Source organism: Uloborus diversus, chromosome 1 (assembly GCF_026930045.1).
Source record: "Uloborus diversus isolate 005 chromosome 1, Udiv.v.3.1, whole genome shotgun sequence".
Lineage (NCBI taxonomy): Eukaryota > Metazoa > Arthropoda > Arachnida > Araneae > Uloboridae > Uloborus > Uloborus diversus.
In genome coordinates, this window is record NC_072731.1 from 105,483,015 (window position 1) to 105,555,103 (window position 72,089).

Here is a 72,089-nt window from a genome sequence, read left to right on the forward strand (position 1 = left end):
AAAAGGAAACGTATCTGGAAAAATTAGACGCTTGATGAACTTAGACAATATTTCAAATGATCTAAAATGCAGTATATGAAACTTTCGTTTTCTCTGCAAAAAGTGCTACTGCTTTTGAATAAAGTTACATATTTAAAAAAAAAAAAGAAATATAAAAGTTTTGATGCTTACTTAGTTTGAAACAAAATATTGAAAAGTATCATAAACAAGAATTTTTTTCCCTCAGATAATTTGAATTAGGATCCAAGTGAAAAACCAGTGGGCACGTATATTCAAGTACGTGGGTTAAAAGTTATGGTGCTCAAATTTGCACTTTATTCTTTAAAAAAAATCATTTTTAGGTACTTTTCTATGAAGTACTCTAAATATGGTAAATGACACTTTCAAATTTCATGAAATATTCTGCTTTTGCTGTTATCTGAAATCCTTAAAGAAATAATTACATGGAACATGCAAAAGAGAGAAAAAATAATTTGAAAGTACCCATGAGTAAGGAAAAGAACAGTTTTAAGACTTGCACGCCTTAGTTGAAAGGTTGTTTTCGAGACTTCTATAGGAAATTCCCCAACTACCTCCAAGTTGACTAGATTCGACTAATCACAAGGCAAATTTGTTCAGATATTGTTTAGTTGTATAGTAACTGGACACATATTTGTGGCGTCTCTAAAATTGCGAAATTAAATATTTAAAAAAATTAAAAATCCAACTATGCAGAAAAATATATAAGTTTAGTATATGCAAAGCAAAATTTTAGCAAATTCATAAGTATTTTAATGAGCCATACTCTGCTAAATGTTGTATTAAGCCCAGAAGAAATGTTCTCACGCTGAACAAGCTAAACAAATTTAAGTGATGTTTTCTGTAAACATGAGCGTAAATATTTACTTCAATGTTCCAAAATAGAACGACTCGAAATAGAATGAAATGGCCCGGAAATGGTGGGTAATATTTGACACGAGAATTGCTTCCTCGAACGAGTGGCTGAGTTCATCGATCAAATCTTATTGGATACGAGCAGGAAAAGGTTAATTTTGTCTTGTAAGGTTCATCTTGGCGGAACAAAATATGGTATTTTTCTTTCAAAAGCTTGTAAGTTAATAAGAAGCTTAATAAAACAGATAGGTTCCGTTAATAGTCAATAACCTCTGGTTACATGTTTAGAAGGTTGTCTTTTTGCATAACTGATCAAGACCAAATGCGAATATAAACTTAAAAAATGTGATCTTAAATAGTACAAGATAGATGGGAATAAAATGACAAAGAGAGATGAGTTTAAAACTGAACAGGATCAGTTTATATACGTGCATAATTATTGCTTTGTTAAACGACACCTATGGAAAAAGTTCTTCAATAACGTTTTTCGTCATTAATATTTTCAATTTTAGTTTCAATTCTTCTAGGAAATGACTCTCTTGTGTTTGTATTTTTTTTTTTTTTTTTGTCAAACCCCCTTGGAAATTTAAAAAACAATTACTAGTTGTGGTAATTTGCATAAACGAGTTTTGATCAAAATCATCGTCAAACAACCAAATAGATTTGTAACAATTATAATAATTTCAGCAAACAAATGTTCCGCCTTTCTGTTAATCTGTGTGTTCTGCAACAACAATTTTCCTTAAAAATTTATTCAATGTTACAATGACTTATTTCAGAAGAAGTAGGACAAATGTCGCTCTTAAGCACTCGGAATCACAGATACCAAGTATATCATCTTGCTAAAGTCTCATGTGGACCTCTTCCAATTAGATCTATGAGTTTGGATGATCGATAATGTCCCTAAGAATATGGTAGGATTGCTGATTTTTTAAAGCAGCTACACGTATTTGAAAATTACAGATGAATTTGACTTTAAACACCTCATAGGAGCAGCGAGGTTTTTTTTTTTAATTCATCAATTTTTACCCTCCTTTTGGCATGTAGGTATGGATTGGGACGTTGCGATTCAAAACTTTTTTTAATATTTAAATTTATTTTGATGACAAATTGGTTCTGTAACTATGTTAATATACATATTTTTTTAAGATTACTGTCATCTTGTCTTATTTTATACTAGTGGTACCCGCACGGCTTTGCCCGTAGTTGAAAAATTAAAAGGTCATTCGGTTCGCCTGTATATTTACAAATAATGGATGACGAATTTCTCGTCAATTGGCTATGTTCATTCGCTCTCCCATTCCACGTCATGATAATTTCGTAATTTACTCGTCCATCTCATGATAATTTTTCTCCAGAAAATGTTCTTAAAATTTAAATAGAAAAAGAATAAAATCGAATTTTCGAAAAATCGCTTCGAGGTGCACATCCCTATGCTACAAACTAACTTTTTGCCAAATTTCTTGAAAATCGGCCGAACGGTCTAGGCGCTATGCGCGTCACAGACATCCTATAGACATCCAACTTCCAGACAGAGAGAGTAAAGATTATTTTAACGTGCAACATAATCACTAAGTTCAATATTTACTGCAATATCTTACGTTTTTGATGCATAAAAATGCTTTTATTTTGTTTACTTGCTGACCCACGACGTGTTCCGAAACCTGTGAGGCTTCTTTTAGGGTATACTGCTCCCACCCACTGACGAAAAAGCTGCTTATTTGTGCTGATAATCTTATGCGTATTCGTGTTCTTTTTAAGATAACTTACATACCAAAGTTCTTTTCATTTTTCATCATGTTCAAATCACAAATATTTTGATATAATTTTAAGAGCTTTTAGATGGAATACCTATGTCTTTTTATACACATACATCCGAAATCAATGGCGAATGAAGGAATCCTCATATATAATAACCAATGATCGAGTAACGCTCCTGATGTCATCCATAACAAAACCCGCGCCACGGCATGATAATTTAATAATTTGTTTTGGTAATGTTTAACATGCAGGGAAAGGCTTTTTTGTGATAAGGCTGAACTGGATCCGGTAACGTAACTGTTTTACTGGAAAGACTGTCATTTCAGGGGAAGGAAGAAACGAAAGAATGGTTAAAAATGAACGCTACCTACTGGAATTTAGGGTTAATCCACTGGAGTTAGGATTAAAATTTCAACAATCAAACTATCATCAAAATTCGTTCAAATCGTTCTTCAAGCTGAAGGCTGCAAACTTCATCAATTATTTTTAATCTTTCTTAAAAACTAAAATGTTGTGTAAAATCGTCTTTGTGGTAATAAAAAACCTGTTTTGCACCGATCGGTTCTTGGTTTGTGTGCATGTAGCATGTCAGCTTTGCGTTTGTGACCATATGTTCCTTATGTGATTCATGTTTCTTATCCTACCCTCTAACACTTATTAAAGTTTTGCACAAGAGTTACTCACCCTGTACCCCAAAGCAGAATACTACTAAATTTGCGACGTACGTCGCAGAACAGATGCCTGAGCTGCAAAACGACTCTGTTCAAATGTGAGAAGAAAACTGATAAATGTTCTGCAGAAATTTTGCAAATTTCGGTGAAATTTCTGCAGAAACCGCGGTGCCGAAATTCTGCAGCAACTGTGGTGCCGAAAATCTGCAGAAAATGCGGTGCAGAAAATCTGTAAAAACTGCAATGTTCTACAAATATCTTCCAACTCAAGATAGACTTTTGCAGAACTTCTGCAGATTTCTTAAATTTAGAAGAAAATCTAAAATTCTCGCAAATTACAATAATTTGGCGGAAAGCTCGCGATGTTGCATTCGATAAGTCCTTTGTGGGACTTTCCCAATCGATCTTCATCCACTGCAATTTCGGCCATACACGTATGTTTTGGAAACATGCCAATATTGAAACACTTCCATTGCCAGAAATTGCGTGTTTTGTTTGAGATTTCAATCCTTTTGCATCCAGAAAATATTTCAATTATTTAGAAAGTTTTGAAGTGTTTTATTATATGCAACCCAAACTCGACTCATTTTATTTATTATTTTAAGCAATTTATTTATTTAGTAACATTATTTTAATTGCTCCTTCATGCCATGTAAAATTAACCAAAAAAAATATGGCTTGCCAGCTAGGTTCGGATTTTTAAAAAATTTTGTATCTTTGCTCTTTCTATGCATTTTAGAAAGCAAATAAACTATTTTTGGAGAATCTCAATCGGTTTTGGTTTGACACCTTGTTAATTTTTTTTGATTTTATAGTTTTCATGATCAACTAATTTTCCAAATTCAGTGCTCTTTAATTAGTCATTTGGTTGAAAGCTGTGATGTTTCTGGAAATATCTCATTTCCACAAAAATAAATAGGAACAGTCCAGATTAAAAAAAACTGAAAATAAAAAAAAATTAAACGATAATATGAAACGATTTCAAATTTTGGCGCCATATTTGTGGAAAATGTCACTTTTTTTCGCTTGAAGTAGAGGAATATGGGGCAAAGTGAAATGGTGAAATATTTACTTCGCTTTTAGTACCACCTATCTGGTAATTAATATTTTAACTATGTAGTAACACATGTAGTCTATTCCAGCCAAGAAAATATTTCCTGTGAAAATTATAGAACATGATATCAATCAATCAATCAATATAATCAATTTTCAAAAATTGATACTCATTTTGTAATATTTTGTTGTAAGTCGAAAATTATTTTCGGCATTATTAAACGATAAAGTTCATGTAACTAACAGTTGAAATATTAATTGAGACCTTCTAATATTCGGTGCAGTATTTATTTACTTAATATTAAGATTATTTGTATTTTAAATATTTTGTACAATTAAACAAATACATGTGGGGCAAAGTGGATGGGGCAAAGTGAAATAGTTAATTTTGTTTAATTGTTCAATTATTTATTAAATCTCTCACGTATTCTTTATTAATTACTTTATTAACACAGCTTTATTTAGCAAGTCACCTATTTATTTATTCATTCACTTATTTTCTTATGCATTCACTCTTTTATTCACTTATTTATTTGTCATCATACATTAATTAGTTAATTTATTTAATTATTTGTTTATTTTTTCAGTATAATTTCATTTATTCATTAAACCTTTTTTTTTACTGATTCATTTGATCAAAAATACTTTTTATAGTTAAATCGAAAATATTTTACTGCAAAAGTATTTCATTTTTTACTTTGCCCCGTGAAAAAAAAGGGGAAAATTTTAAACTTTTTTTCTGAAAGCGAAAATTGACTGCCAAAAACAAAAAATACTATTTGAATGAAAAATTCAATATGAAATACAATATTATTTCTTCGTGTTCTGTAATTTCAAAACAAATTTCCAATTTGTTCATTTCGAAAAAGCTCTGTCTACTTAACCACCTCACTTTGCCTCACATTCCCTACTTGCAGAACAATTTGCACCTCACTTTGCCCCACATTCCCTACTTGCAGAACAATTTTGATGAAATGATTTCACGTTGCAGAACATCCAGAAGTGTTCTGCCTTGGGGACCCTGTATATTTGATTCAAAGCTTAACTAAGGCATGTAATTAAAAAGAATGCTAGGTTGGAGAAGCGTGTAATATAGTGAAACACTGAAAGAACTCATATCGCTCGTTTGGAGTGCCACAATACAAAATTTTTATTTTTTTATTTTTTGCTTAAGGGGCTTCAAATGACGTTATCATCTTTGAAAACTACTGACAGAGTTTTTGTTTTAATATTAACTACTGGAGAGCACAGCAAACTTACTTTTCTCAATGCAAATTGCCTCAAGAGTTCAACTTCAAACGCTCCTCCTATAAAATTTAATTTCTTCGTATTGTGGCACTCTTCTTCCAAATGAGCGATATGCGAAAGTGAACATGAAAATAGTGCCATGTGGTATGTATTGGGTAGGGTTATTTATAATGATTACACGGGAGAACAGTAGGCTCAATGTCAACAATGCCTCAAAGAGGATCATATAGAATGCGCTGGTAATCAAAAAATAATTTCATTTATTTGAAGTGAAAATAATTGATTCACGGAATTCAAACAGTTGCTCTATAAAATTTTCGATGCCCCAAAATAAGAGCCATCCCGTGATAGCAAAACTTTTCTCTATTTTTGAAAAAACTAAAATTTACAACTAAATTTTTTTTTCTCTTAAGCTTTCAAATTCAAATGATTATAACTCCAGAATTATGAATTTCATTTAACGTTTAATATTATTATTCCGTTATTAATCATGCTAGTTGTAAGTAACAAAACGGAAGTTACCCCTTACTTGGTGCTTTCAACCTTATAGTGTAAGTTCAGATGAAAACAAATCATAAATGAAAAATTCCGTTCTTAAATATAGCTTTAGGAGTTGCGTATAAAATACGAAAACATACGTTATGAAACTTATGATGAAAAATGACTTTTTGTCTTTATCAATAATTGAGAATATTTTTTACTTGAATGCGTCAGGTATAAAAGTCCCTTTGACAGAAGCTAAAGTTACAATTTTTTCTTCTCTACTTTATACGAGCAAATGAAAATCACTGATTTGCAGTAGACTTAATTTTTCTAGCTGTTACCAATTTATCGGTCCACCCGTTTTACTTCGCGATATTCAATGAAGCCATTCACTGGATTACATTGATCAAGTAGTTTATGTGAGTGACTCCAAATTTTTCTTTCGTCGCTTCTTTCTTGTGATATTGAGCACACTTACGAAAAAAAAGTATGACTCTGGCAGTATTTCTTTTTATTAAACGTCTGCATCTCAAAGTGAAAAGTTTCACTCTTTTTCACCTCATTGGATATTTTTAGAAAACTGAATCCTAAAACACGATTGGAATGAGGTTCCTTCTCACTAGAATAGTGCAGATCATGTCCGACACTTGAATTTTGTTGATCAATTTTAATAATTTTAAAACCAAATCATGGTTTTTTTTATTGATTCTCAATTCACTTGTGTGCAACAAAATATTAATGATTCGTACATATTTTTTTTTTCTGAAAAGGTTTTTACAATATTTTTACAACTGCATTCAATAGCAATACTATGAAATTTACTCTTTTTCTCTAGCAAATGCTTACTTGCTCCCAAAAAAAAAAAAATATCGTTTTAAAATTGAATATAAATATCTCTTGAGTATTTAATACACTCCAGTGAATCTTCGTTCTGCTAATTCCATGTTCCAAAAAAACTAGCTCATTACATGAAGCAAAAGAATCATCGTAATTAAAACAGTGGTCTCTTTTTCTTATCAAACGAGAGCGGATTTCTCTTTTAAAGAATAAGCAGAAGTTGATTCTTCGATGTTTGAAAAATTACTCAGGCGGAAATTTAATAAGAAGAAAGCATCTAAATTTCGATTTCAAAGGAAAAATGAAAATGTGTAGACAAATTTGTTTATCTTCCAAAATAGTTATAAATTGCCCCGTAATGACTAGTTAGTGTGAATATTGGTTTGGTGAAACTTAAATTCATCCTCATATAGGGCGCGGGCATTATGAAATGACGAAAACAATAGAGATCAGCCGGGCGATCCCTGATTAGGGTCCTTGAGTCCCAATTACGTAAATATATTGTTAGATTTTGATTTTGGAGAAAAAAATAATAGTTAATCAATAGATATTTTCCCTTAAAGCTCAAATTATGTTTCTGCATATAAAATTACAAAAAAAAGTTATGTCATCGAAATGCTGAAAGCTAAATCACGTCTAAATACATTGCTGTTCAGTCAACAGGCGAGTTCATCACTTTGCTTGATCTACATATTTGTTTATTGCACCTACAGTTTCCGGTGCTTTCTTCCGCTGAATTTATTTTAAAAGGAATTACTTTTCTATGTAAATATGATAAGATTCCTCATAAGGTGTAAAAAAACAAAATGCGGCTTGATTTGACCTCATATGAGGCCATAGATCTTATATATAAAACAGTAAACCTGGAAAAGTAAGGTTCCTTTTCTGTAGAAGAGTGCTTTTTACGATAAAAGTCGAAACATTTTATTTTTAGGAATCCAAATTTCAGCCCTCAAAAGTAATTTAGACTGTTCTTAAAAAATAACATAACTATGAATTGTTTTCTGTTATAGCAGTTTTGTTCATATTTAATGCTGCTAGCTTTGACTTCATAAGTGGTGATTAATAAAATATGTGATTAAGATTTACCCCCCAAGTAAGTACAGTGTTCACGAATCCAAATTTCGAGTTTTAAAAGTAAATAAAACTGTTCTTTAAACATTAAATGATTAAGACTAGACCCCTCCACGTTTCACTCGCCAACACCCATTCGCCACCTGCGGTAACTCAAAGAAGCCTGCCGCGGGAGACAGAAGTTGATGATTTTAATGCTTTTATCAGAGGATGTCCTCTGGATATCTTGTATGTTCTGCCCTTTTTCTCGGGATCCTTAAAGCTTAGAGGGGTGAGACAGGGCGAAATGGCTTTCCCTGGATGCTCTGTATCCAACGGTACTAGTATTGACCTGGTAAGCATTCACAGTTCGGATAGATACGGTTACAGACACATAGACAGACACTCACAGGTTTTAATAGTATAGTGGTCTTTTTAGCAGCACTTCTGCACATTTAATGCGGCTCGTTTTGATCATATTCGTGGCCACCAATTTTGTATATGGTTTAGAACCGTTTCTTTTAAAATTGGACTTCTTTCTTTTTTTGTGTAGCTGGCTTTGACCTCATACTTGACCAAAAGTACTGTACATTATTAAGACAGGGGTGATTCGATACCGGAACGCACCAAAACGAAGTTCCGAAAGTTTTTCTGAAAAAAAAAATTCCTTTAAAATTTAAAGTTAGTTTAAAAAATTTAAATAATTTTAATAAATTATTTAAAAATTGTTTAATAATTCAAAGATTAAAATTATATTTAAAAATTTAAAATGCAAAATAAATTTAATGTGAAAATTGTTTCTACATTTGAACGAAGTAATTGCCTGTTTGGTGATATTTCTTTGACAGTTGAAATGTTAAACTTGACTCCAGTCGATTAGTCCTCAACTCCAGAAAATAGCTCTAATTGTTGACCTCTTTTTTGTTTCCCCATTCTTCTAAAATTAGTCATACCAATGAAACAGTTAAGTTAACTGATCCAGTTCAACACGTTAAAATAAAGCATTTCCTTGCACGGTCAAACTTTCCAAAAAAAAAATTATCAAGTTATAAATAACTTACTGAATTGTTGGTATTTCAACAAATGAAAAAATGCCGTCACGCATGCTATGACACGAGTTTCATTGTTGGTGACGTCAGAGCATTACTCGATCAGTTATTTTGGGTATTATATATATGAGGATTGATCAAGACTCGAGATTCAGTTGTTTCCCACTGGCGATGGCGTTCCGGTACTGGAAAGCTACAAATTCAACCCTTGGTTAAGATTTACCTACAAGTGTAGTACAATATTTAAAAATCCAAATTTCGACAAAAAAATAACACTTCTCTTAAAATAATAACATAACTAAAAACTTTTTTTAACGTACTTCTGTACATATTTCTATAACACGCACAAAACCGCAAAGCGAAATCCAGATACATTTTTCAAAGAAAACCTATCTGGAAAACTCCGGGTTCGTGAATTTGATTAAAATGAAGGAAATATCCCTTTTAAAACACGGATCACGTTTCCACTTAAGGGTGAAAGAACTTTATACACTTTTTTTACGACCACAGTATTTTATGAGGAAATCAAGAGTAAGCATTTAAGATTCTTTTCTGCTAAAGTTTATTTCCTAAATAATAGGTTGAGAAAGAGCGTAAGCTTTCTTCTTTTGCGAGAACAATTTTATTGAGATGATAAAAAGCAATATTTTTAAATACAGAGCAAGAGATTAACTTCACTGAGTGTTCAGATTCTGGACACATACAAAATAAACATTTTCTTTACTCCTTAGTTTTGATTTAAGAAGATTGAACGCAACTCAAATGAATCCATTGCATCTTTTTCAGTTTTCTTCTCACTAGAAAAAATAGACCCTATTTACTGAGAGTCATTCATATGGATCTGATAAGAAGATGTATACTCTTGGAAGAGTTCTTTTCTACTTTGGAGGTGAAAGAAGAAGGATTATTACTTTTGCGCAAGGCCAATAACAATTGCATTAAGTTATTGGCGAAGCAAAAACTGTCTTGTCTCACTCCTGTTTTAATACATGGAATCGCTTAATTCTTCGTTCATCGGATTTCATGCTATCAGATCCTTTCTACAGCCGCCATTTTGCGAAAGAAATCGTATATCTTTAAACGAGCAATTCTTGTGGGTATATATATATATTTCTTATCTCAGAAACGGCTCTAACGATTTGGATGATATTTTGGATTTAATTGTATTTTTGCATTCTAAGTTCACCTACATCAGTGTTTTTTCTGTAAAAACGCGATTTTTTACAAAAAACAGTTTTTTAATATAAAGTCAAATTGAGTTAAGCCTTGAAGTAAACTGTGAGTTGACGCATCAGGCAGACGATTTGCAACCATAACAATGAAAATTTGTCTCTTCTCGCATTAAAATTTTATATTTGCTTAGGGTTGCCAGGCTTGGCTGATATTGGCCACTTTGGCTAATTTCAAACACACTTAGCTGAAAACAAATTCAAAAGCATTATGTAAGTCGATATAAGGCTTTTTTTCTTTTTTAACTGAAACTATTGCTTGACCATCCTATTTTATTTTATTTTATTTATTTATTTTCTTTTTACACTTCAAATAGTTAAACATGTTTTTTAAATCACGCGTCTAAATTTTATTTCGAAGAAGTGTGTGTCTTGAGATTGTTTATGTTTTGTTAAGACAGTTGTTATCATTTGTTGGAAGGGTTTGTGGATCATCAGTTTTGATGGATATCATGCTGTATGTAGCTTTTTCTGGCGTAAAAACTAAAAGTACTTATTCAAAAAGAAAATCTTGATTGGGATAAAATCGTGAAACGCATCATAGTATGAAAGGAAGTATTCGGTTAAAAACCGATTTCACCATAGCAAAACTAAGGTCAAAATATTTTAATTACTGACAAGAAAATTGTATAGCGGAAACAAACGTAACAGATAGTTTAAAGCTAAATGTTGATTTCATTACATTCAGAATCTTCTTTGTTTGGTACTTTAGTGTTATAAGAAGGTCGAGTACATAATATTTCGTTAACGTGAAGCTTTTCAAGTATATTTGGAAAAGTATTGAACCTTAAAAAAACACAATTTGACAAAAAATAATTCTTTTACAGTCGAGCGAGGCTCGGTAGTCCAGGTACTAATAGGAACACAGCATAAGGGGGAAAGATCAGCACTTTGGAGCAATTCAAAGATACATTCAAGCAATTACTTAGTTTAAGAAAAAAAAATATATCGTATTACCCCGCATTATCTGGCACGCCGGAAAAGACGAGGTTGACTAGCATGCCGGGAAATTCGAATTGTCCGCCATGCCGGATAAATCGAGGTTTATTTTGCAATAAAACAAAAGTAAATTTTCTCATTCAGTTCCAATCAGAAAGCAAACCACTGTAAGGGGGAAAAAAAACTCCCGAAAGTAATCCTCTGACAAAGAAAAAGTGTATTGCTAGCAATAAGTGCTTGTTATTTATGGCAGGTCATTACTAATGGATTAAATTATATGTCAATTAAGGGGACGCGGTACCAAACATCAAAAAAAAAAAATTATATTCATTTTAACTCAAAACTTTTTATGATTTTATGCTTATGATTTAATACAATAAAAATATTTAGCAAAAAAATGCCGTGTTAATTCATTATTTAATATAATATTTAAATTTTTTTAATTTTTGAACATTTTTTTAAAAAGCTATCTCTTTCTACAATTTTTGTCGTATCGAATCCATTCTTTTTTTAAAACACTATTCAAACACTTTTACATAAAACTAGGTATTTTTTAAAATATCAGAACTATAGAAAAATATTTATGATTTTTTTTTTTATGTCTAAAAAATTTGTAAAAATCTCTTATTTTAATGTTAGATTAAAAAAAAAATGTTTCACTTAGAGTTTCAAAAATACGCAATTATGTGGGGCAAATACTTATAAACATGTGTAAAAAAATTCAAATTGCTATCTTAAATACAAAAAAAGCCTTTGCACTTTAAATACACCAAAACATGTAAAAATTAAAAACTGAGAAAAACGCATTTAAAGTTTTCAATGGATGTGAACTACCCGAGGAAATTTAAAGGGATCCCAGCAGACATGATGTTACGAAATCGGTTATAACTTTTTTCCCTTTTAATATTTCAGAATAAGATTTAGAACATACAAAGAAAACAGTTGAAGGATCATTTTAAGACTAAAATTTAAAAATCGACAATTTAAAGAAAATTTCACATTTTTTCGGTACTGCATCCCCTTAAGTAATCAATTCAGAAGCAATGATCGTTACTGCGATTTGTCCATAATTTTTTTAAATAAATTATTTTAGGTTCCTTTCAGAGGGGTAAGTTTAATTTTTATTTATTGAATAGCTACGGTAAAAAGTAAAATTCTTTAGCACTGGTTTAGGGTCCGTAACTTACTGCTTAAATGTTTGCTTACTTAGTTTTAATTTAATTTTTATAAAAAGTTTCTTTATCAAACAATATTTTTATTGTTAAAATAACAAATGACATTGTTAGTAAATATACTTTTATAAAATTAAACTGCTTGTTAGTACTAAGGAGATATGCATAGACTTATATTCATTTTTAAGCTGCATATATATTTTTATACTATCATTTTTTTTTCCAAACCTCGATTTTTCCGACATGCCGGAAAGGACCAGGCAAGTGTTATTAAAAATCTGGTAACCCTGAATTTTGTGGAATGCCGGATAATGCGGATTAATACCAAAGAATATAAATAGTAGGAGAAGAAGCTCCACTCCGCAACCAGTTTTTAAGCTCTGACGAGAAAATAAAACGTAATTACGGAAAAAACATGCAATATGTTATAACTGTTTTTTGAAATTGAAATCAATTTTAGGCTATCTTTAAAGAAAGGATTTGGGGGCTCCCAGGCAGAAATTTCTTAAAACAATCATTGTTTGATACCGATAGGAGAATGAGGGGCAAGGGGTTTAATAGCCTCTAGAGCGAAAATATCTAAAAACAAAATTTCAAATTATATGTGATTACGGTAGGGAGAGAGGATATTCTGAGGCCTTCACTCTAGCTTTTTTCGAGATTGAAGTTTCAAAAACGCATGGGCTATTTTTGAAGACGTTATGATAAGATCCTGCATTGAGCAGTTCATATCTGATTTTAGCTATCTCCCAGAAAATGTGTTGTAAAATTTTAGTTTATTATTCATATATACTTGCCTCTCAGGGGAAGGGCAGTCGCCCATATCTCCTTTGTTAAGACAAAAGTTTTTGTTTGAAATGCTTGTGAATGTATTTTATCATAGTTTTATTACTGAAATTATGTCTGAGTTAGGCTCCATATAAGCTTGGGAGGAAGCAGTAGTGGCTCTCTTCAGCGCCCCGTTTCCTGATGGCACCTTTAATGCTTCAGAAGAGGGCAACTGCCCCCATCGCCTGCTCTAATTCAAACCAATAAATCGTCACTGTCAATATACAGGGGTGCCTAACAAGGGGGGAGCATGGCGCCATTGAAATTTTAAGGGGGTTGTTTAAGAGAGGTTTTTTTTTTTCATTTTTAAGGGGCGTCCTTGCCCTTAGGGGAGGCACTCCTGCAACATATCCATAGCAAGTCATTACAACACTTTCCATCACTGTTATAATGGATGTAATTTAACCAAAAGAGTTTGCTGTAATAAACATATCGCAATTATTTCCATATCGTTTAAACTAAATTTGAATGTACTACCAAATCTAATTATCCACTAAACTGATAGGTAAATCTTCAGAAGATATAAGCGTTTTACAAAATAATAATAATAATAATAATAATAATAATAATAATAATAATAATAATAATAATAATAATAATAATAATAATAATAATAATAATAATAAGTGAAGTGTGACAGGCTCCTAAAAAAAGAATGCCAAACTTTTTTTTTCCAAAAAAAATAACAAAAGCATTTGAAATAATTTTGTCAGTTTTCAAATTTGAGAGCATGATACGATAACGATAACAATTTCATTGGATGCAGGTGAATTCTAAGCCACAATTTGCCACTTATGTGGATATATGACGAATGATAGATGATCGGAAAGGATTCAGAAACTCATCTTTCTCAATTCCATCGATAGTTTACGGGGGCGACAAGAAAAAAATATATCTCCACCGGAGGAATTTCTTTGATTGCGATTTATTGAAGCAGTAAGCAGTGTTTTTATGCGTCAGAGAGATGATTTAGATGTATATATAAGAGAACAAGGGAAAAGTTTTCTAAACGTTCTCTTTCTTGAGTTATTTGCATGCAGAGGAAATTTAAAGCCAAATATAAATGGAATTTTCTCCGTGTAAATGTTTTTTTGGTGGGAAAATAAATACAAACAAACAGAAAAACCTTTTCATTAAAATATTATTTTGTGTTCTTAAAAAAATACTTTAACCGATAGAAATACAACTTAATGCCCTAAATTCAGAAAAAAACTGTAATTTTCTATACAAACGTTGTTTTCACATTGTTAACTTTTTTTTTTCTTTTGCCTAGTTTTTTGTCTAGAATAATCTAAGGTTTTTAAACACGTTTTCTGTTTTGTTCAGTCGTGAATTACTATTCTTCTTACATTGAAATTACCAGAGTTTTAATTCGTACACAACAGCAACTCGTCAATACTACGATTTTCAAAGAGTTGAAAAAACGCGAATACAAATTGCCTTAATTAAATGTTCATCTTCTTCTTCTTCAGTGACACGAGAGCCCTGTGGCCTCCCAAAGAATCGTCACATAAATATCAGCCGACGATAAAGTAACCCGCGTGTTTCAACAATGAAACTCGCGCCACGGCACACAGTGGTTCAAAACGACAAAAAAGCGGAAAAAATTCAATAACTTTGAATATTCTCAAAAAATGCTTTGGAAAATTGGTCAAATTGTTGCATGGTAATATTTATCTTCATGCTTGCTGATCGTATACACTGAGAAACCCCGATTTTACGTCCCTCGAATCTACGTTTCCCCCACATTTTACGTTTCTTGTCATCATGTCCCGTACACTAATAATATTAATGTAAAACGGATGGAAAGTTTGTTATTTATGAATTTCCCGCATTTTACGTTTTCCCTCGGTAATTAAAAAAAAAGAGAAAAAATGTTTTAAAATCAAGAAAATTCCCTCTGTGCATTTTTAAACATAATCCACTCTGTTGAAAGTTAATCCATAAAAACAGAAACGCTTCGGCTCCGTCCGTATCTGACTTTGTGGACTGAAGATGAACAAGAAGAAGAGGAAACACAACTTGTCTCATATTTCAATACTGCATTTAAGAGTTTAATAATAGTGAAAGACTATTTTCTTTATCATAAAGACCAGGAAAACTTTTGCAAGATGTTCCAATCCTGGAAGATGCTGTATTTACTTTGGATTCAATGACTCATAATTACTGACTATTTTCAACCTAAACGCTCGGATTCGTTACTAATAATGTGTTAGAATGATCTAAACTGGTGTGTACAAAAATGTTCTTCTCGTAAAATATCTTATTTTTACATTTTTTAAGTGTCATCGTAGCAACCTTTATTACTATTTTTGTTTCCTTATCTGATTTTTGCTTTTTATACATTTCCTGTATTTAATGTTTTTAGTTTTTGGATTTGAATTGATGTTTTCCCACATTTTATGTATTTTATGTTTGATTCAGGCCTCTGAGAACGTGAAATCGGAGTTTCTCTGTAGTTCAAATTCATTTCTGTGTTTTTAGTGAAAAATATAAATTAAATCAGTCGTATATCACATGCAAGGTTTATTTATTGCAATTGATACCCTCGAACAATATTTTCTGGCAATGTTGACAAATTGAGAACAGCTTTATACTAGAATAATTTCGAAAAAGAAATCGGAAATTTCAAACGTTTAATGATTTTCTAATTTCATTGCTTTATGAACATAATGGTTATTTAACTTTTTATATGGATTTCTGTATGAGTTTTAAAAATTTCTTTCTCATATGTATCTTCTTTAAAGCCAAACAGTTCCGAAAATTGTTATTTTCAGGTTACTGCTGCATTGCATGTAGAATAATGCGCCGCATTAAGCCATAACAACGTAAATCTGTTTTAAAAAATCCTCTATATTTATAGATGAATATTTCAAAAGCCCCAACTTTCGGAAACAGTAAACAAACGTTTTTAGGCTCTCCTGCAAAGTAGTGCAACTGTGACATACGTTAGTCTGGAGCATGTCAAATTTGTTGACCAATTTCTTTGATAAAAAAGCAGTTTACCCCCGTCATACCGTTACGGGTTATTTTCTAACTTACTATATTGGTATTCGTAAATAGAGTAGATCGAACAAAAACATCTGCCACGACTGCAGTCGCAGGTGGTCGCAGCTAAAATGTTGTTGTTTATTTACAGGAAGGATTAAACTATTGATGTATGTAAATTTTAGCCCACCGGAAGCCGCCGATAAAAGTATATTTCACAATACTTTTCATTATATTTTTTAAAAAATAATGTTTTTTTATTTCAGGTAGTTTTTAATTTTGATGAATTTTTAGTTTTTAACTACGATGTAATATGCATCCTAGTGTGAAAAATCAATCAAAAATGACTTTTATTAAATTTTAGTCCTCCTTATTGGACGAATGAATTAAAACTGAAGTATACGTCGTACGTCCGAAAAAAGTAAAAACGCAATTGTTCAACAATCTCTGCTTTTTTTTTTAAAAAACGATTTTTTTTTTTTTCAAAAAACTCTTTTGGAGTAAGTTACTACAACTCAAGGGCTAAGTAATTACGGCATGAAATATTTTTTATCTTAAAACTTAAAAATGGCTATTTTTTCCGCCCTTGAACCACTGTGCGGCATGATAATTTGATAATATGTTTTGGTAATGTTTGAGAAGCATGGAAAACCTTCATTGTGACAAGGCTGAACTTGGCGACTTAACAGGTTTAAAGACTCATTTTAGGTACAACTCATTTTAGGAAAACAAAGGAACCAAAATAATTCGCAACTCCAATAAACTACAGGGTGCGCTGCAGTCACTGTCTAATGGCGGATGAAAAAGGTAAAACAAACAAATGCTGTAACTTATAATTTGCTTTGAAGATTAGTGAATGACAGTAATTTATCATAGTGTTTGCAGGAAGCTTTCTTTTCTATTGTTATGAAATTACGTTACACTAAAAACTATCTGAAGCCTGTAATTTACCGCAAAGAAAACGCATAGAATGGAATGTTTTACCTTTGTCGGTAGTACAGTAGAAGACCGTTATAACGCACACCTTGGGACCAGAGCTTTTGCGTTATACAGGTTTTTGCGTTACATAGATCATTTCACAAATTTTGAAACTAATATTCAGAATATATCTATATATTAGCACTTCAGAATGAGTTTTATCTGCAATGAGTATTAAAGCACCAATATTAAAATTAGTTATTCACAAATAAATATGTTTCATAATCAAAATCCTGTTTTCTGCAAGCTTCATGGTTTGCATAACAGCTGCATTTTCAAGAGCCATCTGGTATTTTCTGTTTTACTATAAGTACTAATTTTCAATTTAAAAGCTTTGAAATAAGATGGAAAGATGAAAAACTTTCAAAATTTAATTTGCCTAACTATTTTTATTTTTGCAAAGCAAAACAGAGGATTTTTTTTAAACTTCAAAACATATTGTTTGCTTCTGAAAAGTAGTGCGTTTTATAGAGAATTGCGTTATACAGGTCGGCGTTATAACGGTCTTCTACTGTATTGTAAATTACAGCAAGGTAGCGTATTCGAGCTCTGGAGATGCGAATTGATGCTACCTACTAAAGTTTAGGGTTGATTCACTGGTGTTAGGGTTAAAATTTCAACTATCAAACTATCACCAAACAGGCAATGTCTTCCTTCAAATGTAGAAACAATTTTCACCCGTCATACCATGGCGGGAGACTTTCTAGTTGATAAGAATCGCAATCAAACTGCTTAATGTGGGCATATCGCAAGCGCAGAAAATTATCGGCGGTATCGATGATGGAGTCTCCGCTGACAGCGAAAAATCGCTTTTCCCCTCTTGGTAGTGGTGCGATACCGATGAAAAACATTGTTAAAAAATAGAAACATCGATGGTATCCAGACATCGACCAAAAAAACATCGATGCTTGTAAACTCAAGCAAATGCTTTTTTGAGAAAAGTGAATTCTGGATTTTCTTAATCTATATCTAAAGTTTTTGAACTGTCTAAGCAAAGTCAACAAAAAAAAAAAAACAATAATGGTAATGTAAAAGAATTATTACAAATATCTTAATTTCAAATTAAGTAATAAAGAGTAAGTGTATCAAATTGAAAATCAACATAAATTAATTGGAATAATTTTATAGCACCTTTAAATGTTCCACCCGAGCAATAGAAAAACTGAAAGAATGCGAACTAATTAGAGAAAAGGGTTATGTTTTTAGACTAGGTGACACGAAAAAAAACGTGTTCTAAGAAGATTTTCTACTGAATTGAATTGAAAAAAGTATATTTAAAACACAAAATGTAGTCAATGATTTCATAATATTTATAGCTATTTGAAATATCTACTGCTATCAACACTATATGGTACATAGCACCATTAGTGTAAATTATAATTTATCCATATGACTCAACAACAAATTTTTGAAAAACTAGAAAAAGGTTAGAATTACAATAACATTTAATGTGCTAGCTATCAGTGTGCTGGAAAAAAGATTGCAACTTTTCTCTGATGTAAGGGTACTTCGTCAGACAAAATTATAAGAAACGGAAACTTTGCTTAATGTGAAGGAAGTATCTATCATTGATTCATGATGCAGTTTTATCATTGCATGTATTGCAGAGAGATTATCATTCCAGTTTTTTTTTTTTTTTTAATTTTATAGGTTCAATTATAAAACATCGACATCGAACACAAAACATCAATGTTGAGAAAAACATTGATGTTTTAACAAATAATTCGATGTCGTACACCTACCTCTGGGAGTACCAACATACAATACTTGTTCCCCCGGAAGGCAAGTTTCGCTGTAGTGCCATATAGTGAAGCATTCAGAACTACTATCACAAGGTGAATTTCGATCTTGGAATAGTGGCCTAGGGCACAGACATCTTTTCTTGGCTATGACCTTTGATTTAGTTATTAACTTTCAGGATAACAAAATCTTTTTCCACGAAATAAATACATTGGAGGGTAGGCCGACTCCTTCTTCTAGCTCCAGTAGATTTTGCCAAAAATATTTTCTGTGTTGAATGTTCACTGTTCAACCTACAGAGGATGTTCGTGACCAACCAATTTGAACCTTCAGATTTGTATAAATTTGAGCACAGCAGGTTCCTTAACAGTACGATAAAGTTATAAATTTAAGCATCTGTACCACACACCATTTTTTTGTGTTCCGAAGATGGCTATTAGTATTCATCGCTCAGACACCAAAAGCATTTTCACTGTTTGATGTCACTGTCCACGTTTCTGAAGATTGATAGTTGTGTTTTCTTTTTAACTAAATTAGACTTTAAACACTTCTTCAATCTGTAAAAGCATATCTCCTCTGCATTGCAGATTCATTTTGTATCTAATTATGAGGACAGAGACATTTTCTTATTTAAAAGGAAAAAAGCTTTTAAAAAATACACCAGTGAGTAGAATTGTAATCTAAAGGTTAATATGTAGTTTGTTTAGCTATTACTAAAAAATATATCAATATTTACAGTAAAATTTGCTCTGTTTCTACTACCTTGACAAAAGAAATTCCCCGACTTTTTCAGGTTTTCCAGAAAAAAATTCATTAAATACCAGACTAAATTTTTCAAATTGTGGCTTCTCTGAATGAATCTCAAAATTGTGCTTTCTTTTGAATAAAAAGCAAAAACAAACTATTAAGCTTTTTGATATCAGAGTTTTAACATTCATTTTTTGGTTCTTCTTACTCATGATACGGTAATTCCTAGGTTAAGTACTTGTTTCACGTGGGAAACAAACGTCTATTTTGGTTTCAATGCACTGGATAAAGAACATAATAACTAAATTACTGCACAATTTATGAGGCAAGAGATAATGTTTTCCTAGAAATGTTTTTATATTTTCATGGTGGTGACATGAAGTGTGAAAAAAAATTTCCCTGATTTTCCCTGATAAACTGCGCCAAATTTCCCTGATTTACTTAACCAATAATAATGGTTTCCTTTCTTTGCCCTTCTCGAAAACCATTGTATATTAAATAAAATACAGGCGTTTAAAATGTTTTAAGCTGTTAATTAAAAATATATATTTCAAAAAGAAGCTTCTTTTTTTAGTAGAAATAGTACATTAAATTATCTACAGGGAAACATCACAGGAAATCTAAAACAAACACTTTACTTCCAGTAACCAACCAGTTAGCATAAAAATTCTAAGAAATTAATAAAACTACTCTTAAAGACATATCTAATCATGATAACACTAAAATGTTTATATGGAAGTAATTTTGAACAAAATTTTCAAGCAGTATAATTATTACTGTAAGAATAACAAGTGATACTGAAAGTATAGAAGTAAGTTCGTTTTACTTACATAAATAATAGAAATACTTGTGTCAAACAAATTGAAACTTTGTAGAAACCAGTCATATTAAGCTATTCTCTAATCAAGACCACAGGTTTTAATGAATGAATACAGCATTTTAACTATTAAAAAATAATTCAAATATTTACATATGTACACAAGGTAAGTCAATTTCAAATGATTTCATCATTTGTAAAAAAAATGTCTTAGATTACTTTCGTAGCAAACAACAATGAAATGCAAAAAACAATTAAATTTCAAATATATATGTATATAACTTGGTTTTAAAATAAAAGAATTTTTAAAGTGAAAAAAAAACTTCGTATAATCTGAGATGACAGCAAATAATATGAGGGCAAAAAACGAAGTTGATTTTGATTTAACATTCAATTTTATCTAAAAATGCAAAGAAGTAATAATTTTTAAACTTTTATCAGCATTAATTTTAAAAACGAAGATTTCTTCTTGATATTGTGATTACAAGACAATGAATAACAGCAACAGAGCTAAGGCATTAATGACGGTTTTCTTGTTGCCTGTAGGGTTGTGTATTTTACATGGCATGGAACATGTGAAAGGAAAATTCAAGTTAGGCAAAATAAACAACTTTACAGACATAGAAGCAATCTTAGGAAATTCATCCTGTGGTTAATGAGTTCAGATTCAATACTTTGAGGAAAAAAGGCGCACAAATATGCAGCAGTATATAACCACACCTCATTAATTTCACTTTTTTGCCCAGATAATTGGCGGAAAAATGCGAAGGGAATTAGGGCATTTAGTTTTGATATGCCAAAAAAAAATTTTTTTTTTCATTTAATCTATTTTTCCGGAATTTTTGTTACTTTCCCGAAATTCACTGACATTTCCCTGATTAATAATATCCCCCAACTTTTCATTGATCTGTCGCCACCCTGAATTTTCCAGAGTTTTAATAAAATTAATGACATTCTCTGACTTTTAAATAATTTTTTTAATCAAAATAAAATTCCCTGATACTTCCAGGTTTTCCCTGACCAGTGTATGCTAATGTAACAAAATGCTAATGAAACTGAAGCTTTCATTTTAGCTTGTAAAAATTTTTATTTTTCATTCAATAAAATACAGATTGGAAATGACAATGCAACTTTACCAATAGAAAGAAGTGAAGTAAAACATTTCATATTCCAACTATTTATATTCATTTTTACAAAAAAATAAATAAATAAACTTTACATGTACAAACTGAAAGCAAAAAGACATTAGCAGTATTTCTTTTGGGAAAATATGCAATTCCTGATTGCTAGATGAGCAAATTTTATTAGTTATGAAACACACAAAAAATTCTACTGATGAATGATTTCTTGAAAAACTAAATCAACTGAAAATAGTTAATATTTTTTTAGTTTAATTTTTTCTTGAAAATTTGTTTTTATCTCTAAAGTATAACAGCAATATTTTAGCCATGAATACACTACACCAAGAGCACAGTAAGTAGATATAAGCATCAGTGGAAGAAATGGTAACTTCTGTTCTAGTTGCAACATTTTTGCTCCAAAACTGTAAAATACTTGTAACAAAGCTAAGCCTCCAAAGTACATCTTTTCCAATGTCGAAGCAGCAGGAGTCTTCATTCTGAAACGTTTTAACAGAGATAAATTCTATAGACTAAACATCCTCATGATAACATATTGTTTTACCAAGAATTGATTTTTTTTCAATAAAAAGTACTTCATACTTTTATACTGCGTAAAACCCAATGCTGAAAAACTTCATTAAAAGTAATCCTCAGTGATAACACAAAAAAAAAAATGCACAAGTACTGATGTGTCTAAGCTCTTTATCCAACTTCAAATATTACCAAAAAGTTTTTATTGAGCAATGGTACCATTTTAAAATATTTCTGTTTTAACTCAGTAGAAGTAGAAGCATGATGGTGGATTCAAAAGAAACTGAATTGATAACATGTGGCCGTTTTTGTGCAGGTAGTTAATATTTTTTTATGTAGGCTGTTTTCTTGAACTTCCTGTTCGCTTCTAATGAAATTATCATGGCAGACTGAAAGGTTAGATAGTGTTTTTGTAATTTTACTTCTTGCTTGAAAAATCAGCAATTGAAGCTTGGTAAAAGCTTTAACTGGGTTATTTTTCAAGCCTTTCTCAGGTTAGTAAGATGAGTTTTGAAAATCATGTTCTTATTTTAATGATGCAGATATTATAAGCACATCTTTGTAGAGGGCACTGAAACAAAATTGAAAACCCGAAGTGCATCAACTCCAGGTATGTTTCAAATAAAGACTAGACAATTGCATAAAATCTACTGAAAACAGCTTTGGAGAAAGCACTTCTCCACGGAAGAGTTTTTTTGGAAGCTCATCAAATGTTTCAACAGGCTTAGCTTTCCAATTATTCAAGGGGAAAATGAGTTTTAATTATCATGTCATTGTTTTAATGACTTGAAGGCTGTAAATGCATCTTTGCTGAAGGCTATGGATGAAATTTAAGTACTCCAGAACTCGTTGGACTACATATATAGAAAAACAAATGTGATGACCAGCAATAGGCTCTGGGCACTGCTAGGCTGGTCCTAGTCAGTTCATCAGTCCCCAATGGAGATCAATGGCCCTTTTAAAGCTATCCACCTTGTTGCTCATTACAACCTCTTCTGGAAAGCTGTTCCAAGTGCACACAACCTTACTTAATTCCAAATTTCTGGGTTCTTTTGAAATTTGAATAGTTCAAAACAATGACCCTCTATCCTGCTTTCCATGCAAAAATTTAACCTATTAACATCTTTCATTTTAATAAATTTAAACAACTATATCATGTCCACTGTGACTTTCCTTTGCTCCAGGCTATACACATTTAGACTAAAAGTAATAATAACCATGGAATGCCAAAATTATAAGAACATGAATTTTAACAAGACAAGTTAAGAATGTTACAAGTTTAAGCACAATTTTTTAAAAGTTCAAGAACTTTAAAAAAATTGTGGAATTTCAAAAACACATTTTTTTACTTAAGGAAATAAAAAATTCATTAAAAATATTATAACGAATTGTAATAAATTAGATGTGTAGGAAGGTATTTTACTTACTGATGTAACTGACTGAGACTAGAAAATGTATATACTGCATGAAGTAAAACCAACGCAATCTTTAAAACTGTTTCTGCATAAAAAGAAACAATACTATTAAAATAATATCAATGCTTAAAACTCATTACTCAAACAATAAACAAAAATTTGATTTCAGAAAAAAAAGTTTGAATTTGAAAAGACCATTTTGAATGATGGATTAATTTATGACTTCATTTTGTCTTCAACCAGAAAATATTTACAGCATAACAGTGGTAGATACGAAGCAAATGTTATTCAAAGATCTCTTTACTAGAGAAGAAACTTATCATATGCAACAGAAAAAGCGTCATAACAGGAAAAACCAAGCTTAAAAGAATAAAGTGAAGCAGTGTTCCAGTACTTTACTCTTTTAATCAGCTCACAATGATCATATTATTCTTGAAATTATCCTAACAGATAAAAATCTTTACTAGTATAAAATTATCTTAAGCTCTTTAAAATTTTGAACATGTAATGCATTTTGTTTGTGAAGTTTGCAAGCAGAAAAACTTAACACTATTTAAATGTTTTTCACCATTATCAAAAGAAAAATCTAATGTGGATGGCAGTGTACTTACTTATAAAAACAAAGGATGCTTTTTAATAACTCAAAACAATGGGTATGCGTCCTCATGGACATGCATTATGCTAGAGGTCATACTTCTCAAGGGCATAACATTTTAGATACTTTAATTTTAATGTATCAATAGATGTATGGTAAACATAGAGACTGGTACTACCGAATGCAATTGATGAGTAATGTTTTGTTAAGTGTCAGAGATCTATAAATGCATATTAAAAACCATATGTAACATGTACAAATAACTAAAATAAAATATAATAAGGCCTTAGAGTGAGTAGAAAAAACATTTTAGCTTATAACATCCATAGTTGATGAGAACCAATACAGATAAGACTGGTTTACAGACATTCATTTTACAAATATTGACAATTTAACTTTGATTCTGTCGGAATCTCACTAAATGTTGCATTAACTTGACATCACAGTCAACATTTCATTTTGTGGTCAAATTTGTCAAAAGGATGGTGCCCAAAATTGGTGACCAAAAACTTGCTATTGCAAAATGTCAACAATTTATGACATCATTTCAGTCATTGAAATTAACATTGATTTGCCACAAAAAGCATGTAACGACCCCTTTTGAAAAATTAGAATACAGTCGACGCTCGATATAACGACCATCTCCGTCCCAGAGAAAAAGGTCTTTATAATGGGTGGTCGTTATAAGAGGTAGAAGTTAAAAAACATATATACATGCATCATGCATGTTATGTTGCTCTAATCAAGTTTGCATTTTTTCAAAGATTCCAGTTAAATTCCTAAAGTATTTTTTATCATAGACATTTTTTTAAAAATAATGGGTGAAAAATACTATGACCGATTTTAAAGTAGAAAATATGCGAAAAAACTGATTACATATTTAAAAATCATTTACTTAAAAATCATTTATTTTCTGAAAATAAAATCAGAAACACTTGTTTGCCTTTTTAACGCACATGATTTTTGCAAAACACAATTTTCCATTTCAGTTATAGATGATAAGTAGTGTGCTTTTGAAAGAACATTTAAAATTCCCTTGAACATTCAAAACTTTTCACACTAGAAACTTTGGTCTCAATTCCTTCTTCATCTGATCATGATACATCAATTAATTTTTGTGCACAGTATCGAGAAATAGTTCATCTTCTGACAGATGCTCAACACATGCTAAATCAGAATTGATGTTAGCATAATTGTTTTAGTTTAACTCTTCATCCAGTTCCATTTTCTTAAAAACATTTTACAGCATTTCATCTTCTTCATCGAAATTTTCATCTTGGATTGCCTGACTTCAGCAAGTTGCTTTTGCATTTCAGCAGTAGATTCCAATTCCTTTTGCTTTTCAAAATCAACATGATGAAAGCAATTTTTGAGGGTCTTTTCTGAGACTTCATTCCATGCTGCTTCAGGGAGATGCAAAACTGCCAAGATCTTAAAATCCACGTGATCAAACACCAAACTAACATAAAATGTGTCAACCCCTTTTACTTCGGAATCCGGAAATTTCACTTTATATCCCCTTTATTTTTTCTGTGCTGTTTTGAGTAGTACTCCCACCCCCTCTCAAAGTTGGATTGAACACTGAAGACTACATGCAGCTGTCTGTAAACAGTTATCAAGATCATTTCAAGCTACAAATTTGCTTTATTGGAAAAACATCGGAAATAGTGCTCGCTGAATTCGGTCGTTGTATTGGATTAGAAGATACAGAACGGTCGTTATACCGAAAGCAAATTAACATTAAGTTCATAGGGACAAAATTCGGGCTTTTACCACTGGTCGTTATAATGGAATGGTCTTTATAATGTGTGGTCGTTATAATGAGCGTCGACTGTACTACCAAAAAGGGAAATGAACAACTACTCTACACATGAAATTAAACCTTCTACAGCATAATGTTTTTGAGTTACGCAAAAAACATACATACACACATATGAACATACAGTTGTGTAAAGACTTGTGATATTGTTTTTAGCAATGGAGGCAGTGAGAAAAAAGGGATGTAAGTGCCAAAATTAAAAGTTTGGAGATATCCAGTGCCAATGGTAGGTGAACCTCTTCTGTTTTGGAGCAAGAGATAGTATTAGCAGTTTTGGTAAATGCTGCTATATAGCATGATTTAGAAAAACGTTTCAATAAAAGCCCATCCAGAACCGGGACTTTGAACATGTTTTACGCAAAACTTGAATATGTCTACTTGCATCTTTTTGCTTCTCACTGCCTCAATTGGTCACCAAATATTGGAAGTGATTTAATTGCCATGATGCAGTTTCCAACTGGTGGCTATGGCCGGCGTCACTCAATTAAACCGCCAATTCAACTTGCTCAGCACTGTCATAGAAAATTTGTCATTGAAATAAAGGTGCACTAAGAATTTCTACAAAGGCACTACTAAATACAACATGCCTGCATGGAAGTTTGCAAGCAACTGATGCCTGGTGCAATTAGAAGATAAGATCTCATCCATTGAGCATGCTTGGTGCATGTATGCTGGGAGTAAGTCATAGTTGAGGCATGAAAAAATTGTTCTTGATACCTTTCAACACACCTTGCAGAGAAGTTAAAATGTAAAAATAAAATAAATCTGACTTCAGCAAAGTTAAAATCTAACAAAAGGAATACCTCCTTCTTTATGTAGCAAAGGAAGAAGAGAAAAATGTCCAACAACTGATAAAAATGCATACATCTTAGCTTCATCCTCAATAATAACAGCAGGAATTCTAAACAAAGTAAAGAATATTCAGCATGAAAAAAAAAATCTTACACAAAATGCATAAAAAAAAAAACATGTTCAAAAATATTTTTTAAAGTATAAGAAATATAGTTAGTAGTTTATAGTTATTCAGTAAACAAAAACATTGAAACTTATGTAAGTTCTATCAACATTTTTGAGAATTATTTTTATGTGTAATAGAAATGCATACATGATACAAATTGCCTGAAAAGATTTTGTTGTTGTTGTTTTTAACATACAATGATGGTAAAAAATGTAATATTTCTTTAAAAGAGCTACATCATCATCAGACTTTTGCAGTTGTTGGTTTTGTGAAAGATTCAGTAACACATTTAACAAGGAATATAAATGAATACACAAAATATAATCAAGTTACCAGCTAGCAAAAGAAATGAAATTTTATTTCTCTAAATACAGAGCTTAGACTACAACATTTCAAGGAGAGGTGCACCAAAATCAATTTGACAAAAATGAAATCCGTTTTGCTCAACTCTCAATTGGATACTTCAGGATGATTCAGCTTTGTGGCATTGACTGTTAAGTAATTACAAATTTCTTTGTTATGCAGAACATTTTCATTTTTAAAACAGGTTTAGGAGTTGTTTTTTTTAACTGCAAACAGACTACAAAACAAAAAAAGTTTACATGGAATCAAGAGTTTCACTTCGCCTGAAAACCTAACATCTGTTTGAAACAATCTGTTTGAAAGAAATGAGCAAAAAAGTCATAGAAAATATGCCAATATAATTTTGACAATTACAGGAGTAACTGATTCAGGTATGGTAATATGAACTGAGTAAAGAATACATTCCAAGACTTGTCTAGTCTACGCTCTGCAAATGTAAAATTATCAATGAAGCCAGATGAGGTACAATCAGGTTTAAATTATAACTCAATTATCATTTATATTAGTTTCCTGAAAACCAACCAACTTTTTGTGGTCAAATAAAGATTTTGAGGAATTTTATTTCTGTACTTTTGGCCTGTATTTAGCACAGGGGGTGGGGGATCATTACATGTCGAATGTTAGAAGGTAACATAATTTGATTTTATACATTGATTTCTGCCATATTTCTTAATTGCATTACTGAATGCTTCGTAGAACCTACAATTGAAAAATAAAGAGGGAGAGGGGGGGGGGGTTGCTGTGGTTTCTATACTACAAAACTCAGAGCCGCTAAAGCCCATGTGAGCCAAGACCTATTGTGCTCATTTCAATTTTCGTGAGTGAGGGCTCTGGGTTGCAATTCAGATGTTCCGGTTAGGTGGTCAGCCCAACGCGGAATCCCAGTGTTTAGTCCCCAAGCATATTTGATACTCATTTCATCGACCCACTGAAGGGATGAAAGGCTGACTTGACTGTGCATAACCCAGGAATCGAACCTGGTCCTGCGATCACAAAGCTTTACTACTAAGTCTGGTTTGGGTTCTATACTACCACTGTAAAACATTCAGCAAATTTAAAATTGTAATGAGTAAAAATTACAACTGAAAAAAAAATTTAAAATGTTAGATTGAAATTTTTTAGTACATAAACAAAAGAACTAATCCTGGAAATCCTTATTTGTAGGAATATGATAGCATTGACATAAATAATGAATACTTACGTCAAGGGTAAAATTATTAATAAAATAGCTTTCTCATGTACATGATATCCAAATAAAAAGCTGCCAAATGAACAGAGTATAATGCTATTGATAAACACTTGAGGACTAGCAGATTTTTTCCATATAATCCAACCTACAGGCTTCAAGGCAAAAAATTAATTAGTGAAGTATTAAAAAAAGGAAAAGAGAGAGAGAAAAACCTGTACAATACAAAATAAAACTGGAATGCATATGATACAACTAGATTATGAAATTGCAATAATTATGAAAACTTTTCAACATGTACATTTCATTTCCAATTAAAAAAAACTCATTAAATTGACACTTCAAACTCATTTTTATTTTGTATTTTTAAAAAGTTATTAAATAGTTAAATTTAATACTATACTTTAATATACTATGCACATGTACTATGCATACAATATACTATGATATTTATACACCCATTAAATCTATGGAGCGAAAATAACCAATATCCACTAGTCACCGAATGGTTGCTGCAAAACTGACGATAACAGGTGGGAAAATAACCTTTTTTATTTTAACGATAACTACTAATGCCATCTAACGAAAAAAAAAAGAAATATTTAATGTTAATTTCAATAACCATCAGCACAAAAAATTTAAAAAAAAATTAGGGCATTCAAAGTGCCCTACAAAGTCTTTTAATGCAACATTTCGGCATAAAATCTCAAAATGTCAATTTTTCAGTCAGGTGAAGGGAGATCAAAAAATTCTCAGAAAATATTGTGATTTTGCAGAATTGTTACTATACTCAAAAGGCACGTTTTCTACATACAAGCTTATGGGAATTTTTAAAAAAAAGTTTTTTCACTCCATCCTACTGTACGTATTCAATTTTCTGACATAAAGCCAGACTTTTCAATCATTATCAATGAATCTATTTCATTCAGTTACAATTGTAAATAGCTATATCAATTTCAGGTGAAAAACATTTCTTCATAAATAAGTTGAAATTTATAAAAACATTCAAATTGAAGGTAGCATTCTATATTCATACAGATTATTAATTATTTAAAAAAGTTTCCATTGGGTACATAGTTAACTAGTATACCACAGATATGGGCAAACATGACATGAATATAAAAAGGTATTTGAATGTTCTTGATTCTCATTTAATAAAAATATGCCAAATAGTCAGCATGGTTTAGCTTTGAAAAATATGATTAACTCCTTGAAACTCAATCAGCATTGCTCTGTATTTCTAAAGCAAAAAATAATCATGATAATAACAAGTTGCTATATACTTAGAATTGCAATTTATGATTTTAAATATAAAAGGATCAAAATTAGGAGACAGCAATTAGAAATCCAATAAATTTCTAGAAGCTTCACATATTGTGACTTACAGCAACTACAACATGAATATTTATATTTATTTCACACTGTTCACTAAACAGAATTACAATTCTATTACAATAGTTTGGATCCCTCAACACAATAAGAAAATATTTTCAAATGTTTTGCATTTATATTTTAGACAGAAAAAGTATATACATAAAACAAAAAAGTAAGACCTTTTAAGGGCTTGAAAATCGGCTTAAAATGAAGCAGTTAAATGCTAAGCAAGGGTGAAGCAAGTTTTAAAAATGTGTGAACTTTATTCTGTTATCCTAAACAAAGACATAAAGAAACATATGTAGATCAATCTTGCATGTGGGATTTCTTTCCTACTACATTTTACATTTTTTTTTACTTTTTTTATATAAAATGCTTGAGAAACATGAATCTAAATTTTAGCTAAGTAAAAATTTAATGGGTAATCAATTTTGATGTGAAAAATATTTTTTCTCAACAAATGCTAACTATATGTTTGAAGATACTTCAAAATACAGTAGGTGCTGCTTAATGTGATTACTTTCGGACAAATACAATTTGATAACAATACCCGACTGATAACAATAACTGAAAAGAATCCAGAACACACATTTTTTTTTTTTTTTGCAACCGCAAATTAAAATTACAATCACTCAACTAAATGCAGTTTTAAATTATAAATTACCAAATTAGTAGAATGGAAATAGCCGAGTCATAAAAGGGAAAATTAAAATATGCAATTTTTAAAAAACATAGTATAGGTGAAATAAAGTATGCCCATTTACTCCTGTATCTTTTCCCCAGATATTAGTCAACCAGTTTCAAAGAGGATTCAACTTCACCATCTTTTCCATCATGGCTTTGCTTGTTGTTCAAATTTTCATTTAGCTTTGCTTTTTTTTCAATCTCATCACGATTCTTTAATAGAACTTACGCAGTAATGGCTGGGAAATTTTTAGATGTGCTGCAGCATTTCTTTGTCTCAGCATGGGTAAATTGTCAAAGCGTTTTAAAATGAGTATTTCTTCCTTGACAATAAAATCATTGCTGTTTGACCGTATAAAGTCAGGGCCTGATTAATGCACGGTCCGGCGGGTGCGCGGACCTGGGCACCACAAATTTAGGGGCACCAAAATAGCCTAGACTAAATTCACTTACTTCCTTTTTTTTTTCTTCTTTTTAAGCTCATTTTTAGTTTTCCCAACTTTAAGGGAGAGGAGGCTCAAAATTTTTTTAAAAATCAGCTCAAAACCTCATAAAGTTAAAAACATTTCGCGTAAAGAGGCCATTGTTCCTTAGTTCTGGGATTTCAAAATAATTACTTGGATGATGTAGATGAACATTTTCCAGAAGAATTAATAAACTTTCAAATTTTTGCAAAAGGTAACCCTTCTCCCTGGAAAATGTTTAAAAAGGATAAGATCACTAAACATTACACATACATTCCCGAATGTGGATTCAGCCCTGCAGCTTCTTCTTACCTTGCCTATCAGCAGCTGTTCCAGTGAATATTCCTTTTCATTTTTGAAAAGAATCAAAAATCATTTGAGAAGCTGCATTTCTCAGGATAATTTACAGGCATTTTCCTTATTGACCATTAAAAATTCTGTGACATCAAACATAGATTTCGATTATTTGATCGACAGCCAGATTTGATCGGCCTCTGTTAAAGCCAGAAAGAAGCCTTTTTTAAAAATGTCAGAATTAGTAAGTTTTTTTCTTTTTTTTTTCCAGTTTTAAATTGTTTTTCAACTTTTTTTGGTCTTAAGGTAAGGCAATTTTAACTGTGATTAGTATGGTGACTATCAAGTGTTCGGTATTCAAATCCCAGGTTTCCTTTCAAATGTAGTAATGTTCCTTTAAAATGTAGTTTCTAGTATATTAGGTTGCTAGTATTGAAACATTGACTTTAAAATTGTGCGGATTTTCTCATGGGGGGGGGGGGACACCAACATCTACTCAGGACCTGGGCACCAGTTTGGCTTGATTGGGCCCTGTATAAAGTGAAGTTTTAATGGCAACTGGACAGGGAGAAAAATTCTTCTGCTTTTCTGAAAGAAGGGAACTTGTTTTCCCGGAAGCTACATTAATTCTCTCAAGGTGGAGCTACATTAATTCTCTCAAGGGGGATCACCATCTGCAACCACGGACATGTTCAGTGACAGAAGTTTTGCCTTTGCAAATGAAAGGCATCGTAGGGGAGTCTATGGTCACTGAGAACAAACTTCCTGTTGTTTCCTTCCTAGAAAAAGTTTGCATTGTTATTGAATAGCACAAAATGCCACAGAGAAAGTTCTTGTCAGGGTTTGCCTTCGTATTTTTGTTGGTTGAGGAACAAAAACAGGGAAAAATGGAAAGTTTTTGAAAAAGTGATAACAATAAACGAAGACACTGATTACAATATCCGACTTTTTTAACATGTGTTAATATAGAAGCGTTTCCGGGCTTAGTGATTCTGATAATATTAAGAGGATGATAACACTAACCGTGATCACATTAAGCAGCGCATACAGTATTATAAATAAAATGCACTAATAATTCAACTTACCACAAATGACAGTAGTGCTAACAAAATAGTAACAGTAGGAGAAATAGAAAAGAAAATAAAGGGTTCACACTCCTGCACCAAACCTTGAGTAGAACAAGCTTGAAGATTTTCCTGCTTATAAAAGCCTAATTTGTAAACTGTAACAAAAATATTCTTCTCAATATTATCAAAATATAAGTGTCAATGTTGACATGACAGTTACAGTTAAAACAATGATTAAAATAAGTAAAATAAATACACTGAGTATAAAATAAACACTATAAACATTGACCAAAGTCAAGTTCCTAAAAGATCACAGAAGTAAAAGTATATCAAAATAAATGTTGAAATTAAAAATTAAAAAAAAAAATTTAAGCTGAAGAAACTTTCGCAGAGAATGGAAAGGACTTAAAGTAGAGAGAAAAAAGGAATAGGGAAAATAATGAAAAATCAATTTGATGTAATACAAATCCATATAGTTGGTATTGAAATTTGGATAATTCCCGTACTTTATCATTAAGATTCAAAGATATGTTATTTTTTATGTTGTGTTATATGAAGGAGTTTTGTTTAGATTACACTATTTTAAAACGAAAAGTTCATAGTTTTTGATGGTCATGTCAGGTTAGCAGTGGCGACCCCTGCCTTGAAAAAGTGAGGGAGTCAGATCATGGTGAGATATTAAATATCATGTTTATGTCTATGATTGCCAGTAGAGTGGTGTACTTTTGATCCCTGGCTTTTCAAAAAAAAAATTAATTTTAAAAAGCAATATTAATCTAATATTTTTAATATTAATATATTTTTTTAATTTTTTAATAACAAGTTATCTTGAATGACTAAAAATAATTTTATTTTAAGTAAGGCCAAATCACAAAAGTGATTTAGAACAACTTTCTCAAAAACTGCAAAATAATTTTGCGACAAAAAAAATTTCAAATGACTTAATATTAAAAAAAAAAATTTTTTAATCACTTGATTTAAATCATGCTGAGTTAAATCAACAAACCCTGTTCAAATAACTAAAAATAGGGATGCACTGATTAATCAGCAAGAAATAGTAGTCGATGACACACACACGCAATGACAACTGTTTACAATTGGTCAATTTTTATGGATTAATTGGCTGGAGACTTTTTTTTTTTTTTAATTAAAATCACTTTTGCCGAGAAAAGAAAGTATGCTGAATGAATTTTTTACAGCTGCCAATAGTTTTGAACTGTTTTTGCCCTGAGTTGTTTTAAAATGTAAAAATTATTGTGATGGGAGAATAATACATCAATACTTTTTTCAGAAACAAAATGCAAATGGATACAGGGAAATTTCAAAATAGATCTGAAATGTTGAAGGGAAAAGGAAAAAACAAGACCTGACTTTGAAAAGAAAAATGCCATTTAGGGATTTGCATCAAGAAAGGAACCAAAGCCCTGAGTAATTCATTACTAAGTGGCAGGCACATGCGGTGGCCCAAACGAGTGCCCAAGCAGCTGTAATGTCCAATTGTCTTCATATTATTACTTTATAATATCTTTTTTGTAATTTATCTGTGTTTTCTGAGTAAAGCGTGTTAGTTTCAGTAACCATTATGTTGAATAGAACATTTTTTATGCTGCAAAAACAAATATGCAATACAAAAAAATTTAATTACAAAAATATATTACAAATGCATATTAGCAAAACGTTGAGAAAACAAATAATGACTGAAACTGGGATCAAAAATATGCAGCGTTATAAAATACTACTAAAATACCATCAAGTTTAGAGTTTTTAAAAGCAAATACTGCATATAATTTAACAGCTCATTTATAAATGAATTTCATTCTTTGTTCATTAGCAGTAAAATATTTCATTACAGAATCGAAAAAAGTGTTGGGTGAGTAGTTTTTAAAAGAGTACATTCTAGAGATGTATTTCTAATAATAATAGCTAAAGCGTGAGTAACAATGGGAGGGAGGATGGGGGGGGGGGGAGGTCTATGTGGCACTGTTTGCAACATTGAAATTTTTAGCGGTGGGATGCTTTAAAAGCCTTTATTTTCATTCGGAAGGTGTGCTGGTGCCAACGCTTATGGGGGTGGGAACCCTTCGAAAATATTGGACAATGAAGATCAAAGATCAGCATTCTGTGAAAGAGAACAGCTATCAACCATCTTGGAATAAAAAATGCTCCAGCTACCAAAAGCCATCGCCCATTACCATCGTGAAGACAAAAATATCCACCATCAAAATGACAACAGCAAGCTGAAGTGAAGTTAAAAAAGACCAAATGAAGTTTTCAAAAAGGTATTAAGGACTTAAAACAAATCTTAGTCTAAAAAACTTCATCTTTTCTCAAAAGGTTGTTTAAAATTATTCAAAATCCAAATAAAGTCAGAAAAAAAAACAGAGAAGACACGGACGTCTTTTTTTTTTCGAGCCAGCCAATTTCAAAAAAAGGCAAATCTGTCGAATTTGACTCAAAAAAGGCCAATCTGGCAACCCTGCTTAACCATGCAGGGACCTGCTTGCTTGGTTTTGAATCTGAAGAAGTGCCAAAAGATGTCTCTTATCATTGGAAAAGAGGGAGGGCGTCACCGTGTTGTCATGGCAACAACCCTTCATTTCTTGCTGTGCATGAGCTGCAGTGTTGTTTTCACTTTTCTTGCCTGGGGATACGTTTTCCCGGGAAATCCCCATTTAAACGATAAATAAATGTTTTTTAAAATTATTACAGTGAAAGCCAAGATTAAAAAAAAAAAAAAGCTTACAATTCATAATTCCTGTCAATATTATAAGCATACAAATGAGAAATCAAAATTTATTTTTGGAGTGCCCAAGCTCTGCTTGGGCGGATTGCATGTCACTACCAATTGCCTAGATATTTGAAAATAAAACAAAATTCAAAATATATATATAAATAAATAACATTGTTTCTAAAGCTGGCAGCAATCTTTAATAACAAAACCTTGAATTTGTCAGAAACAAATTCAGTTTTTTTTTTTTAATTTTATTCAAACATATATAAGGAAAACTTGTGTACTAATATAAATAATTATCTTGTTCAAAAACTAATTATTTATGAAAAGTAATATTACAAACAAAAAAAAAGAAAAATTAAGAGAATTTTTTATAAACTTGGGATAAATTGAGCCTATAAAATATTAATATCAAGAAGTTTAAGGTGAAAAATAAATTACAAAACACTAAGAAGTACACTAAAATAATTACCAATGAAACTCAGTAAGCGATCAGCAAAATTGTATAAAGCCCAAACGTTAGGTGCCCAGTAGGAATGTGTTAACCCACGCTTCACAGGAAACAACCTTAGAAGCACCTGTTTTGTTTGACCCTGTAAAAAGGTAAATATTTTCATTTTAAAAGCAAAAACTCAGCATTGTAGGTTTTTTTTTTTTTTTTTTTTTTTTTTTTTTTTTTTTTTTAAGTTGAGTATCATAAAGAACATGTTCATTCAAAAAGTGCAGAAAATCTACATATCTTCTCCCCTCCCCAGGGGGGGGGGATCTCCCATATCGCCAGGGTGCAGGCCCAGATCAATAATTTTTATTATAGATGACGGATTACCTTCCCATTGGCTACTAGTGAGATATGACCAATGTGAGGGCATATTCAAAGGGTTAACTGCCTTCAACTCTGTTATGGCTAGTCAAGTTCTCTCTGTAGTTTCTTAGAGACTAATAGTCTGTTGACTAATTTGCATAATGGTTTCAGGAAAGGTAAATAGTATGCTTCTAATTTATTGCATTTCTATGACAATATTACCACGGATTTCGATAAAAAAAAGTTTGAAGCTGTAGTTGGTATTCATTTTCAAATTGATAAGGTACTGCATGTTGCTCTACGAATCAAACCAGATAATGTAGGAATAAGATGGCTAGTACAAAAATGCAAGATTCTTTTTCACTTTGGATTAAAAAAAAACATTTTGGGGAATCGATTAACTGTATAAACTTGAGAAGTAAAGTTTTTCGGTGCCAAAAAACATTTCTATAACAGAAAGATTTTTAAAAATAAAATTAAGTTTTAATAATTGCATGAATTAAAGATTTATTTAAAAGAGGTAAAAGCTTTTATAAAACCCAGTGGCTCAGGGGTAGCGCTTGCACTCCCACGCTACAAGCCCCCGGGTTGGGCATGGTTGACTCAGACGTTCATCCCTTCAGTGGGTTGATAAAAAGATTACCTAGCGAACTTAGGAACCAAACACTGGGCGTTCCGCATTAGGCTGACCACCAAAACGGAACATCTGCCTTGAACCCCAGTTCCCCTGGTCAGGAAAACTGAGTTGGGCACAGTAGGCTTGGCCATCGCAGGCTGTTGTGCCACAGGGTTGGGTTTAGTTTGGTTAGATTTTTTTAAGTTTTTATGCCTTAACATGTCATGAATAGAATTTAGAAACCACATTAATAAGTTATTCACACATACACAATCTAAGTTATGTACCTTGTTTAAATTTTCTGATCTTACATCAATGTCTGAAATTTACTTTTGATACTTAAATTAAAAGGTTCCATTTGCACTGCCAAATAAAATCTTGAAAGAAATGAATAAAAAAACTAAACTCTTTAAAGATTTTTTGCGTACTAAGCCCTCTGAAGATGTTAATAATCCTTAAAATAGAAGCTGAAAGTATTCCAAAATTTCAATTAACAACTATTGAAGAAATTATTCATTAACATTTATGTAAAAAGAGCTTACTGATTCTTTTCAGGTGATTGATTGACATTACTTTTAACTTCATTAATCAGCTCATTTTCAGGAGTAACATTTTATTGACTGGACAAAAAAAAAAGGATGTGGACCCCATGTTGCTGTTTTATATGTCAATTTACACATTACCTGCCATGACTACATTTTTACTTTTTATTTAAATTCACCCAATTTTAATATGTTACTTTTGTTAATTCGAACTTCACCTGGTACCAGAGGAACTTTTCTAACTAAACATTAGTAGTATGCTATAATGTGTTAAACAAACTGTACTTTGCTTTATAATTTAAAAGAAATAGATGCAGGTATGCACGGTAGCCAGTAGATAATGTGTTAAAGAAACTACTTTTTTTCAACATTTGAAAAGAAATGGATTCTTCTATGTATGGAAGAGATTGTACTGCAAAATGCAGTTTAAAAAAATAAAATAAATGTTAATATTTTTATGAACTCTTGAGACACTTTTTCGGCACACATATTATCAAATTATAATTACATCTTAATTTTATTTAAAACATGATATAATTATAAAAATAAGGTATAAAATAAGCAAATTTAAAGTAACATAGGCTAAAATAACTTGCATATTTCAAAATGATTGAAAAAAGGTCCTAGTCAATTAGTTCCCAATGAAAATCAATGGCCCTCTTAAAGCTATCTATCCCCTTGCTCATTACCACCTCTTTCAGTAAGCTGTTCCAAGTGCCCGTGGCTGTACTAAAGAAGTAGTTTTTCCTAATTTCCAGGTTAGCCTGAGATTTGAATAGCTTGAAACAATGACCTCTTGTTCTGCTTTCTGTGCAAAAATTTAATCCATTAACATCATTCATTTTGATAAATTTAAACAACTGAAACATGTCCCCTCTGACTCTCTTTTGCTCCAGGCTATACATATTAAGCCTATTAATTCTGGTATCATAATCTAAATCTGAGAGTCCCCTTACTAGTCTAGTTACCCTTCTTTGAACCCTTTCAAATACAGAAAGATCTTTCCTCAGATAAGGCCACCAAAACTGAACAGCATACTTCAAATGAGGTCTTACTAAACTTCAATATAAAGGCAGAAGAACCTTCATAGATTTTTTTGAAATAGATCTATTGATAAACAGAAGCATTCTGTTGGTTTTTTTACTTGCAATGCTGAACTGTTGACTAAACTAGAAGTCCTGATTTATTAAGATATCCAGATCAATAGCATTTTCTGCTAGACTAATGACTGAACCCTGTAAACAATAACTTGTACGCTTATTTCCGTGACCTAAGTGTAGCACTTGACATGTCCCTACATTAACTGCCATACTCCACTTATCCACCCACTTATTAATATGATCTAAATCCTCTTGAAGCTGTTTTACTTGTTCTTCATTTTCGTCAGCCCCAAATTCTTTTGCAAATTGTAAGAAGATTTTTACCAAATGGCAGAGAGAAGAGAAAGCCATTTGTATAAATTTTTATGATTATTATCAGTAACTGTTTCAACATAGTACCAATTTCACCCTGTAACCATATACAACTCATACTTCTGATTTACGAACATTGTTTATAAAAAAAGAGGATTTCCTGAAAACAAATATTTTGTTTATTTGAAGAAAATACTTCAAATAAACAAAATATTTAATTATGCACAGTAAAATAATAGGTAATAACATTGTTGTACACAAATACGCAAAAAGAAAATGTGTTCTAATGTTCAAGGCAAACACCTTTTCAATGTAAAATCATAGCTTATGTAATTACCAATTTCCTTATCATCACTACGATCACACATGCCATCAGAGAATTAAGCTCAAAAGCACTTTTGATACTTTTAGGATCAGAATTGCTGATGAAATTATTGCTTTTGATTCTCTGTAACATGACTTCAAATTTACTGAGTAACTAAATAAAGTGTTGTAAAACAAAAGGTTTTGGATAACTTTTCAGTGTTAAACTAAGATATTAAAGAAAAACTATACCAAATAAATAAAAGGTCCAAATGAAAACAAGGTAGTAACAATCACAACACTTCCTAGTTTTGTGATTTTCATACATAGACACTTATAAAAATTGACTTCATCTGTAAAATAAAATGAAATAAATAAATAAATACAAATTATTTTGGCTTTATTTGATTACTACAAGGAAAGTATTTGAAATTGAAACTGATAAGTAAAAACAACAGTCAAGACAGTAATATAACTAATTGCATATCAGTTTAATTTCAAAAAAGAGAAAAAAAAAAAAGAAATTCCTAGAAAATTTGAGTCATTGCAAGTTGATTCTATTGTTTGAAAAAGCATGCAAAATAAAATATAATAACAGTTTTAACATGTGCTGAAAGCAAAATATCATACTATGAAATGATAGTACTTCTCTCAAAGCATAAAATATTTCTATTTAGATTCCTAATTATCAATTGTTAAAAACTCAAAGTAACATATAATTGATTTATATTTATTTGAAAAGTTTCTTTCTACTTAATAAGGCTTTCAGGAAAAAATATGAGAAGAAATTTGATGAATAAGAAAACAAAATCCCTCTAATTTCATACAAAAATCATGATAAAGGGCGTATTGATGTTATCATCTAGATCAGCAGTTCATAAATTGTATTCCACGGAACTTTCAGGGTTTCTGGGAGATAACTCAATGATTCTGCAAAATTCTATATTATTCTTTTAATTCAAATTATTCATTTCAATAATCCATGAAAATAAGGTTTGCGAGCATAGGCGGATTTAGGACAGAGTTCCTGCGGGAGCAGGATTTATTTTTTTTTCGAGCAACATTTTTATTGCCCCCTACTCCAATGGTTTTTTCTGTTTCCTGTGATGCATAAGTCCATGCTTTACTTTTTTGTGTGTCGTTTTCATTAATGTGTGTTTTCATGCTGTCCTTTTTGAATTGACCTTAAGAGAGGGAGCTGATATCAAGAGAGTGACGCAGGGCTCCTTTTTAAGTGGGAAATAGAATATCTCCAATTTTAGGGGGCCGGGGGTTTCTCCCCCGGAGGAAATTTTGTAAAATGGATATAAAATTCTGCATTTTGAAGCCTTATAAAGGTTAATTGGATAGACATAGAAATTGATAACTAGATTATACAGTTGTACAATATTGTTCTAACTTTGTAAGAAACAGCTTTGAAAAAAAAAGAAATAAATAAACTATAGATTTCTCATTACAACATCCTTTTTTTTAATTATAAGTAGTGCAGAAAATGAAAAGTAATAGAGGTTGTGTATCATTTTTTTTTTCCTGGCTAAACAGATTAACAATATGCAGTACAAGTAATTGGAGCCCACTTAGCTTAGGCTTTTAAAAGACTTATTTAATTATTTTCAAGGACTCTAGCACAATTAATTTATTTAACGCACTTCATTTGTACTTTTCAGTCTCTGATATTTTAGTACTTGATTGTAAATGGTACAGTCCTGTTCTAACTTTGTAAGAAATAGCTATTTTAAATTTAAAATAAAAAATCAACCATAGATTTCTCATGACAACAACTTCTCTTCAGTTGCAAGTGGGGCAGAAAATGAAAAGAAATAGAAGTAGTGTGTATTTTTTTCCGTGCTAAACAGATAGACAATATGCAGAAGAAGTAATATAAAAGCAATCAATACAAAAGAATTTTCAAAATACTGCATTCGGGATTGAATAAATAGCAAGATATGAAACATGGGAGTCACAAATTTTTTTTTCAAATAATATGTTACAAATGTAAGAACCATGATTTTTACATTTTTAATACAGGATGTGGCAAGGAGCTGAATTTGACAAATTTAGGCATTCCTTCCCCTCTATCATTTGTTAGAAATTTTAAAATTTAAGGTTTGTAGCCACACGTTTTTAAATATTCAAGTTTTTTAAGCACTTAAAAATGAAATTAGTTTTTTTAAGCAATTTCCATTTTTTAAGGAACGAATCATGAATATTTTTTTTGGGAGTTAGGGATCCACTTCAAAGCAGGGGCCCTAAGCAATAGCTTGTGTATCTTATAGGCAAATTCGGCCCTGTTTGTAATTCACACTTACCTGCAGATTTTTGCTTGATTTTTTGTAATTTTTACGAAAACTTGTTAGTTTTTACGGTTAAAGGATTTTTAAGATTTTACCAATCTTTGTTAGGTTTTTATAGACTTTTATAAAATTTCAGCATATTTTTCCAAAACTTTTGATGACTCAATTATTTAGATTTCAATACTGACAAGGACTGACTCACTTAGACTTAGATGATTATGAATTACCTTACTTTTTATACAGTATTTATAAAGTATGTCAAACTGTCCTCTCCCTCTAGGCAAAAAGATTCATTTAATCACAATACTCTGAGAACTGAGATTTATTCCGTTTGCGACAGTATTTATTTTCTGCCTCTCTCTCTCTCTCTCTCTCTCTCTAGTTCAAAATAATGAATTTAGACACATTTTCAGCACCCCAGTGACAGCTGTACTATTTGTATTTAATGTTCGTTTTTTTTTTTTTCCTTTTCCCCCATCAGAAAAGGACATTCGCTTTTCTCTTCATTTTCATTGAACTATTCAAAAAAGAAAAAGTCATGATTTTTTTTGTTTTAAGATTTTGGAAGATGTGTTACTATATAAAGTCCTCCCAAAACTGGGGGGCATTGCCCCTATGCCCCCCCCCCCCTTTAAATCCACCCATGCCCTTCTAAACTATTCAAAAAAGAAAAAAAATATATTTTTTTTTTACATTTTTGGAAGATGTGTTGTTACTACATAAAGTCCTCCCAAAACTGGGGGGGGGGGCATTGCCCCCTCCGCCCCCCCTCCATAAATCCGCCCATGTTTGCGAGAAGCATTTAATCTATATATACATGTATTTAAAATAAACAACAAAGAAACTCAAAATGAGCTGAGAATTAAAAACCTACTCATAGTCAATTTAGGATCTTTGATTCTGTCCGTACAAGAATAGACACTTTTTTTAAACGACATATGATTCATCCTTGCAATATAAATGTAAAATAATGGCATTGTTGGAACTCTGGTACACTTTAAAAACTGAATATTATCAACTGTCATGATAAAGGGTGTCCGCACTTTTACTATTTGCAACATTTATGTATGTAATGGGATTCTTAAATTATCCATCAAAAAAAAAAAAAAAAGAATATCACAGCAGACTTGATTTTAAACTTAATAAAAGAATTCCATTATCATTCATGAAACTTAATATTAAATACATTTGTGACCATACATTAAGAACCATTCATTTCATTAAAATGCACGCTAACAAATTTTGTTTCAAAGTTAGTTTAAGAGATTTTGTGTCAATTATTGATTTTTGAAAACAATAAACATTAAAACTTCTTTGACTTTTATGGAAAGTAAACAATTTTCAGATTGTTGCATTAAAATCATGCAATGGAAGAAAAACCAGGGGTCCAATAAGAAAAATGGATCGTTAAAAAAGTTCCACCTAAAAAGAAATTAAGAAACTCTGATCTAGATCAAGTATCATTTCAAAATTAAAAAAAAAACTCTTTACTTCATATACAGTTGGATCCTGACTTACGCAAGGGATGCGTTCCAAGACCCCTTGCGCAAGTCAAATTTTCGCGTAATGGAACAATGTAGGTTAATTTTCTTTATAAGCATACCCAATTATTATTCATGTGTTAACACTCCTCAAATTGCTTCAAACAATTTTGTAAGTATATATTACTGTATCCTTTATAAAGAACTGACTTCTTACAGTACTTTAGAAAAAGCGTTACTATTTATTATAAACTACTGCTGCAACTTCACACGTAGGTCACAGATGGGTCACAACGGTCGCTGTGACTAGGGTGCGCAGTTGGGGAATGGGCGCTAGGAGACCTGGGTTGCAACTTTGTCGTCAGGTGTCATCACTGACGTCGCACTGTGTATGTCAACGTAAACTGACACTTGCAGTCACTTCTCTTGCTGCAACTTCACACGTAGGTCACAGATGGGTCACAACGGTCGCTGTGACTAGGGTGCGCAGTTGGGGAATGGGCGCTAGGCGACCTGGGTTGCAACTTTGTAGCCAGGTGTCATCACTGTGACGTCGCACTGTGTATGTCAACGTAAACTGACACTCGTAAATTGCGGCCACCTGTCTACGATATCACTTGTGACGCACACGAGGGTCACAAAAGTGTCTTATTTTGGTCACTGTGCTATAAGGGTTATTTTAGATTGTATGTCGGGGTGGTCACATACACATCACATTTTGATCACTGTGTTATTAGTTGTTAAATTGTGATGTCAACATGAGAGGACAGTGACGTGAAGATAGCGTTGCACAACAGTCACGGATGGGTCACATCTTGTCACTGTTCTGCAGGAAAGTTTTTAGAATACTTAAATTTTTGGTTTTGGTTGATTGTGTTCATGAGAGAATGATCAATTCACGGTCTTCAGTTAGCAAAAAAAAACTTTTTTCATCAAAACACATTAAGGTCACAATCTAACTTCTCCTCAATGTTGCATAGTGACTGCCAGTGGTTTTCCCATAGGACCGTTCTCCATATACGCCTTATAATCTCAAACATTTTTTAGACATATAGCGTATACCCTCAAGCTTCAAAAAAATTCATATTATGACATATTATGTATATGATCACTTGCAGGTATTGTGCGTAATGGATTACCGGGAGCATACCCTCAGAAAAATTGATGGGAACATCACTGGTGACCGGTCACAATTCAGTTGTTACGGTGACATTGTAATGAAGTCACATAAAAAATGTTGCAAATATGTCACAATGTTATTTCTGTTTGTTGTCACAATTCAGTCACTTTGTGACTGTGATGATTGTGACTCACAGAGTGACTTAGCCATGACACGTAGTGCTATTAGGGTTACTTTGAGCATTAACACAAAAATTATCCTATGTTGAATTAAAACAGCAAATATAACTTAATGACTGAGCTGGGGTAATTGTGACCAAAGCTCAAAAATCCAGAAAATTTTTAAAGTAAAATAACATTGTGACATGTATCATTCTTTCTTTTCTCCTTTCTTTTTCTTAAAGAACAAAAAACAAAGTGCCTTACCACTAACTTAATTACATTTCTCCTAAAAACCATGATGATGAAAAAGTACCAAGGTTTTGCACACCTACTTCAGTTACTGTGTTAATTTCAAACATAAATAGTGAGGCTCGAATCACAAAAGATTAAACACACTAAAATTTTCAGATCACAAATCCCAAAAAATCTGGTAATCTGAAATTTTTTCAAAGTACAATCACCCCTGATGAAGAATAAATGCTTATTACTCCCAGAATTACACTTCAGTTTTCTAAAAATCTACAGGGACAGTCAAAATACTCAAATATACTAAACAAATACGGAACTTACTTGTATCCTTTTTGCAACAATAATTTTTCAACTGAAACAGAAAGTAAGCAGGAGCAAGATATAAATATATATGCTTCAGATTTATCAAAACAGCAAACCAGAAAGAAGCTCTGACATATCTTTCCTGTAGAAAAGAAAGCATTTAAGAAATATAAATACAAACAAAGCATGTTTCCAATTACGCAAAATATTTCAAGACATTTTACAGAACAAAATTTGGCATAAATAAATAGAGGAAAAAGTACAATACAAATACACTAATTAGCACAGACATTAACATACCCTATAGGTTTATGTTTCAGAACAATTTAAAACACTACAAGGAATTGCTGAAGGCACTATTTTTGTTTAGTTTTAATCTAACACTGTACTGAATGACTTTTTCTAAACTAGAGTCTTTTAAACAGCGGCAGTTTCATTGGTAATAAACTTAACATCTTCAAGGAACTCAGTAACATTATCACTTCCTTGTACAAAGTAACAAGATATATTGTGTTAAAGGACGCATTTTCAGTCAAACTTCAGCTAAAGTTCTGTTCTGGGCATATGAATTTTGACTAGTTTTCTAGGCACCTCTGAATGTAAGTTCGTGTAAGCCAGCGATTCCCAAAGTGTGTTTGTTCGGCAGAACCCTTGGATTCCACCGAAGGATGAGAAGGATTCCGCCACGAGTTGCATGAATTTATTATTTCCCCTAGTAATTTCAGGAAAGGAGAAACTTTCAGGGATAAAAAATGCTGTTCTGAATTGAAGTAGTAGGCGTCATTGTATCATTGTTATGTGATCATTAAAAAAAAACACCTCACCCTCTTTTAAAAAAGTTCTTGATGAAGCTTCAGAAGTAGTTCATTTTTTCAAGTCTTGTTACCTCCAGTCAACACTATTGAGCAAGTATAATGAAAATACGAGTAATCATCGCAAATCACTTTTTTTTCGTAAGACATACGCTGTTCTATCCCAAACTAACACTTTTAAAAGATTGTATGAACTGAAAGTTTTTCAGATGGAAAAAAAGACAATAATATCTTAAGCAGTTTTCAACATTTTGCATGACATCGGTTGATATAATCTGCTGCCTATATTTTTGGTAAACTGAACGTAGTCTTTATTTTCATTCAAGGAGAAAGTTAACTCTCTTTTGTAGTAAGAAACAAAATAACACAACAAAGGAAAGTTGAGTTTTTGCATTCTCTGCCTAAAAGGAAACAAAGTAGAATATTTTCCTCTCTTAAAGTGAAGTTCTGCAAGAAAACCATCTCTATGGAAAAAATGCAGTACAGCTAATTCGTGGTGTTTAAAAAAATGTATGGCTGGTTCATTGAGAAACCCTATTAAATCCTTGTGGAATACTTCCTGCTCACGCATAGCGACTTTGAATCGACGGCACAAAATCTCTTTATCAAATGACACCGTTCATGATGCCAGAGTATGAATTATTAAGTGAACTTCAGAGATGATCTGTATTAAAAAACTCGTTATTGATTCTGTTTTACTCAATGAATTTTGGGTTGGTGTTGAAGAGGAATACTAGTTACTGGCACTGAAAGCTCTTAACTTGATATCTTAAAACAGCTTCATAACCAATTATCAATACAATTAAAACTTTCCAGCCAATGAGTACACGAAAAGCAAATTCAGTTCTAAAATGAATTCTGCTCCTGCTTTTACGTACTCAACATTTCGACCAGAGTTGACGGCCATTATCAGTGATACAATGAATCAATTTTATTTTACATATTAATATTGTTTCTTGAAAAGACAGTTATAATTGTACTGTTTTATGTTTTATTTCAAATTGAAGCTGTTTTTTTTTTATTTTATTTTTTTTTACTGACACAGCTTTAGTGTTTTAGGAAATTGCTTTTTGTACATACTTAACAAGAATGCTGTGAGAATGGACCAAGGTAAGCTGACTGGTAAGGCACCAGATTTGTGGCAATATTATGACAAGTTCAAAAATAACAACGGTTGAAGATCCACCTTGTGAGCGAATTTGACTATTGCTTGTTAAATATGTCGCTGTTGGTCACTGAGTCTCCCATGTTTCCCTTCCATATCAATACATCTGGAGTTTTTGAATCTGGTGTTACTTGTCTCTTGGTCTGGATAAAATAGCAGGGCTTACTTGAAAACCCTAAAAACCGGAGAAACCACCTCTGTGATATACTCTCCGTGTATATCACAGAGGTGTTTTCACCAGTTTTTAGGGTAGCCCTTGCACTGGGAAGTGAGATATGTAGTGGACATCGTGAAATTTCACTTGAGCTCTTTTCCCAGTGAGCACCAATATTTTTGCGAGTCCTTGCATTATTGCTTCAAATACAGCAGTCAGACGACTTAATAGCGGAAATCATTCGGATGAGCCATTTACTGAAGAGATTAGTGCCAAAACTAATCATTACCAGTTCACATGGCAGTGCACAAGTATACGAAGTTTTGTTCAACTCCATGTATTGCTTTTTCTATTGGAACGCCCACAGTAAATCCATACCTGCAAACATCTACTGGGAAAAAATCCAGTAGATGTTTAAAGATCCAGTGAATGATTACGACGGATTTTCAATTGTCATTTAGGGAAGAACAGGGATTTCTTATTATACTTCGTGTGCAACCAAATGTTCCCTACACCATATACATAAAACAGAAAAATGATAAAAATCCAGGAATCTCCCGGAAAAACCAGTGGAGTTGGCAGGTATGTAAATCGATCAAATACATGAAAACATAAACAGATGGACAGTTTTCAAAAGTGCTCAAAACAAGTTCACCAGCATACTTTAAAACTCGATATCTATCAAAATACAAAATTTTTCATGTTCAAAATTTGCATCTGATGTATTTTACTAATTTATTTTAATACTTTGTATTAATGTTATTTCAAAAAAAAGTGCTACTTTTCAAAATTATTCAATTGCAAAATACATACTGCATCAGCATCTTACTTCAAAAATGTCTGCAATTGATATCAGTAGAATCCCACTTAAAAAACCATTGTACTGGAAATGAATATGATCAACAAGAAGAAGGCCAGGATTCCAAAGAAATAGCATTCCCAATATAACTTCTTTCTTAATCCATGGGTCATCAACAGTTGATTTCAGATTCTTCCTAGATGCCTTCATTAACTTGAAAATCCTGCAAACAAACTGTTTTAGTATAAGATTACAGACATATGTTATGTAATATACGATATTTCAAACTAAAAATTCAAAAAATCTAAAAACTTTTCATTATTCTACCTTTTTAGAGAACTTAAAAATGGACTTATAATTCTACTTTTTTTTCTTTTTTTTTTTTGCTTGAATAAAGAATGGCATAGTAGGCATGGGAAATGCTTTTTTTAATTTAAAACAAATACAAAAGTGACGACCAGCAACAGGCTCTGGGCCCAGCTAGACTGGTCCTAGTCAATTTACAATCCCCAGTGAAGATCAATGGCCCTCTTAAAACTATCTACTCCCGTGCTCTCATTACAACCTCTCCCGGTAAGCTGTTCCAAGGTTCCACTACCCTTATAATAATAATTTTTCCTAATATCCATGTTAGCCTGAGATTTAAATAGCTTAAAACAATGACTTCTTGTCCTGTTTTCAGTGCTAAACTTCAGCCCCGTAACATCTTTCATTTTAATAAATTTAAACAACTGAATCATGTCCCCTCGGTCCCTTCTTTGCTCAAGACTGTACATTTTTAGCCTTCTAAGCCTGGAATCATAGTTTAAATGAGAAAGTTCATTTATTAGCCTTGTAGCCTGCCTTTGAACCCTTTCCAATGCATTAATATTTTTCTTAAGATAAGGAGACCAAAACTGAACAGCATACTCCAAATGAGAGCTTACCAAACTTCTATATAAGGGCAGAAGAACTTCTTTAGATTTGTTTGAAATAGATTTATTGATAAACCCAAGCATCTTATTGGCTTTGTTGCTAGCTATGCTACACTGTTGGCTGAACTTTAAATCCTGACTTATTAAGATGCCAAGATCAGTAACTTTTTCTGCCTGATTAAAGACTGAACCTTGCAAATAATAACTTGTACACTTATTTCCATGCCCTAAATGTAGCACTTGACATTTCCCAACATTAACAGCCATACCCCATTTATCAGCCCACTCCGTAATATGATCTAGATCCTCTTGCAGCTGATTTGCTAGTTCTTCATTTTCTACACTCCCCATAACTTTGACATCATCAGCAAAACAATTTATGTTCCCAGAAATAATTTTATAAATATCATTCATGAAAATAATGAACAAAACAGGCCCTACACTGATCCTTGAGGAACCCCGCTTAAAACCTCACTCCAATTAGAATAATTTTCCCTTAAAACTACTCTTTGTTTCCTTCCAGTCAGTCAGTTTTTTTACCCAAATGAAAGTTTTCCCTCCTATTCTATATCAGCTAATTTGCTAAATAGGGCGAAATGCGGTACCTTATCGAAAGCTTTTTGAAAATCAATGTAAACAACATCTACAGGCTTCTTATTGTCCAAAGCCATGGTAACTTTATCATAGAAATGTAATAAATTAGTTGCACAAGATTTACCTTTCCTGAAACCGTACTGAAAACTAGTCAATAGATTATTAGTCTCTAAAAAAATTACTATCTTAATTTTTATCAATGTTTCAAAAATTTTGCAAACCACCGAAGTTAGGCTCACAGGTGTATAATTTCCTGCACTCCCTTTAGACCCTTTCTTGAAGAGCGGTGTAATGTTAGCCAGCTTCCAGTCCTCTGGCACTGTCCCCCAGTTATAAGACACATTGAAAATATTTGCAATTACATCTGCTAATTCCTCTGCACATTCAACTAAAATTTTGGAATAAATATTATCTGGTCCTGGAGCTTTAGTCTCTTTAATTTTTTTCAAATGAAGTAAAACGTCATCCCTGGAAAATACAAAGTCCTCAAGCTGTACTATAGCTTGTGTCTTGTTGATGTCAACTGTTGAGATACAGTTATCGTTAAAAACACTCAAAAAAAAGTTATTAAGAACATTAGCAATATCACTATTGTCCTGAATTAAAATTCCGTGCTCATCAACCAGTGGTCCAATATGACTATTTCGAACTCTCCCCGAATTAGCGTATGCAAAAAAACCTCTTGGGATTCCTGTTTATGTTATCTGCCAGTCTTTGCTCCAACTCCCTTTTCTGAATTCGTACCAAATACTTAAATTTACGCCTTGCCTCACAATATTGAAGCCTATCTGCACTGTGACCAGTTTCTTTAAACCTATGAAAAGCGGCTTGCTTGTAATTTAGAGCATCTTTAGTTTCCCTGGAGAACCACATCGACCAAATTTTACTATTGACAACCTTTCTTTTAAAGGGAACATGATCCCCAACCGTTTTTGCTAGATTTTCCTTAAACTCTGCCCACTGAAGATTCACATCGCTATTGTCCAATCCGGAAGAAAAAACTGCTTTCAAACTCTGCCTAAGTGCCACAAAATCTAATGAGATGTTTATCAGGGGACCATTCATTTTTTAACCCATACACTGAACTAGTTCATTTGAACAAGTTCATTCCTTTTAAAAAGTTATTTAAAAATGATTGAATAAACATAATTAAAAACTGTACATTAATTAAATTATAACCAATTTAAAATCTGGCCAGTAGGCTGCAAAAATAATAAAACTTAATTTATTAATTGACCGGCGTAAACAAGATGGTGTTGAAAAGTTGAGGAATAAGTGATGCTGAATGCTTTTTTAAAAAATAGAAAGGGGAGCAAAACTAACAACATGTTTACTTGTGTAGTATAGCTTAAAGACTAAGTAAAAATGAACAAACAAACAAATTGAAACAAAGGTTCTTCCAGTGCAAAGCTTAAAACCATTCACTGTTAAAAGAAGCGAACAATCGAGGTTTGGCAAAAGCACTATTAATAGAGTACATGAGTACAATGTTCCAAATTTCAAATGTTCAGCATTCAAAAGAAGTCATTCATTTTATAGGAGATTGCACTGCAGTAATCATTTAAAAGAGTCGGTTTTTTAGACCTGATCGCATAGGCGGATTTAGGACTGAGTTCCTGGGGGGGGGGGGCAGGATTTTCTTTTTTTAAGCAACATTTTTATTGCCCCCTACTCCTATGTTTTTGTCTGTTTCTTGTGATGCATAAGTCCATGCTTTACTTTTTTGTGTGTCGTTTTCATTAATGTGTTTTCATGCTGTACTTTTTGAACTGACCTTAAGAGAGGGAGCTGGTATCAAGAGAGTGACGCAGGGCTCCCTTTTAGGTGGGAAATAGAATATCTCCAATTTTAGGGGACCGGGGGTTTCTCCGCCGGAGGAAATTTTGTAAAATGGATATAAAATTCTGCATTTTGAAGCATTATAAAGGTTAATTGAACAGACATAGAAATTGATAACTAGATTATACAGTTGTACAGTATTGTTCAAACTTTGTAAGAAACAGCCATTTTAAGTTTGAAAGAAAAAATAAACTAGTTTTCTCAGTGCAACAACCTTTTCTTAATTATAAGTAGTGCAGAAAACGAAAAGGAATAGAGGTAGTGTATCATTTTTTTTCCTGGCTAAACAAATTAACAATATGCAGTAGAAGTAATTGGAACCTACTTTGCTTAGGATTTTCAAAGGCTTATCTAATTATTTTCAAGTACTCTAGAAAAAATAAAGTCATTTAACGCACTTCATTTGTGCTTCCCAGTCTCTGGTATTTTAGTACTTGATTGTAAATTTTTGTAGTCCTGTTCTAAATTTGGGAGAAATAGCTATTTTAACTTTAAAAGAAAAAAGAAACCATAGATTTCTCATGACAACAACTTTTCTTAAGTTGCAAGTGGGGCAGAAAACGAAAAGAAATAGAAGTAGTGTGTATTTTTTTTTCCGTGCTAAACAGATAGACAATATGCAGAAGAAGTAAGATAAAAGCAATCAATGCAAAAGAACTTCCAAAATACTGCATTCAGGATTGAATAAATAGAAAGATATGAAACATGTGAGTCACAAAAATTTATTTCAAATAATATGTTACAAACGTGAGAACCATGATTTTTACATTTTTAATACAGGATGTGGCAAGGAGCTGAATTTGACATATGTTGGCATTCTTTCCCCTCTACCATTTGTTAGAAATTTTAAAATTTAAGGTTTGTAGCCACACATTTCCAAATATTCAAGGTTTTCAAGCACTTAAAAATGAAATTAGTTTTTTCAAGCAATTTCCGTTTTTTAAGGAACAAATCATTAATTTTTTTTGTGGGAGTTAGGGACACACTTCAAAGCAGGGGCCCTAAGCAACAGCTTGTTTATCTTATAAGCAAATTCGACCCTATTTGTAATTCACTCCTACCTGTAAATTTTTGCTTGATTTTTTTGTAGTTTTTACGAAAATTCGTCAGTTTTTACGGTTAAAGGATTTTTAAGATTTTACCAATCTTTGTTAGTTTTTTATAGACTTTTATAACATTTCAGCAAATTTTTCCAAAACTTTTGATGACTCAGTTATTTAGATTTCAATAATGACAAGGACTGATTCACTTAGACTTAGATGATTATGACTTAACTTACTTTTTAAACAGTATTCATAAAGTAAGTAAAATTGTACTCTCCCTCTAAGTAAAAAGATTCATTTAATCAGAACTCTCAGATAACTGAAATTTATTCAGTTTGCGAGAGTATTTATTCTCTCTCTCTCTCAAAAAAGAGAGAGAGAGAAGGAAAAAAAATCTTATGTTTTTTAGAATTTCTCAAAAGGCCAATTAATATACTAAGAATATAAATATTATGCACAAATAAATACTTGAAATGTGGACACAAATCATAACGAGTAGGTGGTTCTGTTAGCGTGAATGGGGGAGGGGGGAGATTTTCCCCTTTGCTTTAGGTTCTAATTTGTTAAAATAATCGTCAATTATTATAAGTGTTGCAGCTTAATGTATAGCTCGTTTAGCCTATATTTTCATTCATATACTTAACCAAATGGTTTTCAGTCCAAAATAGTGAATTTAGACACATTTTTAGCACCCCAGTGAGTTGTACTATTTGTATTTATAGTTCGTTTTTTTTTTTCCTTTTCTTTTCTCCCATCAGAAAAGGACATTTGCTTTTCTCTTAATTTTCATTGAACTATTCAAAAAAGAAAAAGTTATGTTTTTTTTGTTTTAAGATTTTGGAAGATGTGTTATTACTACATAAAGTCCTCCCAAAACTGGGGGGCATTGCCCCCTATGCCCCCCCCCCCTATAAATCCACCCATGCATTTCTGAACTATTCAAAAAAGAAAAAAAAAATTTTTTTTATTTTTGGAAGATGTGTTGTTACTACATAAAATCCTCCCAAAAATGGGGGGGCATTGCTCCCCTCTGCCCCCCCCCCATAAATCCGCCCATGCCTGATCGTCCATGAATGACAGCATAGCTGAACCATTAAGGTATCATGAGGTAACATATTAAGAAGCACATTCCAAACCATCATTCAGAATTATTGATTTCTGCACCTTTTTCCCTATAGTTAAAGAAATTTGATTCATTGCAACTCTAAACATGCTTTAAGAAATTACAAGTTAGTAACTAATTAGTTATGAACACAATTTTGAAAACAACAAGAATGATAGAAGCTAAGAACGTAGAAGTATATACATAAACTCAAATAAAAAATTTACATAATCACATTTATTTGTATGAAACTGCTCTACTATTTTAAGAAACTACCGCAGTATCAGGACAATATTTTTACAAGCAAATTAGCATGTAGCTGCATTTCTTTACAGAATTAAATTTTCTATGCAAGAAATATGAAAAATTAACAATAAAACTTAAGTCAATTATTTTAACTCATAAAACTTTTCTTACCTGCTAACTCCATAAAAATATACTAAATCAGATAGTATAACAGATGCTCTCATGAAAAAGATAGTCTGGTAGCTGGTATAATTTAAGTTTTCTACCCTAAGCATTTGGGAGTCAAAATATTTTGCAAGGTGAGCGAGTAAAAACTCAAACCATGCAAACAATGGAGGATAGTCAAGTGTCCATTCAGATGTTTCCTAAACAGAATAATCATATAAAAATTTATTTAAAACAAAAAAGGGAGAAATAACTCAAAAATACAATAGCTTGTTAAAAATAAGTACTTGATACATTATTAATTAAAAAAAATCAGCTTTTTTACTCTCGATTTTTATTAATCACCATATGCTACATATATAGTTCCGCCCAATTATAACCAGGGATGCCAATTAGAGGGGTCCCTGGTGCAGACTGTGCAGCAGTTGACATTTCTAAAGAAAAAATAATTCAACAAGAAAAACAGAGTGTGCCAAAAGATTAAAACTTATCTGACTATGTGGCATAGCTCTCTAGTGATACCAATGTAAACTATCAAATACTAAACCCATTACTAAACTATCAATTACTTAACCCATCAAGTATAGCACAGTTATCACTACAATCCTGTGATGACAATCGAGTATATTGACCAATAGTTTAGAGATGATATCCTAGTAGAAATTACTAAGAATAAAATGAAAGGCAAAGCATTGCAAATTCACACCATCTTACGATTTTGCAATCTTTGTACAATTTCATATCTCATATTATTTTTTCTATATAAATGACAGCTACTAGTGCACTGTCCACCATTGGTGCTCTGAAATGAATGATTTTTTTTTTTTTTTGTCTGTACTCATTTTTCTAGCAACTAAAATTATGTTTTGGTTTGCTGTTTTTTACACAAATGAGCAATTGGCCCCCAACTCACTGGATGCAGTTTCCAACAGAAAAACCTCATTGCTTCTGTACTTAAAGCCCAGCAAAAATTTAACATTTTATTGACAATGTAACAAAAATTCATGCTGAATCAAAGAAAAAAGAGTTCTCGTTATTTATTTTTCACTTAACCATCTTAGTATTAAAATAAATAAGAATTGCATTAGTAACTTTTTTTCACAACATTCTACCTCAATACACACATATAAACTGAATAATGTTTCAGAAAGATTTTAAGCGCAAAAATACTTTTATGGATGTGTTTGATTCATGTAAGATAAATATTAACCAAAAATTCAATAACAATCTAATTATATTGTTAATTAACTATCCTATTTGTTAGTGTTTTTTAAAACAAAAATAATAAACTTTCAAAGCCTCAAGTTTTGAAAAATGAAAACTTAAAATTATTTTTAGCAATAAAAAAATATATTTACATCAATATACCAGTCTTTTAAGTGCTTCTGATAAGTTATCGCCATCCAATTTCGATGAACTTCAAAATCAGTTGATTTACTGAAACAATAAAAAACATACATTATGTCAATCGTTAAGTATTGTAAATGATGTCACACATTTCTTTAAAACAAAATTTACAATTAATACAAATGTGACAGCCAGCAACAGTTTCTGGACCCAGCTAGGCTGGTCCTAGTCAATTTATTAATCCGCAATGAAGATCAATGGCCCGCTTAAAGCTAACAACCCCCTTGCCCATTACAACCTCTTCTGGAACCCTACTGAAGTAGTAATTTTTCCTAACTTTCAGGTTAGCCTAAATGTGTTTTCACGATGGATTTCTCAGAAAACAACGACATTGTATTTCTCAGAAAATTATTTTTTCCTTTTACATTATAGTAGCCAATCTATATAAAACAAAGAATATATGTATATGTATATTTATTTATATGTGTGTATGTTCCCTATACAAATCCAGTTTACGTCAGATCTTGAAAAAATTTGGCAGGAAGGTACTTAGGTCCCTGAGAAGTAACGGGGGGGGGGGGGGACGCTAAAAAAAGTATGAAACCGTTCAAATTTTAATTTGGCCCGAAAATGGCATTGAAATGGATCTTTCTACCCAAAATAATTGTTCGACCAGTTCGATTTTAGCACTATTCGAAAGCCTGAGAAAAATACCCCTGAGTACATTTACTTCCTTCGAATTTCAAAAAAAAAAAAAAGTTCTAAAATCACCATAATAGTTACAAGTATTTTTGAGCCGCATAAAGCATTTTCATACTGGAAAATAATTTTTTGCACAATTTCATTTCAAATTAGCTTGAATAAAACCATTCAGAAGGTTGCCACTTTTTTTTCTCTCGATGTGACTAAATAAAATTTTGTTTTTGTTTTGAGGTAAAAATTTCTTTTTTTGATTATTATTTGGCGATTTATCTTCTCTCTTTTTTTTTTTTTTTTGTACTGCCAGTTGAAGAAAATCAAGGATTTTAGTTGTATTATAGGAAGGTTGTGTCAGTTTTATTTGGAAATTTTTGATTTGCCGTTTTCTCTCTTTAAGAATGATTATTTTTACAGGAAATTTTACAGGGTATTTTTTTTTTCTAATTGAAGCCTGGTTGTTGAATATGCGTCACTTCACATAACTTTTTTTTGCGAGGTACACCATTCAAAGCCGTGCAATGCAGCTAGTAATATATATTTTTAAGAAACAGACACACACACTGAGATCAGTGGCATACATAGCACCCCCGCAATTTGCCTGCAGCTCAGTTATTCACTATTCCAGACTGAGTGCCAATAAGAATGAAACTGTAGTCTCTGGATGTGATAACCGGTCTGTCTGGGATGTTGCATGTGGAAAAAAAGGATGGTGTTTTTTTTTTCAAGAGTAAAAGTTTTATGTAAATTTATGTTCAAAAGAAAAAAAACATTAATTGCATATATGTCTTTTATGATTTCATCATGTTTTATGCTTCATAAACAAAATATAGCTATTAAATATATTATAATTCACTTTTTTTTTTTCGTTTTTCTAGTAAAAGACGGTAAAAAAAAGAATTTTCTCTGCCACCTCAAAATTTCCGGAAAATTTACATCTCCATTTTGGACAATACTTCTTTCGTTCCTAACAAGGTTTCATTTCTATCAAAAGAAGTGCAATAGTCCTGTAGTCCCCACAACTTATTTTTAAGCTAAAACCTGCTTTTCATTTAAAATAATAAAATTTGCATAAAATTGAAAAGAAGTGCAAGAGCTCAACTCCTGTGAGCTAATGTGCAAAGTAAGCTCTGATCATAACCAGGGTTGGCAAAAACCCGGGTTTTTCTACAAAAACCCAACCCACCCGGGTTTTTGTGGGTTTTTCTGGGTTTTTGTGGTTGTGTTATGATTCATAACAATAACAACAAGGGTAAAATACATATAGCATTTACTCTTTGGGATCAAAAAAATTGGAAAATTCAAAGACTTGCATAAAATATAAGTTTTGCCTGATTTACTTTTCAACGCTATACCAATAGCAATTTAATTTTCTCTTTTCGGCCGTTGTTGAGTGTAGCAGGGCCAGCTCTTGTAGTTTTGCCGCCCTAGGCGTTATTGGCAAGTTCCGACCCCCCCCCCCTTCGTAATATACACACAGTTAAACCTCCCTTAACGGACCTTCCCAGATAGTGAACAATAAGTCAAGTTTTGTTTTATTTTTCTGTGTATGGTAAGTTTTTGCTCAGAACTGCTTTTGTGTGGCAAGCATTTTTTCTACTTCTTTACGATGTTCTGGGGCTAACCAGTACCAATAATAGAGTTAACATCCCCTTTTCTCCAAAAACATGAGCCATTGAAGTCGAATTTTTTAGTCAAAGCTTATGAAAGTTTTGTTTTCATTTCATGCACGAAATTCCAGCAAAAAGCAAAAGAAAAAAAATCTTTCTCCTTTTTACACAGTACTTTGCTTTTATCAGTTTGCATGGGAGAGAAAAAATACTCTCCTGCAACTTAACAGCATCCCCCTCCCTACTAGATTTTGGGAGAAGAGTGTCAGCTCTGCGTCCTTTCCCACCAGACGCTGATGAGGGAATCAGCACCGTATTGCCAGATTAAGTGAAAAGTAGCCAATTGCGCTACATTTTGCTACAATCTAAAACAAAAAAGGTGCTGAAAATCAATGACATCGATTCCATTGAGCTTGACTGGTTTTGTTCAGCTAAAGGAAACAATTTACTCAAATGCCTTCCTATTTTTATTCTCCCGAAAGATTCGACGGATTATTTACTTACTTGTTAAGTTCACTCATATAAGCAATACTTATTAATTTAATTTAGAACTATACACTACATGTAGATTTAAAATACAAAATTAAAATGCCATCATAAATTCAGACTCCCCAAAAGTGGACAAGAACTTTGGTCCTGACGGTGTCCGCAATTGGGAGGGTTTGACTGCATATTTAAATTATCAAGCATTGCTGAAATTTGAACTGCAAAGAAAAAATTAAGGAACAAATCAGAGTTTTTCTCCATCATGAAATTTGGCACCCAAGCTGAAGGCACGAGGGTCCGCCTACCCCAGGAGTCAGGCCTAGGGTGTAGGGTATATAAGGAGAGACTGGTTATTAATGTAGCTCAATTTAGTTGGTGAATTATTTCACATTTAATGTCATTTTGCACCTTGTTTTGTTTATTAGATAGATTATTTTGTATTTTTATAGAACTTTTAACCTTTTTGATGGTTTAGTTATTTGGTGATTTGTTAACATATTCATGGAACTTTTAAAATGCCTGTAGTGCCATGATTATCGAAAACTTGTTATGACTACATTCTGTCACTTTGCCCTTCATTCAACTCAATTTTGCTATCTGTGTTAATCTTCCATTCATAAAAGTACAAAAATCTTTCATTCATTTTTTTAATTTTTCCAAAAAAGTAATCTTAACTGCCAAAAAAAAATCTTACTACAACGGAATGAACAAAAACTTGGACACATGTTACAGCGGCAAATGAAACAAAACAATCTTTGTCAAACATTTTTAGGTTTTTGTTTACAATATCCACCGATTGACACACAAACGACGATCCACACAGAAATCTAAACAAATGCCGTGGCTATTGCGCCGGTAACCGGCGAAATAGCTCCCCAGCTATTGCGCCAGGATATAGTCCCTAGAAAAAACTCTTTCTAGGCACTAGAGCCGGGAATAGCCGCAGGCGTTCTTGTTCCCGGCGTAATAGCCAGTCGGAGCTCCTGAGCTATTGCGCCGGGAAGATGGATGCTTGAGGTTTATTGCCGGCGCAAAGGGAAGTATTTGACTGAAAATCCTGGCCAGAAGTCCAAAATTAAAAATTTACCATATTTTTATGAAAATTTCTTCTATGATAAATTATTAACTGATGCATCGATCGGCACCTGTTTTGGAAACTTGAGTCACGTACAATTGCTCATAGCCTCGGTAAAAGATAGATGAGACTTCTATAAGAATTTTGACTTTTTTGTTACGTTTCAGCTTAATTATTACGTTTCAATGTAGATTTTTTTTGTGGCTTTATAAATGAATGGAATTGAACCAAACCAATTTTACGGGATAAAGAAATGTTAGAGCTTTGTTCTAATTATATAAATCAAAGTAAATATTTTTGTTTTCTTTTTGTGAAAAAAAATAGAAAACTTGGTACTTGAGATTTCTAAAGGCTTTTCACCTTAATTTATAACTAGAGAAAGCTTTCTAAATGGGTGTCGGGCTCGGTCGGGCTGTTTTGAAAGTTGCATCGTATTTGCCAAAGTCTGTAGTGCTAATTTCAGCAACAAAATTTTTTTTTTTTTTTTTTTTTTTTTTTTTTAAGTGCATAATCCGATCGTTTTGTGACAAACGTCATGATTTTGAACTAAAGTTACCTATAAAGATTTAATAAATTTGTAAAAGGTTATCATAAGTACCACTGAATGAAAAGATCGACATATCTGAGCGCACAAACAGCAGTAAAATTTCAGACACGAGATTCAGGATTACGAGAAACCACTTCATCAATGTATAAAGATATAAGCAATGGAATGAGAATCATCCAAATAATTCCGAAACGCTTACCTTTATGCATCGCTAAAGAGATTCATTGCACCCCTAAAACATGTGTTTGCATTCAATTATGTTAGTTTTCTCATGTACGTTAATGAGTTAATAAATTAAATTATTTTGTGATATCGCTAAGAAAATTTGCTCTTTCTTAAAATTGAGATAGATTTTAGATAAAATAAATAAATATTTATATTTTTTCAGATCATAGCTGCAAATAATGTGCCGGGGGAGGGGGTCTTTCCCCCCTTATACGTAGCATAAGGGGAAAAGATCCCCCCCCCCCTCACTAGCGTTAAGAGACAATTGTAATTGTCTCCTAACGCTAGCGAGCTATCCACATTTAAGACATTTTATTGCCTACTCATTGTAAAATTGAAGTTATATAAAATTTTAGTTCCAAGTTTTTGTTCGTACTATTTTTAGTGAGACACATCACGCTATGTAAAACTAAGGATCAACCCAAGGTACGAATACAAGATATACAATTCAAAAACAAATAGCTTTTGAATTTCCATTTTTGAGTGTTTTTACAGTTATAACATCCTACATTTAGTAAATTACCGCCCATTAGTCAGGGCTAAAGCAGAAATACATGAAATACACCGCCAGCTCAGTCATTTCCAGCCGAGGACTGCAGTTTCGTGCTTATTAGCACTCATCAGCCCGGCATAGGAAAGTGACTGAGCTGGAGATGGAAAACCTCTTATGGAAGCCAAGAGGGCCAAACAAACTGATAGCTAATGTAAAGCAGAAAACTGCTTTAGCCCTGGCTAATGGGCGGTAATATACTAAATATACCATGCCTTGCCATCAATTTTCGTGTTGAACCGAACCACTGCTACGGTCACTCGTCTGATCTGTGCTAATTCTACATTACCTTGTCTTCAATCCTTTTTGTGTATGATTAACTCAGGGTTTTAATGATTGAAACCAAACAAAAAGAATAAAATTGATTATTTTCTTGCTTTCAAATTAGTGTTTTGCACAGAATACTAGGATTTTTTAACCGCTTTTTTTTTTCCTCGAACAGTGCACTTAATTACATATCTTCAAAGGAAAACAACCATTCGCATCAAACATGTTTACTTATCACTTGCCTAAGCATTTTTGGCAAGCTGCCAACTGTGGCATCCATTTCGGATCGAATGAAAATGATTAAAATTTTTTATTTCAACTCATTGAAAAAAAATTCATTTTAAATCAATGAAGCAACATAACTTCACCGTTTTCGCTGTAAATGAAGGTAAGGTGTTTATATATTATTTCAGAGCCATAACATTATTAGAATATTGGATGCAGGAATTTTAGTTTAAATTTAGTGATATTCCGGATATCCGCGGTTAGCCGAGGGAAAATAAAGATCTGTATCCATATCCGTATCCGTTACTTTTTTGACGGATCTTAAACGGATCATTTCTATTCTAAAACTTTTTAAATATTTGAATAAAAAACTCTTAAATTCCGTTTAAATTAGGTTTTATTCCCTACTAGCCGCCTTCGGCGACCAGTTGGTCCGCCTTTTTATGCCAGGGTTGCCGCTTTCGGCGGCTGCATAGACAATTTAGCGACGGTATTAATCAATGTTTTTCTCTATAAATCAATATTATCGTCTGCCTTTTTACGCCAATAATGCCGCCTTCGGCGGCTTTTAAATAAGTGTCGTGGCGGTATCAATCAATCTATATCTATATCATTATTAAATTAAATAAAATATTTTCTAGATCGATCTCCAGTTCCGTCGTTTGGAATATTTTTAAAGGAGGGGGAGGGGAGACACAAACTGCTTGCACTTCATGCAAATTTTGTCGAAAAAAAAAACCATTCCACTTTTACTTGAAAGCATTGTTTTTTAAAAGTCATGGTATGTGTGGGGGGGAAGGGGGCATTGACACCCCGTTGAAGTTCCTTAAATAACGGGCATATCTCTTTCTTGCTCTCCATCTACTATATCGACCTCTGCATTTGTCTATCTATCTATCTATCTATACGATCTATGCGTATCTACCTCTGACAATAATTAACAATGTTTTCAAATCGCAGCGGCGCCCCCCACCACCCCCGTTATTGTTCTTTAAATAACAGGGTCTGTTTATCTCTCACTGTACATCGACCTGTAGATTTATCTTTCTCTAGATCCATGGAAATTTACTTCTGATAGTAATTAACAATCTTTCTTCAAAGAAAAAAAGTATTAATTCGAGAACAAAATTTAAAAAAAAAAAAAAAATTTTTTTTGTACACTCAATGTATATCTATCTACCTATTCGATCTATCTCTAAATTTTCTCATCTATCTCTATTTATTTTGATCTAACCTCCAATCTTATTCCCTAACAAAAAGAAAATCATGCAAAAAAAGCGCGCTTACTTATTTATTAAAATGCACAAAAAATTGATGTCTTTGTGGTACCTGGAGTTTGCCAAAGTATAAAAAATCATTGTTTTTATTGAAATTCAAAAAAAAAAAAAGTGACTGGGACCAAAACGATCCGATGTGGTCCGTCTGATTAACCGAAATCGAATGTTTAGCAAAACATCCGGGGAGGGGGAGAACCAAATGAAATACCTGAAAAGAAAAAAAAAAGCGAATGAATCCTTCGAAAGGAAGAAAAGAAAAAAGCAAGTTACGCACTTCAGTTAGATCACGTGGTTGCGTTACGTCATATTTGCAGCGGTCAGCGGACAGTCGGTGAAGCGATAGCTCATATCTTCGTTCTGCCTTTAAAAAATTGTAAAAAAAAAAAAACTTTTGAATATTTTTGAAAACTTTTTTTTTTCTGTAGAGGGCGAAATGTTCTGGCTACTACATAGTAAAATTGTAGAAAAGCGGTTATTATATTTTTCACGGGATGCGCGCCACAAACACACACACACACACACAAACATCTTATTTTATTACTAGATATGTATAGATTTAAATTATAAGGTATCATTTCAGAAGACAGTTTGTACCCCACCCCTTGTAAAAAGGAAGGGGATATAAATCTTTTATAAGTGTGTATCAGTGTGTCTTTTTGTGGCATCGTAGCTCCTAAACAGATGAACCGATTTTGATAGTTCATTTTTCGTTCACAAAGTGACTTGATCGAAAGTGTTCCTAGCTTGGCCTTGTCTTTGTAGAACTTTAATTAGCGGAGATATTAATTAAAAACCGATTTAAAACGTTTTTCACAATTATAGTAGTAAAAATTAACCCGTAAGTTAAAAACGTTTACCCTAATTGAAAGAACGAAGTTTTCTGCGTTTGAAATTTATTTGAAACTTCCAACTTATATACAGTAGGAGCTATAATCTTGTTAAATAAATTTTAAATGCAATTCTAAGCTTTTATACGCGTGATTAGTAGCGATTTCATAGTTGGAAGATAAGGAGAAAAAGCTCAATGATTTAAAATTTTTACCTGCTGTCAGTTCATATTTGTTAACAAATGTGTGTTCTGACCCGCGAAATTCATCTTGATATGAGGTAGGCTCTATGGGACATGTTTTGTTTTTTTTTATTTTTAATTTAATATTAGTTTTTGTTATTGATTTGGGTTTATGTTATTTTTCATTTTTGTTTTTCTCTGTAACTCGTTTGTAAATGTGTTCCCGGCTCTGTATTTCGTCGGTCAGAGAAGTTCGGTGGAATGGGTCAGCGCTGCATTTATGCTGAAATAAAACGCGAAAAATTATTTCTAGCCTGCCCAGTAGCAGATTTACTCTTGCTCCTGTATCCTACATCTACCGAGTAAGCTAAAAATAGTTTTTCACGTTCCATCTAAGCATTAATGAAGCGCTCTCCCATTCCTTCCAACTCTCCCTCAATTTTAACTGAGATTTCTTTAAAAAGTAAATCATAATCTTGATTATATTTCTGCCGCAGTTGACATTTTTTTTGAAGAAACTGCCATTATTCTGACGGGAATACCTTCCGTAACACATTTTACACTTGGATAGTTCGATTGGGTAAAAAAAAAATTGAGATCCGTATCCGTATTCGCGGATCTTGACACTAATGATCCGTATCCGTATCCGCGGATCTACTTTTTTAACGATCCGGCACATCACTATTTAAATTGATTGAATAATTGAAAAAAGTCGAAAAAGTGACCGCCCTTTGTAAATTCCTAGAAATTCGGTTAACAACGTTAGAACTTCAAACAAATCATATTCTTGAAGAAAATTATTTTTCCTACCTAGTGATGCATTGGTTTTTTTTTTCAACGTTTACTAGGATCGTTTTTACGGTCGTAAACATGCAAAAGTTTAAACCGTGGATAAAATATTAAATATTTCATTTTCTAATTCAAATTTAAAAAATCGAGTTTCAAACTGTAACATCAGACCCTTACGAAAATGGTTGATAGAGCTTAATAGAATTCTATAGAACATTACATAGAAGTCTATAAGAAAGTTCCTATAGAAATTATTTCTATATAATTCTATAGATATCCATATAGAACTTGAAAATAAAGCTTCTATAGAGAATTTCTTCTGTAAAGTTCTATAGAAACTGCTATTGAATTTGAGCATAAGGTTTCTATACATAACAAATTCTATAAAATTCTATAAAATTTGTTCAGAAAACTTCCCTTACTGTAGAATTTTGTAAAAAGTTGAGAATTCGTTCATTTTGTTTACAATTATAGTTTTCATTAGTGTTTATATGATACTTCTAGTTTGGAAAGCCTAAAAAGCCCTAATTAATTAGGAAGTTTAATCCCTAAAATTAAATGGTTTAATTCCTAATTAATCTATTTAATTTTAAGAATCTTTGTTTTAACAATTAATTATTTGTTAAGGTCATATTTTTTATTACAAGGGCGGATTGTAGTATGGTCTTTAATAATAATACAGTTGCATTTTGTCATAGTTCGATGAAAAAAATTAAATAAAAAAAATATACTCCGAAAAGATTAAAAATTATTTATTATTTACAATGTTTAAGTTATTTTATAGTAATAATAAAACTTCTAAACATTGAAATTAATTCTAAAAATGTGAGAATTCGTAAAAATTCTTGTCAAGGTTTAGTAAATAAAATAATCAAAATTCCAAGATGCAACTCCGTATTTTGTCGCGAGAGTTTGCCAGTAGTATTTCTCTCAATCTCTTTGCGCATGCGCCAGTCTGTTTTCCCTTTTCTGTCCCGAACGGCGCCGGCGATAGCGTCCATTTTGCACGTGCGATCCTCTAAGCGTTTTGCGATGAAAATGGCTGAACCTTGCCGAATTCGTTAAAAGTATGTATTATTTTTGTGTTGTTTTGTTATATTTATATTTTTATTGTTATAATAAACAAATTGGGAACGAAAAAACTCATAAATAGTAGTTATAAAACAAAAACTTGAATTTTAAATCCAGAATGAACTTCATTATGCATCGGAAATAGCATTAGATTTTACTAAATAAAGCTCATGACTGAGTAATGACATTAATTTACTAGTGATTTTTGCGTTATAAATTTATATGTAAGTAACAATGACCGAAAGTTTGGACGTGTTAACATTGTTTTTTATATTGATAGGAGTTTTAATATTTAATTAGCACTCCCAAACGGTACCACTGTCCAGTGTTATGAAGTGTCTTTATCTAACAATAATGTGTAATCGTTGTAATAAATTGCTGCACCTAATATTTTTAGGCATAATTTAGTTTTGTCAAACTTATATTAATTATGTAAAGCATTGTCATTGTGTTTTATGAGACTCTTAATAGGATCTAGAGGCCTGTATAGGAAGATCTATATAGGCTCTATAAGAAGATCTATAGAGGCTCTATAAGAAACACCTGTATAGAGTTTTATAGAATTATGGCCCAATTTTCTATAGGGCAGTTCTATAGAATTCTATAAAAAATAACTCTATAGAATTCTATAAGAAGTATATAGAATTCTATAGAACTAATTTTATAGAAACCTATAAAAATTTTCTCTATAGAATTCTATAGAAAACGGCCTATAGAAAATTGGGCCATAATTATAACAGTCTATAAGACTCTACATAGGTATTTCTAAAGAATTTTTTTATAGAATTCTATAGATCATTTTCATAAGGGGACCTTTCAGACAACTTGCATATCAAGTTTTGTGTCTATAAATGGGATAGCTTCGACGTACAGCGCACAAACGCACACAAGGGTGTCGCATTCACAAGAGAAAATTTCACACTAGTTTTGGCCAGGATTTTCAGTCAAATACTCCACTGTGCGGCGTAATTGCTCGGGAACGCCAGGCGAATTTCCGGCGCAATAGCCCTTGACCTAAGGGGGTGTGGGCATCCCTGATATCGACCATTGTGAACAAATTGAAATTGGTTCGTTTACTATATAAAGGAGCTTCTTAGGAAGCAAAATATTTTGCCTCCGTATTGCATAAAGTTTGACATGCAAGAAAAATCATCTTGCATTAATGCTGCCTCAATATTGTTATGTTACTCTATTTATGCTGTCAGCGGGCTGCCACAATATTGACTGACAAGGTGTATGCAGCATAATATCAGGAAAATATCAAGGTAAGTTGCTTTCGTAATCGTGGCATACGTATTAATATGACAGGATAATATCAAGATGTTGTCATGACAGCATAAAATCAAGGTCTAGGCAAGATGATCTTGCTTTTGTAATCTTGCATACGTATTGATATGACAGGATAATATCAAGATGTTGCAGGGGCGTAGCTAAGGGGGGGGGTTTTGGGGACAAAACCCCCCCCGAAAAGTTAGTCTCAAAAAAAAAGAGAAAAAGAAAAGAGAAGAGAAAGAAAAAAAAAGAAGAAAATTAAAAAATTCCAAGCGATTATATATATATATATATATATATATATATATATATATATATATATATATATATATATATATATATATATATATATATATATATATATATATATATATATATATATATATATATATATATATATATATATATATATATATATATATATATATATATATATATATATATATATATATATATATATATAAAAGAAGTAACCCTCCCCGAAAGTCGGGTCTAGCTACGCCACTGAGATGTTGTCATGACAGCATCAAATCAAGGTCTACGCAGGATGATCTTGCTTTTGTAATTTTGCATACGTATTGATATGACAGGATAATGTCAGGATACATTGACTTGACAGTATGAAATCAGTACGTTTGCAAGGTGTTTTATCTATTTATTTATTTGTACTATTTTCACTTCAAACTCGAGAATTAAATTTCATTCTTTAATTATTTCTGTTATTCTTCAAGACTGATTAGTTTTCTAACCTAAGAATATTTTCTCAAAGCTGATATCTGATCGGAAATTCATATAAAGATATTAATAGTATTCGCAATTTATTTTAAAAAATGAAAATTTCTTCGTTTTTGCGTAATACTTGACTTATTTTTTTTTAAATTTATGCTTTTAATTGTATTATAAAGGCATAAAATGCTTAGTTAGGAATGACTACGGAATGTTTTATAGCACATTTAAGAGTAAAGATAGCAATATATAAATAGATACAATAAAGTTCATTTCCGAATGGATGTCAGCATTGAAGATACAAATATCCCCTGGACAAAACATATGAAGAGAGATCTTAAAGAATAACATCAACAATCATAGAATAATAATTAACATAATTAATTATTATTCTATGATAACATAAGTAAGATTAATAATTAACATAATTAATCTTACTCGTGAGATTGAAGTAACAATACGAAATTCTGGGCTGCATGTCCTTTGTTTCAAAGTCTAACGGTCTCGGCCATTTCTAGCATTGATCGCATATCGCATGTGATATGGCTTGTCTAGTACTATATTAATAAACAAATGCAGTTATTAGTCATTCATAAGTTATTCCTAAAACAATACTATTCCACATTAATAACTAAAAGCAACCAACTTAGCCAGGGGCGTAGCTAAGGGGGGGGGTTTTGCGGACAACCCCCCCCCCCCGAAAAGTTAGTCTCAAAAAAAAAAAGAGAAAAAGAAGAGAGAAGAGAAAGAAAAAAAAAAGAAGAAAAGGAAAAAATTCCAAGCGATTATATATATATATATATATATATATATATATATATATATATATATATATATATATATATATATATATATATATATATATATATATATATATATATATATATATATATATATATATATATATATATATATAAAGAACCCCCCCCCCCCCCGAAAGTCGGGTCTAGCTACGCCACTGAACTTAGCGAAGCCTAAAGAATGCAACGCCACGTGCAGAGTGGAGGTCCTGGATCGACTGTATCGAAGGTCGAAGGAGGAAGATAACAATATGCCAGCAATACAAGGGACGACGCTGGGTATAAAGAACTGTGCGCATGCGCAAGTACCAACGAAGGTCCACCTGTTTTATTGTGTAATAATTACCTTGATGGGCGACAGCAAGAAAGCAATACGATTTTGACGGCGTCAACGTATATGCAATGCTGATATTGTAAGGTAATATCAGTATTAATATTTTTAGATAAATGCGATGCTGCATACTTGTTGTTATTGCAATATTGCTTTTTAATCTTTATGCAACCTTTATGCAGTATGAGACACGTCAATATTGACGCCGTGCGGGTAGTCGTCAATAAAATCATTGAGAAGAAAGATCTGTTGCCATTTTTTTCGCGACTGTGAACAAATAAAATTCTGTTTTGAGGCTTTTCCTGTAATCGGGGTATTCAAAATTTTTCCTTTCTCGTTATTTTTTCGTGATCTGTTGGGAAATACTACGGATTTTTCTTTCTTTCTGTTCAAGCCTGATTGTTAAACACACATCACTTGAAGCATCTTTTATTTTCGAGGTAGATCTTGCAAAGCCGGGCGACGCAGCTAGTTTATAATAAATTAAAGAGAAATCAAATCGTCTGATCCTGATTTGCAACGGGCACTGACTCCATCCCGTCTTTCATGATCCCTTCAATCAAAACTAGCGGTACCCGCACGGCTTGGCCTTGACCCGTAGTAGAAAGTTAAAAGATCATTTGATTCGCTTGTATATTTTTTAAATGGAAGATGAATTTCTTGCCAATGTGCTATTTTAATTTGCTCGCCCATGTTACGGTTCCGCGTTTTGATAATTTGGTAATTTACTCGTTCACGTTACGATAATTTGCTTGGTAACATGTTCTTAAAATTGGAAAAGAAAAAGAACAAAATTTGAATTTTCGAAAAATCGCTTCTAAGTGCTTACCCCTATGCAACAAACATATTTTGTGCCAAATTTCATGAAAAATCGACATCCAGAGAGACAAAGATCCAGATATCCAGAGACACAGACTTTCAGCTTTATTATTAGTAAAGATAAAGAAGAGACACGGCTAGTAAATTTTGGAATGAGTACGTCCAAAAGGTTATTATTTATACATGTATTCGTGTTAAATAAGTATAAATATTTTTTTCCTTTCAAAAATCAAAATTTTCATGTTCTAAAAAAAAATTCTGAAAAAAATACCCCCAACCAAAGGATTATGGCGCAACTTGCGCCATAATCCCCCCCCCCCTTGTGAGCATCCCTGCAGCAGTTCATTTTCTATTATTTTTTTTAAATTAGGATTTGAAAAAATAGAAAAAGTTGACAGTTTAAATGTGAAAAAAATTGATGGATGTAAGATGTTAAGCGCGGCTTATTCTGTTCTTGGTTCAAGTGTACAAATATTCACTATCTATGCTGTGAAACAAGTATCCTGTGAACGGAGCTTTTCTACTTTAAAACTCATCAAAAGCAAACTAAGATGAAGCATTTCCCAAAAAATTCAGAGGCCTTCATGTTGATGTCAGTAAAGGACATTTTAAATCAAATAGATTCAAATTGTGTCACTGATGTTATTGCTCAACAAAGTAGACAGTTGCATGAAAAATTAATGTTGTAAACAAGTCTTTTTTGGTACGTTTTAAATTGAAAGTACAAAAATAAATTAGTTGGGGACTTTGTCCAAAAATGCTTGAATAAATGTGTTACTTGTGTGTAACTTCGTTTTCTTCGTGAACGTAACACGCCAACCTGCCTTAAATTGGTGACCCGGACGTGATTTGAACACGCAACCTTCCGATTCAAAGAAACCCGTTTTCTGGACTCCGCTTGCAGTTGAGTCTTTTAACAAATGTAAACAAGCACTAGCAAATGCAACATTACTTGTTCATCCTTCTCCTACTGCCCCACTTTTGCCTTGTATGTAGATGCATCTGACTATGCCATTGGCGGTGCACTGCATCAAGTTGTAAATTCAGAAATGCAGCCTTTAGGTTTCTTAAATACTGTTTAAGGCTTTCACGGCCGGCGTCAGAATGGGGAGATAACATTTCCGGGCTTATTTATGATGTTGTGTTTTTTTGTGTAAAAACACAACATCAAGACCATTTTTAAGCCCACCACTCAACTTAGGAATTGTTATCGTCCGGTGAAGGACCCCTGTGACCCTTTCTCCACATCTGGAGTTTACAAAATTCCGTGCTCCTGTGGATCAGTTTATATCGGAACTACGAAGCGCAGCATCAAGACACGCCTTTCTGAGCATGTTCGTCATTGCCGTTTAAGAAACTATAAGTCAGCCGTAGCCGAACACAGCCAACAAGAAGGAGTCCACAACATCAAATTAAGACACAGAAATCTTGGCTACAACATCTCATCACTTTGCCCGTCTTCATCGCGAAGCTATAGAAATCTTCAAACACCCCTTTAATTTCAACAGAAAAGAGGAGAATTTCAATTTACCAAAAACATGGCACCCTGCCCTTAGATCCGCTCGCCACAACAGTCAAAAACATATTGTGGTCCCATCCAATCATAAACCAGTAGCCACCACGGCTCGTGAATCCCATCCAATCAGGTACCAGAATCACCCAACGGCTTGAATCTCATCCAAGCAGGAACCTTATTCCATCAGCGGCTTGAGAACGCCTCCCAATCAGGACCAGCAGCCCAGCAACAGTTTACTTAAATACCGGAGCCACCGAAGCCAGGAGTCGGTCTCACCAAACTCAAACCACTGATGATGGCTGCAGCAAAGCAAGCCGAAACGTCTGGAATTTCTTCTCCAATTAGACCACGGTCAACAAGCCCGGAAATGTTATCTCCCCATATTTAGGTTTCTTTTCCAAGAAAATTCAGTACAGCAGAAACTAAGTACAGTGTTCTTCATTTTAGACATATGTTGGAGGCAGGGGAATTTGTCCTTTATACGGACCATAAGCCTCTTACAATTGCGTTTCGTCAAAAGAATGACAAGTGTTCCCCATGCCAAATGAGACAATTATACTTTATCTCTCAATTTACAACCAATATACAGCATGTTCCAGGACCTGAGAATATCCCTGCAGATATCATGTCCCGTATAGTTGCTGTATGTATCCCTTCACCAATTGATTATTCTGCAATAGCGGAAGCACAAACAACAGATGATGAGTTGAAATCATTACTATCATCAAACTCATCTCTGCAACTTAAAAAAATTACTCTCCCAGAGTCTAACATTGATTTAATTTGTGACGTATCGACAGGCAGAGTTCGTACTTATGTCCCAAATCGGTTTCGCCAGGATATTTTCGCATCATTGCACAACATAGCTCATCCTGGTGTTCACAGAACACAATACATTATCAGGTCAAGATTTGTCTGACCTAGAATGATGTCAGATATTGCTCAATGGACAAGATGCTGCATACCATGCCAAAAGGCCAAAGTTCATCGCCATACAAAAGCACCTTTGGCAAAGATTTCAAGAACCTTCTCTGAGATTGGATTATGTCTATTTTAATCTTGTGGGCCCTTTGCCTCCCTCAAATGGCTATTCTTACAGCTTGACTTTGATTGATAGGTTCTCTAGGTAGCCAGAAGCAACCCCACTCAAGAAAATATCTGCCGAATCAGTTGCTGAAGCATTTTTCACGTGTGATCTCCCGTTATGGAGTGCCTTCAACCGATCAAGGACGGCAGTTTGAAGCTGCCCTTTTTCACTCTCTCACAAAACTATTGGGCACCCACAGATCCAGGACGACGAGTTATAACCCACAAGCTAATGGATTGATCGAAGAGCTGCATAGGCCTCTCAAGACTGCAATTAAATGTCACGCCACCGAGAACTGGACGGAAGTGCTTCCATTGATCCTTCTTGGTTTTCGGGACGCTCTGAAAAAAGACTTGGGTTGCACACCAGCTGACCTAGTCTTTGGAACGACAATTCGCCTTCCTGGAGAGTTTCTGGATCATACCTAACAACTACTTGATCCTATAAACTTTGTAAGCAAGTTACGAGGGCATATGCAAAACTTATGTCCCATACCACGCAAACGTCATGGCCACAGCAAAACTTTTGTACATCCTGATTTAGCAATTACTACTCATGTTTTCCTTCGTCAAGACATGGTGAGACGTTCACTCCAACCCCCTTACGACGGACCGTTTTTAGTGGTTCGCAGAACAGAGACGGTATTTCATCTGAATGTAAAAGGCAAAACGGTACCTGTATCAATTGAGAGGTTTAAACGGGCTTACATTTTAGATAGACATAAACAAGCTGTTCCACCACTAGCATCACCTCTAGTTTTGCAAGGTAATCCAACGCAACATCTGCTACATAAACCAATCACCTCACCGAGTGGTTCTTGAAACTTCTTCATTGAAACCTACAACTCCTTCATCAGAGGATGAAGCAACTGTTCAACCAAGGACTATAGTCGGTGGATTTTGTGCAAAAACATTTCACTTCCGGATACCAGTATGAAATTTTGTACAGCACTTATGTTCATATAAGAGAGCAAAAAAACGCCGGGAGGCAATCGATTGGAGGTCAAGACCCCCTGTGGTGACGTCATCAAAATGGCCGCCATGTATCGGTTAATACGTCGGTTTAACTGCTTAAAACTCCATAATAGGTCGTATTTTGTAAAATTCAAATACATTATCTGAAAGTCGTTCAAAAAAGCTCTTCAACAGAGCTTAGTTTTATTTTCTACTAACGGTACCCG

General features: G+C 32.5%; 1 protein-coding gene across 1 annotated transcript; it reads right to left on the reverse strand.

Moving 5' to 3' along the window:
- Positions 1-21,541: 21,541 nt before the first annotated feature.
- Positions 21,542-58,089, reverse strand: LOC129218020 (probable dolichyl pyrophosphate Glc1Man9GlcNAc2 alpha-1,3-glucosyltransferase). The gene is given in 13 exon segments (XM_054852231.1): positions 21,542-22,084; positions 23,546-23,618; positions 26,751-26,848; positions 28,470-28,609; positions 32,356-32,492; positions 35,541-35,661; positions 38,996-39,096; positions 44,370-44,493; positions 47,312-47,504; positions 53,191-53,384; positions 54,543-54,621; positions 58,018-58,040; positions 58,042-58,089. Coding segments are annotated over 13 exon segments (1,575 nt in total). The 3' UTR covers positions 21,542-21,840.
- Positions 58,090-72,089: the final 14,000 nt, after the last annotated feature.